Source organism: Theobroma umbraticum, unplaced genomic scaffold (assembly GCF_002168275.2).
Source record: "Theobroma umbraticum cultivar Fairchild unplaced genomic scaffold, ASM216827v3 scaffold_30.0, whole genome shotgun sequence".
NCBI classification, from domain to species: domain Eukaryota; kingdom Viridiplantae; phylum Streptophyta; class Magnoliopsida; order Malvales; family Malvaceae; genus Theobroma; species Theobroma umbraticum.
Genome location: NW_018397254.1, coordinates 5,000,861 through 5,068,394, shown reverse-complemented (window position 1 = coordinate 5,068,394; position 67,534 = coordinate 5,000,861). Strand labels below are relative to the sequence as shown.

At 35.5% G+C, this 67,534-nt stretch overlaps 12 protein-coding genes across 19 annotated transcripts in view; 6 read left to right on the top strand and 6 right to left on the bottom strand.

The window, feature by feature from the left end:
* Positions 1-409, top strand: part of LOC110409040 (O-methyltransferase family protein) — a 2,102-nt gene extending 1,693 nt beyond the window's left edge. Inside the window, exon 4 of the mRNA XM_021418257.2 lies at positions 1-409. This exon is cut by the window's left edge and continues 51 nt beyond it. Within this exon, the coding sequence (XP_021273932.1) occupies positions 1-252 (252 nt within the window). The 3' untranslated portion in view covers positions 253-409.
* A 156-nt stretch (positions 410-565) lies between these two features.
* Positions 566-4,028, bottom strand: LOC110409024 (metal tolerance protein A2-like). 2 transcript variants are annotated; one of them, XM_021418238.2, is made up of 3 exons: positions 3,765-4,028; positions 3,393-3,450; positions 566-2,347 (listed from the first exon to the last, which is right to left on the bottom strand). In XM_021418238.2, the coding sequence occupies exon 3, from the start codon at positions 2,345-2,347 to the stop codon at positions 1,097-1,099; it is 1,251 nt and encodes a 416-aa protein (XP_021273913.1). In that variant the 5' UTR covers positions 3,393-3,450; positions 3,765-4,028; the 3' UTR covers positions 566-1,096. The 2 variants fall into 2 exon arrangements, with proteins under 2 accessions (XP_021273913.1, XP_021273922.1); XM_021418247.2 differs by having other exon boundaries at positions 3,393-3,442.
* Positions 4,029-5,020: 992 nt separating this feature from the next.
* PRPL11 (plastid ribosomal protein l11) lies at positions 5,021-8,177 on the bottom strand. The gene is made up of 4 exons (XM_021431033.2): positions 7,899-8,177; positions 7,631-7,803; positions 7,487-7,550; positions 5,021-5,413 (listed from the first exon to the last, which is right to left on the bottom strand). Exons 1-4 carry the CDS (start codon positions 8,131-8,133, stop codon positions 5,205-5,207), a joined length of 681 nt encoding a protein of 226 aa, XP_021286708.1. The 5' UTR covers positions 8,134-8,177; the 3' UTR covers positions 5,021-5,204.
* Positions 8,178-14,994: 6,817 nt separating this feature from the next.
* On the top strand, positions 14,995-15,486 carry LOC110422628 (E3 ubiquitin-protein ligase RHA2B-like). Its single transcript, XM_089785019.1, has one exon. It carries the CDS (start codon positions 14,995-14,997, stop codon positions 15,484-15,486), a length of 492 nt encoding a protein of 163 aa, XP_089641145.1.
* Positions 15,487-16,806: 1,320 nt separating this feature from the next.
* Positions 16,807-20,479, bottom strand: LOC110414719 (subtilisin-like protease SBT3.9). 3 transcript variants are annotated; one of them, XM_021426098.1, is made up of 10 exons: positions 20,021-20,479; positions 19,837-19,928; positions 19,647-19,744; positions 19,401-19,556; positions 18,641-19,311; positions 18,467-18,558; positions 18,142-18,384; positions 17,954-18,068; positions 17,560-17,752; positions 16,807-17,458 (listed from the first exon to the last, which is right to left on the bottom strand). In XM_021426098.1, the coding sequence occupies exons 1-10, from the start codon at positions 20,120-20,122 to the stop codon at positions 16,890-16,892; spliced, it is 2,331 nt and encodes a 776-aa protein (XP_021281773.1). In that variant the 5' UTR covers positions 20,123-20,479; the 3' UTR covers positions 16,807-16,889. The 3 variants fall into 3 exon arrangements, with proteins under 3 accessions (XP_021281773.1, XP_021281781.1, XP_089639942.1); XM_021426106.1 differs by having other exon boundaries at positions 17,954-18,047; XM_089783816.1 differs by lacking the exon at positions 16,807-17,458 and having other exon boundaries at positions 17,591-17,733.
* Positions 20,480-22,103: 1,624 nt separating this feature from the next.
* LOC110425740 (subtilisin-like protease SBT3.5) lies at positions 22,104-26,494 on the bottom strand. Of its 2 annotated transcripts, XM_021440764.2 has the most exons (10): positions 26,350-26,494; positions 26,176-26,267; positions 25,460-25,557; positions 25,077-25,232; positions 24,305-24,978; positions 24,039-24,124; positions 23,542-23,787; positions 23,327-23,441; positions 22,997-23,189; positions 22,104-22,879 (listed from the first exon to the last, which is right to left on the bottom strand). In XM_021440764.2, the coding sequence occupies exons 1-10, from the start codon at positions 26,467-26,469 to the stop codon at positions 22,308-22,310; spliced, it is 2,352 nt and encodes a 783-aa protein (XP_021296439.1). In that variant the 5' UTR covers positions 26,470-26,494; the 3' UTR covers positions 22,104-22,307. The 2 variants fall into 2 exon arrangements, with proteins under 2 accessions (XP_021296439.1, XP_021296609.1); XM_021440934.1 differs by lacking the exons at positions 23,542-23,787; positions 24,039-24,124; positions 24,305-24,978; ... (2 more) ...; positions 26,176-26,267; positions 26,350-26,494 and having other exon boundaries at positions 22,997-23,222; positions 23,327-23,421.
* Positions 26,495-28,552: 2,058 nt separating this feature from the next.
* Positions 28,553-32,809, bottom strand: LOC110425924 (subtilisin-like protease SBT3.8). 2 transcript variants are annotated; one of them, XM_021441043.2, is made up of 10 exons: positions 32,120-32,809; positions 31,932-32,023; positions 31,723-31,820; positions 31,405-31,560; positions 30,643-31,316; positions 30,429-30,514; positions 30,073-30,318; positions 29,869-29,983; positions 29,283-29,475; positions 28,553-29,183 (listed from the first exon to the last, which is right to left on the bottom strand). In XM_021441043.2, the coding sequence occupies exons 1-10, from the start codon at positions 32,213-32,215 to the stop codon at positions 28,612-28,614; spliced, it is 2,328 nt and encodes a 775-aa protein (XP_021296718.1). In that variant the 5' UTR covers positions 32,216-32,809; the 3' UTR covers positions 28,553-28,611. The 2 variants fall into 2 exon arrangements, with proteins under 2 accessions (XP_021296718.1, XP_089638569.1); XM_089782443.1 differs by lacking the exon at positions 32,120-32,809 and having other exon boundaries at positions 31,405-31,558; positions 31,932-32,027.
* Positions 32,810-37,413: 4,604 nt separating this feature from the next.
* LOC110419042 (Galactosyltransferase family protein) lies at positions 37,414-42,778 on the top strand. Of its 2 annotated transcripts, none has more exons than XM_021431921.2 (11): positions 37,414-37,981; positions 39,112-39,211; positions 39,304-39,350; positions 39,535-39,746; positions 39,832-39,895; positions 39,991-40,063; positions 40,609-40,729; positions 40,826-40,913; positions 40,998-41,123; positions 41,205-41,314; positions 41,902-42,778. In XM_021431921.2, exons 1-11 carry the CDS (start codon positions 37,878-37,880, stop codon positions 42,048-42,050), a joined length of 1,194 nt encoding a protein of 397 aa, XP_021287596.1. In that variant the 5' UTR covers positions 37,414-37,877; the 3' UTR covers positions 42,051-42,778. The 2 variants fall into 2 exon arrangements, with proteins under 2 accessions (XP_021287596.1, XP_021287588.1); XM_021431913.2 differs by having other exon boundaries at positions 39,289-39,350.
* Positions 42,779-47,257: 4,479 nt separating this feature from the next.
* CP5 (Polyketide cyclase/dehydrase and lipid transport superfamily protein) lies at positions 47,258-50,632 on the top strand. The gene is made up of 6 exons (XM_021420308.2): positions 47,258-48,227; positions 48,478-48,640; positions 48,809-48,985; positions 49,071-49,154; positions 49,578-49,659; positions 49,933-50,632. Exons 1-6 carry the CDS (start codon positions 47,875-47,877, stop codon positions 50,373-50,375), a joined length of 1,302 nt encoding a protein of 433 aa, XP_021275983.1. The 5' UTR covers positions 47,258-47,874; the 3' UTR covers positions 50,376-50,632.
* Positions 50,633-51,762: 1,130 nt separating this feature from the next.
* LOC149527722 (Avr9/Cf-9 rapidly elicited protein) lies at positions 51,763-52,291 on the bottom strand. Its single transcript, XM_089782793.1, has one exon. It carries the CDS (start codon positions 52,175-52,177, stop codon positions 51,923-51,925), a length of 255 nt encoding a protein of 84 aa, XP_089638919.1. The 5' UTR covers positions 52,178-52,291; the 3' UTR covers positions 51,763-51,922.
* A 6,183-nt stretch (positions 52,292-58,474) lies between these two features.
* On the top strand, positions 58,475-59,568 carry LOC110416479 (uncharacterized). The gene is made up of 2 exons (XM_021428484.2): positions 58,475-58,813; positions 59,272-59,568. Exons 1-2 carry the CDS (start codon positions 58,697-58,699, stop codon positions 59,392-59,394), a joined length of 240 nt encoding a protein of 79 aa, XP_021284159.1. The 5' UTR covers positions 58,475-58,696; the 3' UTR covers positions 59,395-59,568.
* A 2,480-nt stretch (positions 59,569-62,048) lies between these two features.
* On the top strand, positions 62,049-66,971 carry GBSS1 (UDP-Glycosyltransferase superfamily protein). 2 transcript variants are annotated; one of them, XM_021420728.2, is made up of 14 exons: positions 62,049-62,669; positions 62,820-63,190; positions 63,339-63,419; positions 63,541-63,639; positions 63,770-63,859; positions 64,562-64,625; positions 64,717-64,817; positions 64,916-65,025; positions 65,132-65,375; positions 65,455-65,631; positions 65,728-65,919; positions 66,055-66,141; positions 66,254-66,382; positions 66,519-66,971. In XM_021420728.2, exons 2-14 carry the CDS (start codon positions 62,849-62,851, stop codon positions 66,633-66,635), a joined length of 1,833 nt encoding a protein of 610 aa, XP_021276403.1. In that variant the 5' UTR covers positions 62,049-62,669; positions 62,820-62,848; the 3' UTR covers positions 66,636-66,971. The 2 variants fall into 2 exon arrangements, with proteins under 2 accessions (XP_021276403.1, XP_021276394.1); XM_021420719.2 differs by having other exon boundaries at positions 62,050-62,577.
* Positions 66,972-67,534: the final 563 nt, after the last annotated feature.

Below are 67,534 nucleotides of genomic sequence, written 5' to 3'. Positions count from 1 at the left end.
TGCTATGAAGCGTTACCGGCCAATGGGAAAGTGATAATAGTGGAATTGGTGATCCCTGAAAGTCCTGATAGTAGCCACGTAGTTAAAAGCGTATATCAGTTTGAATCGTTCATGATGAACTTAAACGGAAACCAAAAGGAAAGGACAGAAACAGCATTCGAGAGCTTGGCGAAAGGAGCAGGCTTTTCACGTGTTCAAGTGGCTTGCTGCGTCTGCAGTTTTTCAGTGGTGGAGTTGTATAAAAGCACGTGAGATTTATTTGGAAAAATATTGTTAATTGTGCTTTGTTACTAACTAGCGAACATGATAAAACACTGGAGTGAGACTTACAATAAAATGTTCACCATACTTCCATTCTCATCTTGTACTATTGAATATCATACATATATAAGCCCTATTTTCATGGAAATTTACTAGTACCTCTTTTCCTAACTGTATATAAACTTAGTTTTTATTTAAAATAAAGGGCTTCAGCCCAAAATACATTAAGATATTGCCAGAAGAGAGTGAGCTGATTGTGAAAGCCCACTGGCCTGCGGATCACCCTCCCAACAATTTGCTAGGTAATGGGAAATTTGCTAACACGAGATGCATATATCACGAAAAAAGTGCTCTATCTTACATCATACAGGAATGAAAAGTCCTGAACTCTTTGTGTACTGCACACTCCCATAAACGTATTTATGAAAAAGAGAGTAATGACCCCGTGACAAGTAGTATCAGAGCGGATTGGACCTCGTCTGATTCACGCCAAGCGCCCGAACCCAAGGGAACTCAGGGTAGGCAAGGTGGTCGACCTCAATGAGGATGTTGCCGGAATAGGGTGGGAGAAAGTGTCGGCGGGTGTACTGCACACTCCCATAAGCGTGTTTATGAGGGAGAGAGTAATGACCCCGTGACACATAGACATGGTTGGGTAGACAAGATAAAGCAAACCAAGAAATTATATAATTTTCCATCTACACATGTATATATTTAAGTAATATGAATCAGCAGAAGATATATAGCTAATGCTATATTTAATTGCCAATGAATTGAACTCTTAAAAGTAAACCAGCCAACAACAGTAAAATTACAAAACTTACTGCCTTATGGATTACTGGCGCTCTATTTGAATAGTCACATGACTAATATTGTATTCTCTCCTGATATAATCTATAACCTTGTTCAATACCATGTCAGCATCAGCTTCATGCTTAATTAAGACATGGCAAGCTAATAACACCTTACCAACAGTTATGGCCCAAATGTGCAGTTCATGTATGGCAACAACCTCATCCATCTCACATAAACCCTTCTCAAGCCTTGTGGCATCAATTTCACGGGGTGTGCTCTCCATAAGAACTTCCAGAATATTTCGCAGCATCCTGATGGTAGTTCCAAGCACAACAACGGAGAACACAAGGGTGCATATCAGATCAATAATTTTCCACTCTGGTTTATACCAAATAATTGCTCCACCAATCATCACTCCAACACTCTGAATGGAATCCCCTAGGACATGAAGATAAGCCCCTTGTACATTGATGTTTCTTACCTTCTTCCGAGGTGCACCACTTTCTAATTTTTTTTCACAATCAGAGTAGTTCTTAATCAGAGGCACAGTGTGGTCAGCTTCACGAGTATGATGATGCTCATCATGTTTAGAGTTTGAGCCATGATGATGATGGTGAGAAGTTATACTTAATCCATGATTATGTGTTTCATTGTCATGGGTATGACTGTGATCATGGTGGTCGTGATCATTCCTGCCATGGCTATGATTATGGTCATGGCCATGGTGATGGTGATGACCATGATCATGACCCAACAGGAGAGCCATAGCAATATTAACCACTAAACCAAATGCAGAAACCACGAACATGAGAAAGCCTTGAACTTCACCATTATCATGGATAAGTCTATCTATGGCTTCATAAACAAGGATGCCAGCTAGAAGCCATATCATCTGGATGGACACAAGGGCACCAAGAATTTCAATCCTGAAGAACCCATAAGATTGACGTGGAGTTGCCTCCCACCCTGATGCCCAAAGAGAGAACAAGGAGATTGCAAAGGCTGCAACATCTGACAAGAGATGAGCTGCATCAGTTAAGATTGCAAGACTGTTGGCTTTAATTCCTCCAGCTACTTCTACACTCATAAAGACAATGCAGAGCACTACTGCCATCAAAAGTTTCCGCATAGAGGCTGCACGTTCCTTTGCGTCTTTAGAACTAGTTTGAGCATCAGAAAATCCGCATGCTGCACCTCCACAAATCATACTTCCACCCAGGCTTGTCCCTGCAGCTGGCACATCTCCACGAATTTCAATTATGTTGCATTGTTCAGAATTTTGCACTTCCATCTGAAAACAATATAAACAACCACGAGGAAGAATAATTTATTAAATCCACAATACAAAAAGGCAAAATGAATTGGGTGAATCAACAAAATGATTAAGATAGGTTAAAAATCTTGTGTCAGTGAAATACTGCATTATTTACACTTCTAAAAATCTTGCTATATCTCTCATCAAACCCAGCCATTCTCTCTTAGCCTTCTCCTTTCCCACTCTTTCCCATCATATGATCAAATGGTACCTTGACCATAACGTATAAGTGCCCAGAAAAAGTTTCAACATGTCACCATTTCTTTAACCAAAATGCAGCACTACATAAACACTCCATCATCTAATACCCTCATTATGCGTCTTACACACAATTGCTTCAGTGTAAGAATTTCCATTACATATGGCAACACAATTTAATTAAAATGTAGCAAAATTTGCAATCCTAGCTAGTGATTTATGTGTTGGAGGAATCAAGAAACAGCAAATCACCATCGTCACTGCCAAGTCATTGTACATACTAAAGTTGGCAGGGAAAATTGCAAAAGTTGGGGAAAGTTGCAGAGATGCAGGTGACAGGCAAAAGGGAAACTCTTATCAGATTCGATACATATTGCATTGGTGTTTCTCTTTCTTTAAAAGACAGCCACACATATTTAGCCTCAAAAGCCTTTTATTAAAACAGGGGACAGAAATAAGAGAAAAGGAAGACTTTAAGTCTGAGGATTCTAGAATTATAAAAAATAAAAATCATTCAAACAAACTCAGCTCCATACATCACAATTGCAACCCACATCTTATTTGAATCAGTAGAAACTTCACAAGGGAATTTTCTATACATATTTTCACACTCATGCATGCGTACATACACCCATAAATATACTTGTATGTATATATGCTTGTAGCAGTTCTAAATTCTAGAATCAAACAAAGATAAGCAGAGATTACAAAAGATGATTATTCAGAATCAATTTCAAAGGGAAAAAAAATTCACTTATCACATTAAAATTAAGAATTTTCAAAAGAATCAGTTGAGTTATTAAATAAATGAAAACAGAATTACCTTCCGTAGTTGCTCCTCCTCGTTTTCAATTGCTCAACCTTCTTTGATAACTAAATCCCTAAACGCAAGGTGAAAAAGTTACGTTTGTCTTTCTTTTTTTTTTTGCTTATCACTAAGATACCGTAAATAATGAAAATGAGAAACCATTAAAAATCGTAGTTTTTGTCTTGGCATTCAAAGAAAAACCGGTTTGACTGGAGACTTCGAGAAATCGCCTTTGTGACAATGGCTTCTTTTTTTCTTTCAAAGATCTGGGAAAAGTAAAATTAAAACAATAGGACGAAGAAGAAAACCCCAGAATCCAAACACATTCAACGGAATAAAACCAAATTAAAAAAAAAAAAAGAGAAGGAGGAGGAGGAGATAAGGCACCTTTAATTAGAGGAAGCGTAGAGGTTCTGAAAGTAGCCAGTGGCAATGGCTCCACCAGATTGAGAGGTTAATTGCAATAAATGCCAAGAAGAAGAGAGAAGGGAGGAGCAATTTGTTCCAGGAGAAACAGAGGCTGGAATAAATTACTTTAGTATAGTAACAATTTATTTATAGATTGGAGTAGCGCTATGCTTTTAGCTCCACAATTTTGCCGTTATTTTTATATTCTCTCTCTCTCTCTCTAGGGTTTCATAGCAATGATTGGGCTTGAGAGTATATGCTAGTATTGAAACCTCTTGTTTGGTAGTCATTCATTGCAGCCCTGTCAACAACATTACGATTTTATCCTTTTACCCCTATTGTTGCCCTTTCCCTCATTTTTCTCTCGAGGTCTTTTTTGGTAATGTAAGTCGGAATATTCTTCTCTTCCTATGGTATAGATTTTTCAACCTTGTTTAATTATCAACTTTTCTTAGATACGTTGTGTTTAGGATTTATCATGTAAATGCAAAATCCTAATCAAAAACTAACATCTAAGAATGCATTGAATATTCATATATTCTTCTACTTTTATTGCCAAAAGAGTAAAAGATGTCAAAATAAGTGTTTTTAATTATTGTTATAATGATAATAAGGTGGCGGAATGTATCAATGTCGGGTCAGAATAAAAAATATAAACTTTACCGAGATAAGATAAGGAGAAATTCCTGCAGAATATTGAAAGCACGCGACTGACAGATGTGGAAAGCTTTTCGATAATTGGTGGCGTACGACACTCACTGGTGGTGACAGCGCTCTCCAATTCGGAAATTGCTTTTCTCGAAAACTGACCATAATTACTTTTTTTTTGTCACACTTAACACGTGTCTAAATCTGCGTCAAGACTCAAGAGTGCTGAATGCCCCCTAAAAGATTCAGTATCTCCATTGACGACGCTGGTTAAAATGCTGATTCCACCGTATTAAGATATTTCTTCCTTGCATTAAAATACTTTATGAATGCATTCTTTCAGAGTTAAGAAATGACAGAGAATTATTAGTAGCAGCATCATACCATGGAGGAAAATTTCAGTTGAGGACCACAAGCGGTGGAAAAGTGGAGCCCCACTACAAATCACAGAAACTGGTGGGTGGTGGCAACAGCCAACAAGGTTACTGCTTAATGCTTATGGCGGAGCTTATAACGTTAAACGGTTCCGTTTCCACAAAATGCACCGAAGCTCACCTAAACCGGGCCTGGAGGCATGGGAATTGGAAAGAGATTTTCCAATAAGAAATCGTCATCAGTCAGATACTACACTTCTGTACATTACCCAAGAAGACCAAAATTGAATGTATGATTATTACACATCAGGATTTTCAATGAATTTCTTACACAGGTGAGATACGAAATGGTAATAGTAAATAATGCTACAGATGATCATGATGACAAAGTAGGCGACTACACCAGTTCCTTCTTTTTTGGTACAAGAATGGGTGGGTCGACATCAATTCCCATATTAGCAGCAGTGCCAGCTATGATTCTCATAGCTGACTCAATACTCGTACAATTCAGGTCAGGTAGCTTTTCAGTAGCAATGGCACGTACTTGGTCAATGGTGACCTTCCCCACCTTCTCTTGCTTTGGGTCTTTTGAACCTTTCTCCACTCCTACATCACCAGACATTATAATCAAACATTCAAACTGCATTATTTTTCAAAGATGGATATCTTCTTCGTTTTTCCACGTGGGAACAAATGGTCTATAGTATTTATCCTCCTATGTCTTCCATCAATCATAATTTGATACTAACAGACTCATCTTTATGGATAGGTTAAGTAGGCATGTAATCAACTATGTACAATAACTATTTCAGGGCTGTTAAAAACTTTCATTCATCTTGACCCAACGCTACACACTTAAGATGATCGACCAAAATGTACAATGTCTGTATGACTTACAACTTGTAATCTGATCATAAATTTACTGGCCGTATGGGCCACAGAATGAAGATAAATCCATTGACAAGCAAAGGATCAGCACTGTTGCAAGGTCTATGTTCAGAGAATCAATTCATATTAACATCAAACAAAGTTTGGTTTCGCTTTAGTCAAGCAAATTTACTACAATAGAAGATTAGGCTCTAATTGGAAATCAAACAAAGTACCACCTGTTTCTAAGTTTACTTTTACTTTGACATGATCCAAGATTGCATTTATTACCAATTAGAACAATTAACATGAAGCAAGGTGTGTTTAGCTGACAGTGCATATCAATATGCAACTATAACAAGGTTTACTTAGAGGGAGAAGATTGGTGATATCTACATGGGTACTATCTCTGAGCATCAGCAACAATGTAAAACATCTTTATACAATTTCTCCTTCTCTCACTCAGCATTCAGCATAAAGAGCCCAGCAAATGACACAATGTATTTTTTTTGCTCCAAGATGCAAATAAATCTCAGATAATCTAGCTGAATATAAATTCAAAATACAAAATAAGGACTGAATTAAAAATGTTATCATGGTGACACCTGGACATTTGAAATTTTCACCATATTTGGAAGTATAACATCTCTGTTGCTATCTAAAATTTTTTTGATTCCTGCTTCTTTGTCATTCCATGAACCTAAATCTCAACACAATTACTAATGCTGTTCAACTCAGTGCTGTGAACTGAATGTCAAAGAACCGTGCATAACACAACTATTGGTTGCAGTTAACTATTATCCCAAGACAGATTTTCAAGTTGCATACAAAAACACCCACCATTGTTTTACCAACTGCATTTTAATCTATAATAACATGAGTAACATCACGTATTTTGAATTAAAGGTATTTAACTTCCCAAAATGCCTGAGCACTAATTATTGTGCAGAGTCACTGTTAACAACTTGGTATACACATAAACTTGTAGATGTTTAAGTTGCCAGACCATTCAAAAAATTGGTGGATTCAAACCCCTTAAAGAACAAACTTCCCACAATAACTGGGTTCAACTATTTTACCGAGAGCAAGAACCTAAATTCAAGGAAAATCAGTTGGATGGGAGTTGGCAAAAGTTTATTGATAAAGGATCAGATTATCAAGTTTGGTTAAGACAGTAACTCAATTGAACGGGGGACAAAGATTAGAAGTCCATTTCTTCTATACTTGTACAATGCCAAGTCAATAATCTGTTGTTATATTGATAGAAGGATATCTGTAATTGTACACGAAACAGAAACACTAGCCCCCACATGCTTCATAACAATAATACTAGGGTCAGCAATGCCAACATAAAACCTTGGATTGGGAACTGTTGCTGCAGCTCTGTCAAGAAGAGCAACAATGAAGGTTATGTTGCACAGACCGGTGATACAGCCAAGACGAAACTTGGACATCTCTTTGAAATAAGTCGTTGGGATAAGGGATCAGGTTATCAGTTTACATTAAGTCAATAATCTGATATTCTGATTTCAACAATTCTTATGCACTTGTATCATGTGAAGACAAATGTTTCATACTTTCTGCGTTCTTGTTTAGGGGATCATGTTCAATTAAGAGGCCACCATCAATGTGAAAAACTTTGTAGCCAAAAAAAAGAAAAATCAAGCATAACGTATGGGAAAAGCCAATACTAAACCAGAAGACATGAGTTTTGGTTATCCCTCATATTAAATATCCAATGACCTCATGTATAAAGAAAATTAACGGTACAAATCTGATTACTCATTACTGAGTGATAATAAAGAAGTATACCTGCTGCCTTAAGTAACAGAACAGAAGCAGGGGGTGTCTTTAGAATGAAGGTGAAGCTTCTATCCTGGATAGCAATGAACAAAGGAATTCAGGCATATTCTTTACCAGCAGTTCAAAATTGAAGAAATAAAGAAAGAAACCCACATCGTAGACAGTAATTTCGACAGGGATAATGTAACCAGCTTTATCAGCAGTTCTAGCATTGTAATCCTTACAAAAGGCCATGATATTTACACCTTTTGCTCCAAGAGCCGGTCCAACAGGCGGCGCTGGTGTCGCCTTACCTGCCTCCAGAGCCAACTTTATCAATCCAACCACTGCAAAAGAAAACACACACAAAAAGCAAGAAATGTCAGGAAATACAGAATCGGGTATCAAAGGTAATGAAAGACATATACGTATTCGTATGAACCTTTCTTGGCTTTGCCGCCGGGTTTAGGAGGAGCCATGGCTATGACAGTTAAGAATCTTGGAGTAGAAGAGAGGAGAGGGGATTGTTTTTTGTTGAGGAATTGGAGCGAAATGTTGGGGTTTGAGGATAAGTTGATGGGGGAAGGAAAAAGAGTAGGGGAAAGCTTGGCATTGTCGATGTTCCCCGGACAAAGGGAAGAGCTGAGATGATGAAAAGTGGATAAAGAGGCTGCCATCGAGAGGGAGTGGCGAGGGAGGAAAGAGAGATGCGAAGGAAGAAAGAGAGTGAGGGGGTTTTTGGATAAAACCCAGAATCCTATCTTCAAAGACTTCAACCTGGGCCTCAGGTGGAACTCAATTAACGGGCCAGATTTCACTCAGACCAAACACTGCTCTTGGGCTCACTTCTTTTCTTTTGGGTCCTTACTTTTGGACTCACCGCTTTGGGCTTCATCCGTCCAATCTACAACAAAAGATAAATGAGGGGTGGGGGAGGTACCGTTGCATGTTTTCATTAAAATTTACTTTTTTTATAATATTTAAATCATGTCAAAAATAAAATAAATATAAGAAATAAATTTGAAATTATTTTAAAATAAATATATTATATATTTGATATGAAATATATTGTTTTGAAATATTTAAAAGATATAAAAAAACAAAACTAATAATAATACATATAAGAAGATTTTGATTTCGTCAAAATTATTACAGCTCTTGATATGATTTAACCACAGTCACAAAATCTTATTTCATAATAAATGGGTAAAAATTACTTTAAATATTTCAATTGAATAAATTTATCTTTTTTCTCTTAGTAAAATGGCTTTAAAATTGTTTAATTGAAACCGCTCATGACTTCTACAACAGATTTGCATACCGCAAAGGGTTTTAAAGGGCAATAAAAATATCACAGAAAGATGGTATGCTAGAGGTGTTTCTTTAATTTGGGTGAACGAGCATAATAGAGAGAGAACAAAATGGTTATTTCACGTGAAAAGAATAAGATAAAAATAATTATTATGTAGTTTGGTTAGTGAAATAAAATCACTATTATAACTCATTTCGATATTTTATTGATAAAAATAATTTTGAAATAACAAAAAAAAATGTGATATACAGATAAAAATATATTTTATTATAATTTGATTTTTAATTTAACATATTTATTTTTTAAAAATTTATTTAAAATATTAGTAAACTTTTATTTAAAACTTTAATATAATTATTTATTTTTTAAAATACTAATAATTTATAGTTTATTTAAAATATTAATAATTTATCATTAAAACATTAATATGATTATTTTATTCTTTATTTTTTATTTTTAAAATATTAAAAATTTAAAATTAATATTTTAATTTGTTTTTTAAAGTTAAAATATTAATATTTGATAATTTATAATGAAATCTTTTAAAATATTTTATTTTAAATTCATTTGATTTTTTTTTCTTCTCAATTGGTTATTGACGTAATGGAGCTATGGAGTATCTGGTCATTGGATCTGGTCATTGGATCACCAAATCAATGATTCTCACAATCAGGCTATGGAGTGTGAAATCGACATTTCTTTCAACTAAATCCGATTGTAGAGTACCAAATCAGCACTTTCCACTACCAAATTCGATCGTGGAGTGCAAGATCAGCACTTTCTATGACCAAATTTGATCATGAAAAGCATTAGTGCCACTGTCGCCTTTTGATGATGGAAAAAATTTAAAGAAAGAAGGAAAGAGACAGATGAGTAGAGAGAAAAAAATGTAAAAAATAAATAAATTTTATGATCTTATATAAATAGTAATTTTTAAAATTGGTTGAAAATATTGTTATTTAATAATTTTTTTAGCCTATTCCTGTACAATCAGAATAGCCATTGCAAAGGGATCGATAATGGCTTTTTCGACTTCTCTGATAATGAACATTTGGTGAACCAAACACAATCTCTATTCCATTCCCGGCCACGCAGTGAGGAAGGTTTAAAAGAGGGAAGATTTAAGAATGAAGCTAACTAGAAAAGGGTGAGACACCCCGCGGTTGTACAACTGGACTTCTCAGAGCAAAATTAATTATGAATCATGGGTTGTTTCTGCTTTTGTCGAGGAACATGATCATATATTAGGGCACTACAAGAGAAATGCCATATTTTACCAATCACAGAAAAATTGGTGAGTATTAACCTAATTGAAGAATTTAAAATATCCTTTTTTGTCTATTTACTATAAGCCCAAATTATTTTACAAGTATTTCAAAGCATTAAATTCTCTTTATCATGAATAAATGTCCACCAAAACAGATGAAAAGAAAATCAAGAAAATATTTACACTAATGCGTGACGGGTTGTACTAGATATGCGACCCAACCAAGGCAAAGATTAATGCACCAACATCTGGTCATATCATCTGCAAACTACAAGACTTTTAAGGGCCGCCAACTCCTATCAGAAAATTTGATCGCGTGAATTAGCATCAAGCTCTAATTATAACTTCAATAAAACGCCTTGAATAGAATTTGAATTACATATGCTTTAAGCATGCACTACCGAATAACTAATTATAGTATTAACCAAGAGTGGCAAGGTTGAAGACAATATTCAATGAGTACCACTACTTTTTTTTTTTTTAAAAAAAAAGTTAAATTCATTTCCATTGAAGAAGGGGTGATCCCCTTGTACAAAGAAGGGAAGAGGTCTAGAACTGAGGAGACATCAGCCTCAGCACTTTCTCAACATACTGGTTAGCAAAAATTGCCAGAATTTAGTACCCTATTTCGCCACACAAAAAACTATACAGTAATCCATTTACCCCTGCAATTAACATTCTAAGAGAATGACTACTACCCATTAGTGGCTGAATAGCTTCAAACACTAAAGCTAAATATTTAAATGAAGCTTTTTTTTATTGAAACTAAGAAAGTGAAGTTTTTTTTTTATTGAAGTTAAAGAAGAAAGGGTAAATGTGAGAAAGAAAATTTATAAGAAAATTAATAAGTGGATATTATAAATTAAAAAAAATTAGTTTTATATATATAAAAAATAATGGTTGAAAATCATTGAATACATATTATTCTTAGTTAGATTGGGAATGAAAGAAATAGTTGAGAATTAATATTAAGAGAATTGGGAAGTGATAAAAAATTGATATTTGTTAATCAAATAATTAGGAAAGTGAGAGAATATGTCATTTAATTAATTATTTTGATTTTTACATGTTTTTAATTAAAAATGAGATAAATAATGAAAAAATCATAAAAATGTGAAAGTGAGAGAAAATAGATATTTCTTAAGCATAAGAAAAAAAAAGTAGATATTTAATTGATTATCTTAATTTTTATATATTTTGAATGTAATTAATTATATTATTATTATAAAATTGTAAACCTATTAGAATTTAAAGTCCTTGTTTTGGTGGCTTTACGCGGCTGACAACGCCTACAACATAATTGAAACAAAAGCTTTTGCTTTCTCTGCATTTCAATTATATGTAGATCACTTGTGGTTCAAGGAAACCCTAAAACCCTGAGCTTTTTAGGATACCTAACCACTTCATTTGCCCAGTTATTTTATCTACGTAGGTGATCCTATTTTCTACAATCTGTCTCTGGTAAGTGAGAAAAGGGAATTAATGGGAGGCCTGTGCTTTCCCTGTGTTGTCGTGAAGACAACAAATATGAATTCCTTTCTTTTAACACTCTTGTTTGATCTCCTAACTCGTTTCGCATTCATGTTAGAAGAGGCACTTGTTCACCTGGGTCTGCTCAACCCAACAGAAGAAGCTCATTCTGCCGATCCATATCCCACAAACTATGTACTTTCAATGGACAACCGATCTCCTTCCGTCCTTCCTGCAGCCCCAGTCCAAGTCGAGACAACATTGATTAAAAACAGCGCCCCGCTGGTCGTGAAATATGGCAATTCCATCCGAAGATCCGAAGTGGAAGATCATGGTGATGAAGATGATGTCATATGCGCTGTATGCTTGAATTATATAGAGAAAAGGGACGAGATCAGAGAGCTTAGCAACTGTTCTCACTTGTTTCATAGAGAGTGTCTGGATACATGGGTTAACAAAGATCAGGTTACTTGTCCTCTCTGCCGTTCCACACTGTAGCAGATTCAATGGGTCATGTAGACTTGCTTATGAGTTTTGAAATTGTAAATGTTTATGTGATGGAAGCAAATTCATAAATTAAAGGGTTGTTTCTATGTGTCTTTTACCATTTATTTGTTTATTACTAGTGGGAATTAATTTATCTGTTTTTTTCTAGGTAATTAGTATATTCAAATGTTTTTTTTTTAATTTTTTCGTGAAGTAAATCAATGTGTGGATTGGATGGCCACTCATCATAAGAATTTTCCCTTAAAATTATATATTATGAATTCTCCACCATCTAGTTTTAGTACAATTTTATAGTATAAGTGTTTCTTGATTTAAAATGATGTATTGAGTTTTTTTATTTTTTTACTATATATAAAAAAATTAATAAGGAAAAAAACAAAGAAATGGAATCTAAACTTCAGAATGAAAATCTCCCGGCCCCAATAAATGTCCCTTTTCCTTCCCTTTCTACGATATTATGTCATGCATCTTCTCTTTGGTAATGACACTATGACTTATTTGGTTTCAAAACTTATTGTTTCTCATTCATTAATTTTTTATCTTTTTTTCTCTCTCTCATATGTCCTCTTTCTCTCTTAGAAAACTCTTTTTTTTTAATTAGAATTCTCATTTCTTTAAAGAAAATGAACAAAGAAATGACGCGGTCAAATTACAAACAAAACCAAAAGACTTGCTTTGGCATTGCTCCAAAAGAGTAGATTTTGGAGTTGTCTAGGAAATTCAGTTCAGTTTCGTATTAGATTAGTAGCGTGGACATGTTCTTTCATTAATTTATGCATCTCTTTTGAGGGAGTCTAATTAAGCTTTCTCGTCTGTGTATGAATTCATTCATGCAATGTCAAGATAATTCTATGCCCACATTTTTCTCCGTCGTTCTTCTGGTTTGTTGCTTGTGCCTTCAATGCTGTTATACCTAGGAAAAACCTGGTTAATTTTCCTTTATCAGATTATAGATGAACCAAAGTTAAGATCAAAGCCAGAATAATAATCTTGAATAAAATTCTTTTTTTGAATATCATCTTAATAATATCACTCAAACAAAATTTTGAATCCATCCTTATCCACAAGGTCAATAAGATGCTACCAAATCAAGGCAAAAATCAAATCTAATTACTCCTCCAATGAGTTGTTGGTCGTATTCCCACAGTGGAGCCATATATTTAATAGAAAGTTTCCAGTGGCTTTTCTTTGTGTACAGCGGCTGCTGTTCATTTGATTCCGCGAACTATTAGACTTTCTTTACTTTGAAAACGACCATACGCCTTCTTTTCATTCTTGCTTGTTGCTTTGCACCAACGGAAAGACGTTAGTATAAAGATATACAATTCGCTGGCACAATATTGAATTGCCCTCAACTTTATTGAGGCAATATTATTTAATATGCCCGAGTGGTGCCCCGTTTTGAGTGTCTTTTTCTTATAAAAACTAATTTTAAATTATATAATATTATAAATAAAAATAATAATAGCCAAAAAGAGTAATTTTAAATTTAAAAAAATTATAAATAATAGTAATAACAATAAATTAAAAATAATTATTTTAAAATATCAATAATTTTAAGAATATTTTCCCATGTTTTACTAAGCAAAATTTTTTTAAAGTAATTTTTAATTTTTAAAAACATTTGATTTTTTATATCTTAATATATGTTAAAATTAATATAATCATATTTTGTTAATTACGATAATTAATAGGGAAATAAAATTAAAAGTAAGAAAATTTAATATATTAAAAGTTATTATTCATAAGCTACATAATTTATATGGGTAGCTAAATAAATAAAAAAAGTTACATAATTTATTCAATAAAATTATTAAAATAAAATGACCCTAGCAACCAACTGGTTTCTCTAAACCCTCTCTCCCTTACTCGACACCCGGTGCCATTCCCTTCGCCTGCCTAGACATTTACGAGAGCGACTCCCTCTTTCTTTTCTTTTCCTCTTTTCTTCTCTTCCCCTTCCTTCCACCACCAATTTCCTCTCTTTCTTGCAAAAACTTAGCCACCATTCTTCACAAAGTGCAAGGTCTCCTCCACTCCAAAAACTGTATAAATACCTCAAAGTCTATACTATCCGTATCATCCGTCTCTCTCTAATAAAAAAAACATTTTTTTTTGTTTCTCTAATTATCCATTGAATAAGGTAATTTTAATTCAATAATTCTCATTTAATTTTAGTTTTGTTTGTATTCATTATGCATTCATGTTTTTGTCTTCTGCAATAAGTGACATGAAAAATAAATAATCTTTACTAAATTGAATCTGGAAATATTGATTTATTTTGTATTTAATGTGTTATTTTTGATCTGGGTGTTTTTATTCTTCCAAAGGTGTTAGATTAAGTTTTAATGGACTGTGATTTTTATGGATTAGATAGATTCCAGCTTCACAGGTCGCTGAAGACTCTGTTTTCTTTCTTTTTTTTTTGTTGGAATGGTTTTTACGCTGCTTCTTTACTTGTTGATGTTTTCTAGAGTAAGACTTTTTTTTGAGTGGGTTTTACTTTGCCTTCTTGCTTGTTGATGTTTTGTAGACTAAGACTTTTAGAGTAAGATTTTTTTTTGAGTGGTTTTTACTTTGCTTTCTTGCTTGCTGATGTTTTCTAGAGCAAGACTCAATTAAATGATAGCTACAGCACGCATTAGTTTTAGATGTCGTATAATGAAAATACCACACATGCATTGACAAATCAAATAATACCAAACATATACTGGACAAATGTCATCCAAAAAGAGTCTCAACGTGGGCTTGCTTTTAAGTATGTTATAGATAGTTAAGTGCATCATTAGATTGAAAACATATGGAGTATACTGACAAAACAAAAAAAGCCATCGCTGCCTCCTCAGCCATTTTGTTTCTTTAACTGGCCAACTAACACTTCTGGAAACATAAATAACCACTTCGATTATTTCAGCCCTTCTACCTGCTCCTTGTTTTCTCCGATCTCTGTCTCGGAAGGCAAAGCGCTTTTCGCGTCTTACCATGGAGATGAAAAAATGCACTGCCCCTACTATCTTCTTGCTAAACCTGGTCAACTACTTCAAGTTCTTGTTCAAAGAGGCATTCACTCATCTGGGTCTGCTCAAGCCACCACCAGAACTAGAAGAAGATTATTATTCTGCTACTTGTTGTAACGCTTATGTTCTAGTGATGGATGGTCGATCTCGCTCACTAGTTCCAGTACCAATCCAAGTTGTAACAGCGATGATTAAGAAGAGCCTACCGGTTCTTGAGTATGGCACCTTCATCGAAAGATTTGGAGATGATAAGCAAGTGGAGAACAATACGATTTGCACTGTGTGCTTGGATTCTATGGAGAAAAGTGAGGAGATCAGAGCGCTTTGCAAGTGTTGTCACGTGTTTCACAAGGAGTGCCTTGATACATGGGTAAATGAGGGTCAGGTTACATGTCCTTTGTGTAGATCCACGTTGTATCCAGACTGGATAGATTGGACGGCCAAGTTAGGTTCATGAATCATGTAGAATTTTTGTGTCAAACTTCTAATTATGCAATAGATATTAACTTTAGTGCTATGCTTATGGGTATATATTAAATATGGACGTGCTATTAACACGATGCGAAACTGATATAACCTATTTATCGCAAAAAATAATTCAGATAGTTAGAAAGAGGAAAAAACAAGGTACCAAAGTGATGTGTTTTCGATTCCTATTTTCCTTTAATCAAAGAACAAGATGCTCTGAAATCTCCTCAGCTGCACCGCATCTAAGAATCCCCTCCCCCTCCCTGTATCTCTCTCTCTGGATATATTCATTTCAGTAAAATATATAATAAAGATTCCTTCGTGCTAGCATTAAACCGTAGCCATCACAATTTCATTGAATACGTTCGAAAATTTGGATTACTAGCAAAGAATTCAAATTTTTACTAAGTCTATCATGTTAAGGTCACATATCGTTTCTTCAATCCCAAGAGTTAATTAAGTAAGTTAGGTTTTTTTAAAAATCCTCAATTTATAAGAAAATTAAAAATAAAACACAAAATGTATCATTATCTCTTTTATATTTTGAGAGAAGCCATGAATAATAGAGCTTCCAAGTGGGTGAGGAGGTTCAAGTGACATACTGTCATGGCTGGACCACTCTATGATATTTCCAACTAAGCAAGCGATAAAATTACAAGTTGAGGATATGTCAACAAGGCTACTCGTTTTGATGGGGGTTAAAGTGTATATCTATCATCTATCATCAATCATTAACGGTTTTTAAAGCAAACCTAGATAAACGTCGACTATGCTTTAATTAGTTTATAATATTGCAAACGTCTTCTCCAAGTACACTCCCATCTATCAGCAATTCTTGAGAATTAAGAAATAGATATAATAGATATTTATTCAACAGCTTGATTTTAACTTGATAGAAGACTCAAGAATGGTTTGAAGTACAATCGGAATTGAAAAATTCTAGAAGGAGGCTAATAAGTTGCTTGCAAATGGATGGATGCATGCCTGTTCTGCTGCAACCAATAGGCTTATAATTACTGACATAATGTCTTAGTCTTTTCTGGCTCGGCTTGATTGTTAAATGTTCATCATTGAATTGAATTGAATTAATTTCTCATCGTAATTGATTTTGCTTTGTTGTTTTGTTTTGGTTTCTAACGACCGTCGGCTATCCTGTACAATCCAGCAAGGCATTTCGGCATAGAACAAGAACAATAAGGTCAGTAAGCTTGTCTAGAACATGCTAATTGTCCTATGAATAATTTGAATGTAAGAAATGTTTAAATCGATAAGCTCCATGTTCAATTGCTCATGGTATGTTCTGCCACAAGAAGCTCTTTTCATAAAGTTGAAGCTGATTTGCTCAATTTTTATTTTTAGTAGCAACAGTTTCACTGGATGCCATCTTAAATCTTAAGTATCCACGTATGATTCAAACAAAATAGCTCGCACTGATATAGGACTTCGGACAATATGCTTGCTATCTGTCCAAATCAGGCTCCCAAATCTGTAATCACCATATACTCTCTTAGTCGAAAAGAAGGTTACTTTAAAGGGTAGAATTTGGGTGGTTTTGTTGAAGCTTAATATTTGGGGCTCTACTTTCACCTTTATGCCTTGTGGAGCTTGCATTATGGCTTTATACACTGAATCAACGGGTCCGACATTTGTTACCGTTCTCGTCACTGTTACTTTCCTTTTGAGGTTTGGAACGGTGATGGACGGAAGGTTGAGGTTCAGCACCTTAATTCTGCTTTTGGTGCAGTTGACTTGGGTCTGGGTTAAACCTGTGACTGCCTTGCTGCTGTAGCCAGTACCGCAAAGGAACTGGACATAATCCTCTGTTCCAGCGTCATAGATGAGCCCTGGATCAACTGCCTTGTTAGGATTTACAAGTCCACCACCTATATCAAATGGGTCTGCTGCCTTACGAGTTGAGCCCTCCTCTGCTATATTTGACCCATCTGTTCTTGTTTGGGAAGCTGCAGTTTTGCACTAATGGTCACACTTTTGGAGTCAAAAGATCCTGTGTTTTTAAAATAAACGAAAATTTAAAGATGGGAAGCAGAATTAATTGATTCACCCGTGGTGACTAGAGCTGATCTTATGGCGGCAGGAGACCAATTCTTATGGACAGATTTGATTAGAGCAGCTATGCCTGCAACATGGGGGCAAGACATGGAAGTTCCTGACATGAATTTATATCCACTGCCTTTTTCTTTCCCAACTGGTTTACATGCTGCTAGGATGTCCACGCCTGGTGCAGCAATGTCAGGCTATACCATGATTGACCAAGAAAAACATGGGGTTTAGGAGATAAAACTAAAATCTTACAATCAAAGAAGAATTGAGGGAAGGAACGACAAGGGTACAAACAAATTCTTGAAGTCGGTTATGAATTAAACGAGGGTCAAGAAAGTATTTCACTACATTGTGTCTAGAAATGATGATAGGAATTTATAGTTTGTTTCATATACCTTCAGCACTGCTGGGGATATTGAACTAGGTCCTCTGGCTGAGAAGTCTGCAACTCTAGGAGATACCCATTTCCCAATAACTGTCTTTGGAATACTTAGCTTGGCAATTGGAGACCTTAATTAAGAGATGGAAGAAGTTAAACAAATCTAAATGTTAAAATTTGGTTTTCACCTTGACTCATCTCTACCTTGCTTTTCTTATGTAGGAAAGTATCCGTGTCCCTACTTCATAATCTACTTTAATGCATGGTATATGCTGGCACGAGCCAAGCCCATCACTCCTATACTGTGCAAAAATAAGCCCAACCCCTCCTGCTTCCACCACAGAAACTGCCGCAGAAGGCATGTCCTGTGTACTTGATTGTGCAAAACAGAGTATGATTTTCCCTGCTGCTAACGTTGCATTGAGACTTCCTGGTTGGCAGTCCTGGCTGGAAGAAGTAATATATCACACAGGATGTAGGAAAAAAGAAATATAAATCTCATACAGCAACACCAAAAGAGAGGACTGACGCTGAATCATCACTGGAGTTTGCAGCAATGCGATCAGAGAATGTAATGCCAGTGAACCCATGGTTATGTATTCCAGTGTCAACGGATTGCCCCTGCGAGACACGAGATAATAACAACAAAAGGGCTCATAAAGGATTGCATTGTTTGACTAATCTACTGCTAATGACCATTTACCCAGAGAGTGAGGTTATTTCCAAGTGTAATGGCTGTTGCGAAGGCCCTGTCTACGGTAGTAGCTGCAACATTGATAATCCAGGGAGCAGTGTTCTCAACTGTCATTGCCGTCGGACCATCATTCCCTGCTGAGCAAGCTACGGTAATGCCTTTTGCCGTTGCATGGAAGGAACCGATTGCAATCGAGTTACGTTGATCCACATAGAAGTACAAAGGTATAGAATTGCCAACGGACACGGATAGGATATCTACTCCATCTTGTATGGCTTTGTCAAATGCTTTCAGAAGATCAGCATCAGTGCACCCTCCACGTTCAAATGCCCAACAAGCCTTATAAACTGCCAAGTGAGCTCGAGGAGCTCCTCCCCTGGCCAAACCTGCAGCTAGTCCATCATAATTTGCGTTTTCTACAAAATTACCAGCTGCTGTGGAAGCTGTATGGGTGCCATGCCCAGAATTATCTCTTGCCGATAGAAACTCCTCTCCATTACTTATATTAATGGGCGTTTGGATTTGAGCCAAGATTCCTTTGATGAACCAGCGAGCTCCAATAAGTTTCTTGTTGCAATTTGAGGAGTTGAACAGCTGTCCCTCTTGGCATATTCCTTTCCAACGAGATGGAATTGGACCCATGCCCCTATCCTTGAAACTCTCAGATTCTGGCCAGACTCCTGCAAGCACGTTTTCCAAATTTATCCAAGTTTAGGAGCCTTTGTTTTTTTTTTGTTTCAAGACTTCAATTAATGCAGAGGTTTATTACCTGAGTCTATTACACCAATTATGGTTCCTTCACCCATGTTGCTTTGAGTTAAAAGATTTTTTGAAGAATGATATTTTAGCCCCATGAATTCCCAGCTTCGGGTTGTATGAAGCCTGTGTATGCGATTAGGAATCACTTGGACAACACCAGGAAATGCTGCAATTTATAAGGGTAACTTTTTTCGTTTTAGCTGCTGTAAGAAAACAAAGCAGCCAATACAAACTGCCGCAAGAAATTTAAACACACCTGCAATTTCCTCTGCCTGAGATTCTGTCAACCTTGCTGCAAACCCAGAAAAGCCATGTTTATAGCTGTAAAGCATTGAATTTTTTGCTGCTTCCTTGCTGTAATACAAAGAAAATATTATTGATTTATCAATAAGAAAAAGAAGCAAATTCTTTCTTTTTCCGTTGAAATTTGAGAGTAATTATGATACCTTCCCAGCAAGGTGGACAGTATTTTGTGGTGAGACATTTTGGTTGTTGCTGGATCTTCATGCTTTTTCTCGCCCATGTACACAATATGCACCTGTGACATTGCATTTAAGTGCACCAGAATTGAAGTAGGTGAAAAAAAAAAACATTTGACCTGAAATTTTGAAGGTGCGTGCTTATACTTACGTTACTTTTGGCGGCCTCAACACACTTGGGCAAAAATTGAAGATGAGATTGAAGTGAAACAAGAGCAACAACGATAAGCAGGTTTAGTTTAGTATCCATCATACCGTTTTGCAGAAAGATGAAAGAGCTTTATCAGTTCCTTGGGATTTTCAGTTATTAGAATGTAAATTATTAGTAAGATTTAAGGTTGACAAGGTAGCCATCCCTGCATTCCTGAGCAAAGCTTCATCAACACAACAAGGGGCACATACTTTTCGACCACCTACAATCTTTATGCCTAATCAACGAAAAAGCAAGAATATATATGATCGTGGGTACTGATGGCTTAGAGGGGAAAGATGCCTGAGCAAGAATTCGCAGTGTAGAATATGAGGAACTGAGAATCGCGAATAACATGTGAGACATATCTTATTTGATCACTTTGCTGTAGTGTGAGACGTTATCATTTTTACATAGAAAGCTTTCCTGAAAGGTTGAAATGATCGCTTCATCTACCTTTTTTCTTTTATCTTTTCCTATTCGTCAACTAGCTGGTACAGTAGGCCATAGATGCTTTCAACTACCATACTATGAAGAACAATCTTATAGATATAATTTTGAAAATTAAGTGACTCTGTTCTTTCCATCCCTACTTTACTGGTTGATGCACACAAAGGGCAGAAACTTTAATTGCAGAATTAAAAGTTTCTGAAATCTGTGTAATGTTTGTGCTGCTAAGCTGATAATCTTCCCAAGAATGATGGGATGTTGGACTCTCTCTATTTTTTATTTCTCAGTCGGACTCTGTCTATTAATATCCACAATCATTTTAGCTCCTTTTTATTCGGAGACCAGCCGTGAAGATTCCAATCCCACAATTTGCAAAGTGGTTGCTTTTGCTTTTGCTAGCTTTTTCCTTCTGTTTCTCTACTGTCACACTGCATGTTTCTGTTTAATTAAACTAAAAAGGCACCAAAGCTAAGAGGGAAAGGTACTACTGCGTCTCAGCCATACATATGAGTAGAGGTGTAAAGAGGGATGACAAACTGAACTGGTGCCATGAGTGGGGGTTGAAGAAAGTTGAAATTAAAATCTGGCTCTGATGTGAATGAAAACGCAATTGTTAAAATTTATATAATAATTTAAATTTAAGATTTTTAATATTACGTAATTTAAATTTGAAAAATTAATGAGATGGTGTTTAGATTTAAATCATTATAAATTATATCAAAATTTGTATTAATTTAATGTGAATTTTTATATTATTTTGATGAGTGAAATTATGATACTTTACATTTCACATTTAATGTGAATAATCTTATTAAAACTTATATAATAATTTAAATTCATCACTATTAAAATAGTTTAAATTCGAATGAATGAGATTATGATATTCTAATTAACTACATTGATTAATCGTGGTTAAAACCTTAGTAAGGGCTTGGGCTTCATCCTTTTTGCCCTATTGAGTACGACTTCAACAGAACGTGAAGTGAAGGCTGCCAAAGGCAAGTTGTTACTGTCGAAAGCTGAAGTGCGCCTGAATCAGAATGACGCAGGTACGGTGTTGCATGGCTTTAACTAGCATGCCAATAATTAATGAACAAGTGCGAAGACTGGTTCAACTTAATTTTGATGTTCATTGCATTTGAATTGGTCCATCATAGAGAAATACGTAAGAGTTCTTTCTTTCATTGCAGGTGCATGGCTACAAAAGGGTTCATTAGAATAAATGGGTAATTTACTATTCAGATAAAAAGCCCTACGTGACCATTTTCTTCTGGACAGCTTTAGTATTACGCCAAATAATTAATGAACGAGTGCGACCAAATTCAACTTTTTTTTGCACTTGAATTGTGTCCAGTATAAAGATATAGACGGACGAATCTCCCCTTTCTTGCATTTCCATTGCAAATAAGTAAGGTTCATTAGAATAATGGGGTAATTTACTATTCAGGTAAATGCCCTAAGCGAGTAAGCGACCCCAGTTTCTGTTGCCAGAGCAGTTATCTTCCTAATTCCTATTTATGCGTGTAGCAAATGTCAGGCCCAAGAGGGTAAAATCATGCCACAGTATATAGTGGTCCAACTTGTGCCCCTCAAAAGCAATAAGAAGATGGTTTTCTTTTGATTCACAAATAATTGAACATCAAAGTTTCTTTTCAATCCACGGTTTACTGGTCTACACGTTCACATGACAGAAAACCTATCAGACTTGGTTTTAGCTGTCCGCCCCTTATTTCTCTACTTGATTATTTAATTATTTTACAGTCATATTCTGTAAATGAATATAGAACTGTGGAAGTTTTTAATTTTCATCAGCATAATTTTGTAAAATCTGGGTTCTTGCGGATATGGGAATGGTCACGTTGTGTACTCCATCCGTCCAGGTTAGGCTGCCAAAATAGTATCCTGTATTTACTTGGTGGGAGGTGGAGACTCTAACTTGATATGAGATCTCCTGAGCCGTAGAGTGGAAAACTAGGATATTGGGCGTTACGGTTATGGTTATGCCAAATGGAGATTCAACCAATGCTTTGTATGTGGAGTTGGGAGGGCCAACATTTGTCACTCTTCTAGTGAGGGTAGCAGAGTTTCTTAGGTTTGGAATGGTGATCGATGGTACGTTCACATCCAGAACAGAGGGCTTGGCACTTGGGCATGCAATGCCTTGTCGTACAAGCTTTGAGATAGCTGAGTCATTGTAACCCACAGCACAGAGGTAATGCACATAATCATCAGTATCCATGTCATATACAAGACCGGGTTTTGATGCTCTGTTCGGGTTCACTAGGCCACCACCGAAGTCAAATGGATCAGCTAGTTTCCGAGGGGACCCCTCAGCAAAGATAGGTTCTCCAAATGGATCAGTCTTCCAGGCTGCAATTTCAGTGTTGTCATTAGTTCACAGGGTTAAAACAAAATAATTGGTCTAGTACTTCGTGAGAAATAGAGTGGTTAATTAACGGGAAGGTTATAGACATACACTACACATACCTGTCGTTACAATTGCTGATCTAATGGCAGCAGGGGACCAATTGGGGTGTTTTGCTTTGAGAAGCGCAATAATGCCTGAAATGACAGGAGCTGCCATTGATGTTCCAGAATGAAGGGCAAACCCACCATTCATAAAGGTATCTAAGGGAGAACTAGCTGCTAATAAACTTACACCAGGAGCAGCTATATCTGGCTGTAGTTAACATGGACAAGAATCGTTCAGTATCTGATGAATGAACATTTTCTTGTCAGCCTATTCATTTATTCCTTGAAATAAGCTACTGTGATAGAATTCATTTTTAGGCCAAAAAACTGAAAACAGACTCAAACCTTCAGAATGGCTGGAGTGATGGAGCTGGGCCCTCTAGATGAAAAGGTCGCAACTTTAGTTGAGGCAGGCTTTCCAACTAGTGTTTTAGAAGGACTTATTGTTACTGTGGGAGACCTGCGAACCCAAATATCAACCTTCTTATTTCAGCAAAGAAAATGTTGATTATGGAATTATGTTGATAATAGTGGTGAAGAACTGAAGATGCTCATGATACCTAGCAGAACGAATGTAGAATAGAATTTGAGTGCCAAGTTCATAGTCTACCACAACACACGGAAAGTCGTCTCCACACGGACCCATAACATGACCAGGATTCTTAGCTACAATCAACCCAACACCACCAGCTGCTCTCACAGCTGATACAGCACTTGACACTGCACTTCTCCTGGTCACTGTAGTAAAGCAGAGAACCACCTTTCCATCAACTGAAGTATGGTTGAAAGAAAGGGATTCACATACCCTGCAAGGGGCATCTTTGTGAAGTTACAAATAAGGGCTATACGCTTCATAGGTACTATATGTATAATGAAAGAGAAAAACATCCATCGATATGTATATTGTGAATTGATGCATTTTGGACATAATGCACAAAGAAGGCATGCCACAAGTAAATAGATCATCAGACTCACTTTCTTAATTTCTTAAATTATGTTCTCCTAGAAAGGCAAGAGAAAGGGAAAGAAGAAAATACAGTAAAAAAAACTCTCTTACCCTGCTAATGCAGGACGCAGTCCTGGGTTCTCTGGATAAACCAAACCGGTTAATCCAATCTCTTTTCCTGCATACCAGGCTTGACCCTTCAAAGCAAGCACGTTGATTGAAAGGGGAAAAAACATATTAGCAGCTCTATGCATGTCTAAAGGTTGTAAACTTGAGAAACCATAATGAAGGATGGTCATATTACAAGATTTTCAGAAAGAAATTTCTATGATGTACGAAGTCCTATCAGTTGCATAAACAAAGGGAAATAGTTATACCAGTATGGTTACGTTATTCCCAAGCATAATGGGTGTAGGAAAGGACCGATCAAGGGTGGTCGCTGCTACTGTTATGATCCAGGGTGCTGTGTTATGGACTGTTTGAGCAGCAGGTCCATCATTTGCAGCAGCACAAACAACGGGAATACCATTGGCTACAGCATGGAATGAACCAATGGCAATCCCATCACGCTCATCAACTTCTGCAAACAGGGGAATTTGAGTGCCAAGTGACAGTGATAACACATCAACCCCATCGTGTATGGCTTCATCAAAGGCTTTCAATATATCAGCAGATGAGCATTGCCCTTGGGGGACGTTCCAGCAAACCTTGTACATGGCAATACGAGCCCGGGGTGCACCGCCTCTTGATGTTCCAAGGGCAAGGCCTTTGTAGCTTGCATTAGCTACAAAGGAACCTCCAGCAATAGTGGATGTGTGTGTGCCATGACCAAAACTATCTCTAGGAGACATGTAATCTGGATTATCAGTAGTGTTGAATGGCTGATTGTTTTCCGCCAGAAAACCATCAATGAAATACTTTGCTCCTATCAGTTTTCTGTTGCAATCTGTGGTACCATTAAAGAGCTGACCAGATTCACAATGTCCTTTCCACCGGGCTGGAATTGGCTCAAGCCCGTCATCATTGAATACTACCGATTCGGGCCATACTCCTGTCATCATTTAAGGGCTGTCAAGGAAATAGCTGATGCATACTAGTGTGCTTGTGTGTATGTGATTTTGAGTGAAAGAGAATGTAGGAGGCAAAGACCTGTGTCCAAGAGACCAATGATTATTCCATCACCCATATGGGTGTCATGTAGAAGATTGAGGGGAGAGTAGGAAGAGATGTCAAGGTAATCCCAAGTTCTTGTTGTTTGCAGTGAGTGAAAGCGATTTGGTATGACATGAACAACTTCAGGTAGCTCTGACCATATAATTCATAATAATAGAGTGTTACTAGAACATATTTGAGCATGAAGTTCATAATGTAGTCTATGTTCTTCCGGTATCTAGTTTCCAACAGGAAAAACACTGAGCCTATGCTATCTCTCAATATCAGGTGAACAAAATGTGAGGACCATAAAAATTTACCTCGTTTTTGCTTTATGTCTATGCAATGCAACCAGAAAGCACTCTTAAATGTAAAAATACCTGAAATTTGTTGGGCTTGAGATTGTGTAAGCTTGGCTGCAAATCCTGAGAAGCCATGTCTATAACTGTAGACCATTGAGTCAACGGCAGCCTCTTTGCTGCAGGATGGATACACATTTTGTTTTGCTCAGAGCAGGATGGATACACAGGCATGGTTAAAAACCTAGAGTACAGATTATACTTTGTTCCTCTTTAGGATCCTGATAACCTCAGGTAATTTCTTCCTTCATGATAAAATGGTCATTTTTTTATTCTATCAAGGTAAAATGTCAATTGTCAATGATGACTTTGCTTAGTATGCTAAAAATGACTCGAAATCCCTGTCAGTTACATAGCCAGTTAGCCACTAAAAAGTGAGAAGGCGACCATTTATAACTTATAAGCCTTGATTTGCTTAAGACAATCATATTCATTTTTTTTCTCCTTTCTTCTTATAAAAATGACATGCTTCTCCTTCTTTAATCCAAATGAGAAGTCAAGGTCTATGGTTCGACTGTACCTTCCTCTAGACCTCTAACAAACAATTGAGCAACATAAACAAATAAACAAATAAGCTTTTCTTGTGCATTTTACATAGTTACTTAATTTATACCACCATTTTGAATTATCGATATTAATATATGTATAGAAGTAACTGTGTCGAAGTAATTAATTCTAAGGCTCTCTGTTGGACAAGTGCCAAACGTCCTGCTCCTTAGTGCATTGACACACTATACCTTCCAACAATTGTTGCGAGCAGGTCATGATGAAACTTGGTGATGAGCTTGGGATCATTATGCTGCCTCTCACCCATATAAACTATGTGAACCTACCATTTATGTAAACTTAGCTGCGTAAGTTGTGTGTTTTCAGTATGAAAGAAGAGATTCTGCAGGAGTAGAACTACTTACTCTGCTTTCGGCGCTGACAGCAGCAGCTAACCTGTTTTGGCCATTTAGAATCAAGAAAAGGTTGACCAGCAAAATCATTGAAGTTCTACAGCTGCTAATTGCAATCAGGAGACGCCCCATTGTGTTTGTATCGTATCCCTTTGGTTCCCGCAAAAGAAATGTCAAGGGCAAAGTCTTATATAGGCTTCATCCTTCATTCTACCTGATAGTTCTTTGGGCTCTTGGAGCTGCCAGCTCGGATGCCTCTCCAAACAAAACTTGACTCTTTGAACATGTTTTTCTATTCCTTATCTATTACCTTTGTTTATTCGGTATGCATTGACCAAGATAGAGCTTTCAACTTGTGAGTTGTGAGGAAAGACATTTCTTGGAACTGAAGGAAACGTGCCAGTCCTACATTCAACCATTCTGGAAGAGTACAGAGAAATCTATGGAGTTTAAACTTTTGAAGGGACTTTTATGGTTTTGTAAATTTAGTTCGCATCAAGAGATATTGATCTAAATATTAAATGTGCTAAAATAACATGAATATTTACTTAAAAGATAGTGTGAAGTGGCTGATTCTGTAACATCCTTGATGATGACATGGAGACTAATAGTTGCTTGACTTTATATATATATATATATATATAGTTATAGTTATAGTTATAGTTATAGTCTATAATTCCATTAAAATATATATTAGTATATTTGACTAAAGGATTATTGAAGATGTAAGCTACCAGCAAAACAGAATATAAGGGATAATTAATGAACAACGGACCAAGGACCAAGGAATAGGCAGCAAAATAAGCTTAGAAGATAAGAACAAACAGATAAATAAATCATATTGTTGAATAGATTATCTGGGTTCTTCAGTAACCTCCTCGAAGACTTTTTTTTTTAAATAACTAATTTTTGTTATACAGGTGTTTTATGGGAATAATTTTATATGTAGATGTCGTCATAATTATAATAATAAAAATAATAAATTTGTAGGTCATGATTCAAGAATATAAAAAATTAAATAACATTTAAAGAATAAAAACATAAAATATAAAAAGAATATTAAAAAAGATGTATTTTTATTAAAAAAACACTGAAATTAAATTAATCTTATGTCTAAAATAAAATTTCCTTTATGAAAAACAATATACCATAAAACTAATTAAAATTTAATTAATAAATTTGATATTATAAAATTAAAAAAGAGAAAGTACGTGAACTTTTAAAATAAGTATATTTAGATTTAAAGTTAAAATTTTTAAATAATTAATAAATTATAAATGATAATAGAGTAAAAACTTATTAATTATAAAAAGACATCCAAATTCTAAAATAAGTTTACCAACCCAAAAAGATGAAAAGATCATTTATTAATCAAGAAACTTTCTCTGTATATATTTGCAACCACCGTGTATTTTTAATTGGACATAGAATTATTGAAACTCACTAATTGTGTAAATTTCATATTATTTAAACCTTTTAATAATTCAATAGAGTAAAAGAGTTTAGTTTTGAATATAGTTAAATTTAAATTTTATTAAAAATCTTGACTTTAATGAAGAGTTCAAGGTTAATAAGAAAATAGATAAATACAAATTAGTCAATACTTAATTTTTTAAAAAATTATCAATTAAGAAAAATTTACTTTAATATGGACTTTAGTGTTCATAAGAAAACAAATAAAAATTAATTAATGAATATTCAAATTTAATAAGAAAATCATCAATTAAGGATAAGTTTTGAATATAGTTAATTTAATAAATTGTTAAGAGTGTATAGTTGGTATTGTTATATATAATTATGATAAGATTAGGAAAGAGAATGGGACGTGAGTGAGAATTTCAAAATAGATATAATAGACTAATTAATTAATAATATATTAATTTCAACTAATCTCTTAGAATTTTGATCTGTACGAAATGATGGCACAAAAGTCATCGTTGACTATCAACAAAAAGTTATTACTTTCTTGCTGGTTCTTCCCAACGATGATGTTGCACCAAACAAGATTTTCAATACGCGCATATAATGAGATTCAATCTGTTTTTCAATACAGCGGCAATTAAGTTTAGAAAGTGCAAAGCTAGTCTGCAAGCTAACTAGCTGAGCTTCATTGTTTGCGATTTCAGAGAGGGCTGAGGACCATGTCATGATCTTAAATCTTTACAAACTTAAATAAAAATGAACAAATCAAGTTAACTTAAAACTCATCTGTGGATTGAATTAACAATAACTTGGAAGTATAGATTCTTTTGGAATAAGTCAATAAGACAATAATTAATTATCATGAGCATAAGATTGTAAAAACTCTGTTTTCACGGACAAGGGGATTCTCACAGCGTGCTGTTCATTAGTCCAAGTCAGGCTCCCAAAGAAATATCCTGTATTCACCTGGTGGGCTGCAGAGACTGTGACACTGAAGGAGATTTTCTTGGTTGTGGAGTTGAAGAGTAAGATGTCAGGCCTTACCGTTACAGTTATGCCAGTTGGAGGCTTAATTACAGCTCTATAAACAGATATAGGCGCTCCCACATTTGTTACAGTTCTGGTAAGAGTGGCTGAATTTTTAAGACTTGAAATGGTTATGGACGGTACATTTACATCCACAATGGAAGGTTTTTTGATCGGGCACACTGTAGATTGCCCTGTAAGTCGACTGATGGCAGAGTCACTATAACCCATAGCACAAAGGTATTGGATGTAGTCTGATGTGCCCATGTCATATACCAGGCCAGGATCTGCTGCCCCATTAGGATTTACAATGCCACCTCCAAAATCAAATGGATTAGCTAGTTTTTGAGGAGATCCCTCAGCAAAGAGTGGAAAACCTGATGCATCTTTTGTCCATGCTGCGATATGTATAAATTGAGTGTGAGTTAACCATATTTACACTCCCTGAAGAAAACTTGTGATTAGAATCATTAGTAAAGGTTTGATAATGGCAATACCAGTTGTAACTAGTGCAGATTTAATAGCTGCAGGAGACCAATCAGGATGTATTGCTTTGATAAGTGCCACAATGCCTGAGACATGAGGAGTTGCCATTGAAGTTCCTGAGCGTATGGCATATCCATCATCCATCAACTTATTCAACTGAGAAATAGCGGCTAGTATGTTCACTCCAGGTGCAGTTATGTCTGGCTGTGCCCACAAAAAAATTTACAAGATGCTCTCAAAATAGAAGTGGAAGCACCGTGCGGTAAATTCCAGACAAACTCTTTCGGAATGAGGATAAAATTTAAGAATTTGTAACTCCATGTACACAAAAGACTAAACCTAATATTTCAGTTCAAATTTTAACAGAACTCTAAGCTTAAGATTCTTCAGTATAAAAGAAATCGAACACACTTCATATGGTCAGAATTCTACTTAATACATTAATGATAGGTGATTATCTATGCTTATGATCAGGTTCCACCTTTTTGCAAGATGCATATAGGAAGTTAACCCTAAGCGGAACTTTATGAAGCCCCATTTGACATAAAACTATGATAGCTATGAAGTCATACACAAAAAGGAGTAAAATAAATCTACCTTGAGAATTTCTGGTGCAATGGAGCTAGGCCCCCTTGATGAGAAGAAGGCCACCTTGGCTGACACAGGCTTGCCTATAAGTGTTTTGGATGGGCTCAATTTCACTGTAGGGGACCTATGTAGATAAATTTGAGAACCACGAACCAAGGATTACAAAGCAGTCTAGAAATAGTAGTAACTATAGAAATAGGAAAATGAAGGTACTTGGCAGATCGGATGTAATAGAGTATTCGGGTGCCAATTTCATAGTCAACTTCAATGCATGGAAAGTCATTGCTGCATTCAGTCAAGGCGTCACTCGGATTTTTGGCAATAATCAGCCCAGTCCCCCCTGCTTCTTGTACAGTTGCTGCAGAACTTCTTATGGCAACCCTACGACCGACTGAGGCAAAGCAAAGTACCACTTTTCCAGCGACCAACGTTGAATTAAGTAATAGATCTTGGCATGCACTGCAGGTCAAAAGTTAAAAACTGAGATATCTGCTTTACTTGCATGATAAATGTTAAAAAGAGGAAGAAGAATCTTCTAAGTTTAAATTCATAGTCTAAGATATAGCTACCCTGCAGAAGTAGGGTCAAGCCCTGAACCCTCTGGGTATGTCAAGCCAGTAAAACCATTCTCCTTTCCTGTAAAAATGGCTTGACCCTACAAGTGTTACACATATAAAATCATATGCATCCTTGTGTTAAAATAAATAGTCATATAGAAACTCTGCCCAGCCTACTAATCAAATTCGCGATGCAATTGCCAATACATAATCACAGAGCTAATACCAACAAGGTTTTATTGTTCCCGAGCGTTATGGGTGTAGGAAAAGCTCGATCCATGGTACTTGCTGCAACGGTTAATATCCATGGTGCTGTGTTCTGCACTGTTTGAGCTGAAGGCCCATCGTTTGCAGCTCCACAAACAACAGTGATGCCCCTGGCAACGGCATGGAAGGAACCCGTAGCAATCCCATCTCGTTCATCAACATCTGAAAATAGAGGCAATGAATACCCAATTGACAGTGATAAGACATCAACTCCATCATGTATTGCTTCATCAAAGGCTTTTAGGATATCAGCTGATGCACATTGTCCACCAAGCACATTCCAGCAGACTTTGTATATAGCCAACCGAGCTCGTGGTGCGCCACCTCTTACTGTCCCAGGGCCAAGGCCTCTGTAGCTAACATTTCTTACATAAGAACCACCTGCTATGCTGGATGTATGTGTTCCATGTCCATTAGCATCTCTCGGTGAAAAGTACTCTGGGTCTTGAGATGTGTTAAATGGCTGTCCATACTCAGCAAGAAATCCATCAATGAACCAACGAGCTCCAATAATTTTTCTATTGCAGTGAGTTGCTGCATTGAAATGGTCCCCAGATTTACACATACCCTTCCAACGCGATGGAATTGGTCGAAGTCCTTCATCACTAAATGCTTTAGACTCTGGCCATATTCCTGTTTCATTGATAATAACTTGCTGAGTTTCCTTATCGGTGTATGAGTCTACGAGAGGGAGACACAGAGAAAGATTGAGACTACGAACCTGTATCAAAGACTCCAATGATAACTCCATCACCCATTTTGCTATTTTGAAGAATATTGGTGGGATAATGAGAAGAGAGGCCAAGAAAGTCCCAACTTCTTGTTGTCTGCAGCCTGTGAAGGCTATTTGGTATTACTCGAACAACACCAGGGAACTCTAAGTGTGAACGATTGCATAAAAAAAAAAAAAAAAACCAAAGCAAGTTATGCTATTGTACCACTTAAAGTCATCATTAACATGTCCTGTTAGGAATATTGTCTTTCTACATGGCTTTAAATTAAAGTCGGAAGAAGCAGTAGCATTTATTTTAACAAGTACCTGAAAGTTTTTGTGCCTGAGACTCTGTAAGCTTGGCTGCAAACCCGGAGAAGCCATGTCTGTAGCTGTAAACCATCAAATCTGAGGCAACTTCCTTACTGCATCACGTTAACGAGCATATGCATCAGAATTGAAATTTCAAGAGCACTAAAAGATAATTGATCAAACACATAATTTTGTTTTCCTTTCCCTGTGTTCTGTTGTTATACCTCCCTACTACTGTAGCAAGCAAGTCATGATGAGAATCTGTCACCAGCTTAGGATCATCAAGCTGCCTTTCTCCCAGATAAACAATGTGAACCTGTTGAACAAGAGCAGAATTTTGGGCAGTCTCTTCCAATAAAAAGAACAGTAAGGAAGAAGAAGAATAAAAACTGAGTTTGGCTAATTTACATACATTGCTCTTGGCTTCCACTTTTGTTGTCATCAGTCCACGGCCATTAAGCACTAAGAGAATGAAAGCGGTGACAAAAAATGGCATTGGATTGCCCATACTGTTTCTTTATCCTTTTGACAAAGGCGGACAGAGAAAGAGATGGGAAGTTGATTCCTGATCAAATATAGATCAGGAGCTCTGGTTATCTTGGGATTGCAGATCACTTTGATATTTAGCAATAGCAAACACGGAAACCTCCATGGTTAATGCATACTGCAAGTCTTCATCATAAGGCCTGATTTTTATCACTGTATTATAGAAAAACAGAGCTGTCTTGTGCTTGCAAGGCTTGGCAACTTAAGGTTGTGGGAAACTGGGAACCAATAGAACTCAGAAGTCAAACTTTACGCTGCCGTTTAACTTTTTCATTACTCATTAAATCAACTTATTCTCATGAGCATTTAATCAGAATGTAATCCGGTTCATGAGATAATTCCAACAGCCACGCACGTTAGCCTCGCTTACCGTACACGCCCTGGGCGAAGGGAGAAGAATTTAGCTTCCATCAACATTGGAAAGTGTTGTCCACGCACTTTTAGCAGAAGCGAACAATTTCTTTTCAGATACATGAAATTATAAACAGGCGTTCCGTTCCGTTCCGTTCCTTCAGCAACATTGGTTACCTTGTCCAGGCTAATAGAAGAAATACAAATACTTTGAAAAATATTCACAAAGGAACACGTGTTGAGATTCCAAAGCAACATTTCCTTCCGAAGGCACTTTGAAGGGTGGGTGCTAGGCCTCATTCTTTGACATTAGACAATGTCTTCTGTAGCACATCCTGTCTTTTATCCGACCATAAAGTACTAGTTTGACTTTTTTTATGTGCCGAAAGTTCAAACAGGAAATGCACCCAACTGCATGACCCCTTTAACCCAGAGATGGAATTGACGCTGGTGTGAAAGACAATGACTAAACTGAACACATTCCGCCAGGTAATGCGTGGATAGAATTTGTCTAATATGATCAGGGCGGCTTTAGGTCAGGGCCATCAGAGCATTAAGTTATCAAATTTTCATAAGTCTTACAATTTTATAATAATATAATTAATTATATTAAACATATATAAATTAAAATAATTAATAAAATATCTATTTATTTTTTCATAACTAATATATATATATATATATATTCTCTCACTTTTACATCTTTATGAATTTTTAATTATTTACTTCATTTCTCATTAAAAATATATAAAAATAAAATAATTAATAAAATAATATATTTTCTTATTTTTTTACTTACATAATTAATAAATTTTAATTTTTTATTACTTCTCAATTCTCACAATACTATTAATTCGTAATTATTTCTCTTATTCTTGATCAACTAAAAATAATATATATTTAATGATGTAAATGTTATTTATATATATATATAATCAACTCTTTTTCAATTTATAATATCTACTTATTCATTTTCTTTTCTTACTTATTTTTTCTTCTTTCATTTCAATAAAAAATTTATTTAAATATTTAATTTTAAGTTTTTAACGTTATTGAGCCGGAAATGATGGCGCCATTCTCTACAAATTTGGGTCTTCCGACAAAAAAGTCATGACCTGTATGAAAGATCAAACATGTGCTGATGTAAAATTTTCCGATCAGGTAATTAAATGGAAGTTGTTAGTTCTTCTAGAATCAGCAAACGAGGCTAAAGTGAGAACTGAAACCATCCTTCTCACCCCCGCCATGTCCAAAAGGTCAGAAGTCTATAGATATTAATTAGGAAAATATTGAAGCTGGTAACGCTCCACATCATGAAGAAATGTTCCTCGCCTTTCTAGAGCTACAAACAATTTATTCAACTCAGATCGTGTCCACGGGGGGACTACATTGTTACACCAGTTTTCTTTAAGCATCATGTACATGTCAGCGCTTGGAATGAAATTAACAAATAGGTAGGCTTCCATCCACAACCGTTTACTTTTGAAGGGATCACATTCCAGGAATTTGCCCATATAGGTTCGATGCGGTAGGCTATTGAAATTGAACCACATAATAAAATGGCATGTGACATCAGCTTTTGCATACAAAATCACAAGTTGCTGACAACAAAGCAATCAATAATTTAATACTAACAAAGTTTTATTAAATCAAAGTCAACTTATCTTGCGATTCATAAAGGAGAACATTTATATCGATATTAAGTTTGATTATAGCAAGTTAGTAGTTCAAGTTTTGAACAAGCACCACCAAGTTCATGTCCATGCCTTGGTCCGATAAGGGGTGGAGTAAAAAGGCAACAGGTTAGTGGAGTTACTAATTTGGAAATGCATCGGTTATAATTTGGTTAGGTTGCTAGCCAGGTCTTAGTAGATCGCCTTCCAAAAATTCAATTGAAGACTGAAGATGAAGAACCGTGAGAATGAAATTTGTATGGATTTTGCTCTCGGCATCGATATTTGAATGCTGAGAGTCATCTGAGCTATGTGCCATTTACCCGTTTCACAGACAACTTCACTATTGGTGGGCTCAAGCAACCTGAACCTCGGTTTAAGTGGGTTGCAAAAGGTCCAATAATAATTGTTTGATGACACCCAAGCTGCTGAGCCCCGCTCCTGAATCTGGTTCGAAGCTCGTGGCGAGTTCCACCTTGAAGCCCACATATGTCGAATAACCACACGAAATAACGATCGGCTGACAGCTGCACATTCTCGACCCTGGACCGGCACGAAGTTCAGGTAGAACAAATTCATAAATAATGCTTGAAAAATATCCTTGTAATGCGCAAGTTTGAGATGAGCATGACCCAATGGGGTCAGGAACCTAATTCTTTGGTTCTGAGCTTCTTTTCTCTTCTCATTATCGGGAGGCCTACTTAACGGGCCTAGTGTCGTACAATGACAGACCTCGGAAGCACCGTCTAAATTAGGCCTGCTAGTTGTCACGTCCAGCTCATGGGCCCATTTATCTGTCACTGCATGTTTGTACCATAGCTGCAGCCTTTTAAAGGGCTGTCCAGGAGTTCATGATTCGTCAATCTTCTGCACCCATTGACTGGGAAGTCAGAAATTTTCCATCCTCACGCAGAAAAACAAAAGCACTGTTACTGCCCATTGTGTCCCCTTGGCTAGTCTGGGCAATGGGAGTGAAATCTAATCGTTAGAGGATAAACTAACTATAGTCTCTAAGCACACATTCACTCTCATACTGATTCTGTTATACACTAGTAGTAGTAATAAAAAAGGAATTCTTTTTTCATTTCGGAAAATTTAGAATTAGCTAAAGTTATCAGTGATTAAGAAAAATAGTTGTGTAAATTCCCTTTATAGCTTTACTTTGCATGTAAGTTCTTCACTGTCATCGAAGGGTTTTACATCACAAACAATTTTGACAACCTAACCAATCATCTGATAATATGCTTAGCACTCCCAAACTTTTCTATCGTCGCCAAGTATAAACTTCTATTCTTGCTCACCTAAAAGACCAAAAAGTAAATATATGCTTGAAAACAGTCAGCAAAATAATGGAGGGGGGCCAGAAAAAGTGCTACAGAGTTTTACTCTTTACCTAAAATTAGAGTCCGTGACAAATGAACTTGTAATTATAACATAAATATATAAATAAAAATATAACTGTTAAAAAAATTTAAGATCCCACGTTCGAATTATTTAGGCCCTTTTTTCTTTCCAATTTTTACAGTAATTTTCATATTCAAATCTGATAATGTTTTAGCAGGAATCTTGAACCAATTAGAGCACTTGATTTGATCACGTCGTGTTGTCTCAAATTAGGACACCCCGCTTTCGCTGTTTTCCCCATGCGGGAGATGCGCACCGCCTTTGCGTTTCTTCTTGAGTTGACACGCTGTCATTGATAGACCATAATGTCCTCTACATTTTGACGTATTTACCATGTAGCGCCTTATCCTTTTTTTTGCTAACTGCTTAGCTATTGCTTAGCTGCCTTTCTGGCTTTCTGTTTTAAATTTTGAATTTTTCCATAAAGCTATGTTACAGGACAACCTAAGTTTTACCTTTTCCGTTTGGACCAAACTGCCCTCCTTTCTGCTTTTCAATTTAGGTCACCTCAATTTCAAACCTTTTTTCTTTTTTTTTTTCCTTTTATTGTAGCATTTGTATTTGGAAATTTCTTTTTCTTTTTTCTCTTAACTTTCCCAAGGACAAATTGTTTTATCCAAGTGGGGAGTATCACCCTAAACAAAATTATAAGAAATATTATTATCTAGAACTTAACAGATTCATGCATTTATAGAATCATTACTAGTAATTATAAATGTGTAAAACTCATCATTTCACAAACCCAATTTTTTAATTATATATATATATATTCATTGAAGAAATGCCTATCATTGAAGTCTATTAAGACAAGCATACATGTGGCTTAGGTAATGATGGTCCATCATTGCCTAGAATTATAGGCATTTTACATTTATCATCTTATTCTTTCATGCCATATAGTATAATTTTATATGGACCAGTTCAATATGCACACATATGCATATGACATCCACATGTAATAATCTCACTTTTTTTCCTATTGGTCTAGCATGCGTATGTGATGTAAATTGAATCACTAACCATTCAAGACCAAATCTACAATTATTGATTAAAGTATTCATAGTAGATCAGCATTTAGTAGCCGGATTTCCTAGATTTGTTATAATTCCCAAAGTTAACATGAATTCTTTATTAAGGGTAGTTGAAAAGGATTTTGTTTTTTTAGATTGCTTGTTAAGATAATAAAACCAAGTATTTGATTAGTCTTTCTTCCTATTGAAGAGTTATTGAATCAATTAAATAGAATTTTAATAGTCGAATAGATGCAAGCACATCGAGCCCCTAATTTGAACTGACCTTTTCCAATTAGTTTAGCTCAAGGAATTAGGAAAGAAAGTGACCGGCTGACTAAGGACCCCAAAAAGAAGCATTGCTTAATTATATCAATCAATAACATTGCAAATTGTTCCACCAGATTGCTTCACATTGTGGCAATAAAAATTGATTACAGCAAGCAAAATTGCTCCATTTGGCTGGAATTGTTGGTTGGGAAGGCCTGAACCAGTGTAGAAGGTCTTGCATTATCAAGCTTGAATGCTAGTTATTACCACAATGCCAGAAAGTTTTAAATCTGCCCCACATTTTCTACCTGAGAATATTAAAAGATAGGCAAGAGAAAGAAAGGAAACTACCCACCTAACATAACTATATCCTTTAAACAAGTTCACGCACCTGGGGTGGGATGGTATCCTAGAAATTTCCGTTGAAGGGAAAACAAAAAAAGTCTGATATTAAATTAAATAATTGGCCAAAAAGAAAAAGAAAATAGAAAACTTTAAAGACGAGGGGAGGGAAAGAGGGGTATTGTTGGAAGTAAAGAGTTGTCGTGACTTCTGTCAAAATATTATTTTTTCTTGTAAGAAAACCACGAAATGGAGCACAACATAACATAGTTTAGAAGCCGGCCCAATCTCCGCCGTGGTGATTTTGATTGGGTTGAGAGAGAGAGCTGAGAAAGGAAAAATCTCATCTCCATTGTTGCCAAATTTGAACACATATCCAATTGAATACCTGTCTGTTTCAGTTTCCAGGGATTATTTTGTTGTTGTTGTTGTGGTCTGTTGCTGTGAAGGCTTTCTCTTTCTCTCTTGATGGGCTGTTCCTTGTGACACGCAAAAAGTTCTGGGAGAAAGAAAAAAAAAAACAAAAGGAAGAGGAAGCTTACTTAAAGCTGAAGCTCTTTAGAATTTTTCTGCAATGGGTTTAAGTAGACCTCAAAAGCCTGGCAATGGAGTTTCTACCAGATGGGTTTCTGTCTTTTGCATTGCCAGCTTCTTCTTGGGTGTTCTTGTTGTCAACAGGTTTGTTTTTTTTTTCTCTCTCTCTTCTCTAAGTGGAATGTGCATGATCAAGATCTTGTTTTGAAGTGACAAACTTTAAGATTTGCTGTTCCTTTTTAATGGGTTCTAAAATTTAGAAGCTTTAACTGTTGTTTCATTTCCTTGCCATCTTGTTCCTGTATGTACATGTTGGAGGATCTTGCTAATTTGGTGCAGAATCATGAAGAGAAATGCCTCCTGATAGATAGATTTGGATATTAGTTTGTTGGATTTGTGGTTCCAACTGTTGAATACAGTGTCCAGTGTTCTGGTTTTGGTTTTAGGTGGATCATGTGAATGATTTTGCATAATTTTTAACTTGTTCATGGGCTTGTCTTTGGTTGATCGGAAGATGCACACATCAGTAAGACCTCTGGTTGACACTTGAGGCTAGCTAGATTCGGAGGTCTCATTAATGCTTGCTTTGCGCGTCCGTTGTTCTGCAGTAGCACATGGAGGCTGGAGCAGATTTAGTAATGCATGTGTCTGGAAAATATCAAGATTAATCCCGTTGAATTTGGGTTTATAACATCTGCAATATGAGGAGTTCTTACTTGAGAGCTGGGTTTTTGAAAAGTTGATTTTATACTTTGGTTCAAAAGCCAGGAGCTTGCTGATGGGTGGGAAAATAATAGCTAAACACTGAGACTAGTATTTGGCAGATTTAAAAGGATATAAAATGTAGATATTAGCCAGCTGGTGGAAGCTAGTGAAAGAGATATCCCTGACAAGGAAAAATGGTCTTTGATAATAGGAGAAACTGGTTCTTGAACTCTGATAAGCCGGGATATCACAATTAAACATGAGCATCAAGTTGTCATCTGATGTTAATGCATCTATAAATTATCACTTTACTAAGGTCACTTTTTTCAATTCACCATTTCTTTGTGTGTCAAACTTTGAACAAATCAGTTGCATTATATCAGTGCTGTGGTTTCTAGAAAGGAATCTGTCTCTTTAGTTCAATCCCTAGTGGAGGTGGGAGTCAGTCCTAGGTTCCCTATCATTGCTGGTCTGCATTTCTATGTTCTTTATGTTGTTGCATTTGTTTGTTAATGCGAGTTTTCTGTGCAATTATGTAAGTGTGCATTGACTAGTGGCTTTTCTTACAGATTTTTGGCTATATCTGATCCAGTCAAAATGGATGAGGAGGCTTCTTCTGTAAAGAAACATCAAAGAAACGAACTTCATCCCATAGTTAATTGTGATAAGGTAAGTTTAGAGTACAAAGTTGTCATAAGTGATATTGCATGCAAAGAATCTTGACGGTGTTGTCTATATTATAACAGGATGCTTCTTTTCAGGCAGGTGATATTCTTTCTCAAGTTTCACAAACTCATGATGTAATTATGTAAGTTTATATGTATGGTTGAAGAATTCTTTTATTAGGTTATGGATTATGTTTTCTCTTTATAAATCAGTTCTTATCTTGGTTTTGTTTTTTATCTTTGAATTGAATGCCCAAAGTAAATCTTGGGTGTCTACATTGTGTTTAGAACTTAAGACGGTTCGCATGATACATTTAATCATTTCAGGACATTAGACAAAACAATCTCCTCATTGGAGATGCAGCTAGCTGCAGCTAGAGCTGCCAAAGCAGACAGTGATGAAGGATCTCCGATGGTCACAAAATCAGGAATTGAGAAAGTGAAGGAACGCCAGAAAGTTTTCTTTGTTATGGGAGTTATTACTGCATTCAGCAGTAGAAAACGAAGGGACTCAATCAGGGAAACTTGGATGCCTCAAGGTTTGATTCAATATTCTTTTGACATCCTATCAAGCATTTTCTGGAATCTAGTCAATTATTTATACCTTGAGGTTATGGTTCTTAGGGAAGGAGTTAATGAGGTTGGAGAAAGAGAAGGGAATTATAATGCGATTTGTTATAGGACACAGGTAACTTCAATTCCAATTTTGAAGCTTAACTTTCACATGCTAGTTATCTTGCTTAGAATGATAGTTTGGATGCAACATGTGTCTGTGGTTCTCAGTGCAACCCCAGGTGGTGTTTTGGATCGTGCTATTGATGCTGAAGAAAAGCAGCACAAGGATTTCTTGCGCCTGGTATGCTCCTGTTTACTTGCCTTGTATCAAATTGATTATTTATATTCTCTGATTATGGTGTAAAAAGCATTATGATGGATGCATTGTCTTAGAATGTGAAGAGCCAAATATCTATAAACCTTTTTGTTTAAAAAAGATGTATTTGTATAACTAGAGTATGGTTTTAAACCTGGTTAAATAGAGGAGAAAGATTAATCTAGTTCTCAAGTAGTTTGGGGTTAAGACTTAGTTGACTTAAGTAGTTACCTGTACCACTTCTCAACTCTAACCTCTTGCCTGGACCCAGTTTAAAAACATCTACCTGCTTTTTCTTGTCCTTTGCTTATAAATATTTTTAGTAGTTCCAAATATTATCTTGATGAGCACTTCAATGAAGGTAGGCTGATAGTTACATTATTGTTAAACATCGAAGCAGGACTTGTTGGTTTCGAAACTGGGACTTTATTCTCAAGAAATTTATTGGATGTTAAATCATGGATTAACAAAAAAAGGTTATTTATAGTTTCTGTGAAGCTTACATGGAATTGTTTTTTCATTTTTGGCAGAATCACATAGAAGGTTACCATGAATTGTCATCAAAAACCCAAATATACTTTTCCACAGCTGTTTCTAAGTGGGATGCTGACTTCTATATAAAAGTTGATGATGATGTACATGTAAATCTGGGTTAGTGCTGTTGCATTAAGTTTCTCAGCACCTTCGTTTCTTCTTAATAAACAGATTTGTATCAGGTTTACTAAATTGATTTGGAATATTCTACAGGCATGGTGGGTTCTACACTGGCCCGCCATAGATCAAAACCCCGTGTTTATATTGGTTGCATGAAGTCTGGACCTGTTCTGGCACAGAAGTAAGGATTGAATTTTGTGTATATTACAATCATCATTGCTGCATTTTTTTTCCCACCTTAGTTACCTCTTGCTCCTGTGTACAGAGGGGCTAAGTACCACGAGCCAGAATATTGGAAATTTGGTGAGGAGGGAAACAAGTATTTTAGGCATGCAACCGGACAAATATATGCAATCTCCAAAGACTTGGCCACCTATATCTCAGTCAACCGGTATAGCCTTTTTCGGCAATAACATTTATTCATGTTATTTTTCTTAATGATACGTTGATTATATGTTTGTTTTCTGTCTAGGCATATACTTCATAGATATGCAAATGAAGATGTCTCTTTGGGTTCCTGGTTTATTGGTCTTGATGTGGAGCATATAGATGATAGAAGTCTCTGCTGCGGTACTGCCCCTGGTAAGATGGTTGCCATTATGCTTTCCCCATGCAGCTTGCTATTCTCATGATTTGATAGTTTTGGCTTTTTATAAATGCTGTGTCGAACTGAAAGCAATTTGTTAGCCTTTTAAACTAACTTCATTGTTCATTGGTGAAATTATCTAGCAACTTGACATAGGTGATCTCTTCTTTCTACTTCCTAAATTTATGTATCAGATCCTTAAGTTTGTATACCTAGGTTCTTAAAACCATACTGGCTGATCGATTCTGGGAGCAGTAGAAATTGTTAGCCATGATTTTGAGAACTTTGGGCATTTTCTTCCAAGTCATATTTTGCTCTCAAACAACACATTCAAGATAACTAGCAATTAAAGATTTTTTTTTTTTAAAAAAGAGAAGGATAAAGAGAAGAGGAATGACAAAATGCTACGGTGATTATTTTATTTCCAATAGAAACTAAAAAGGGTTGAATCTTCATAGTCAAATAGCTAAAATTAATACCTTAAACTAGTGCACCGTGTTTACTCTGTATTCTTGATTCTCTCTTGCCATCAAGAGTGCATAAAAATAATCTTTCCTTGACAATGTTTAAATATCTTTGATAGATTGTGAGTGGAAAGCTCAAGCAGGGAATCCCTGTGCTGCATCATTTGATTGGAGCTGCAGTGGCATTTGCAAGTCTGTAGAGAGAATGGAGGAGGTGCATCAGCGTTGTGGGGAGGGTGATGAAGCCATCTGGCACACCAGTTTTTGAAAGCATACCACTAACCGGGTTGTAATATATGTGTATGTTTGATCCATGCTGTGCATCAAACAAGGCCAGCGCCTGCCCCGATTTTTGCCTATTCAATGCCTCGGGACAGTTGGTACAGGATTAAATTAATTGAAAAAAAAAGTGAAAATCTTTAGTTTTGAAGTCTCACTTTCTTTAACTGAAATTGACAAGAGCAGGTTCGCATTGTTGTACAATGTATTTGAAGCATTAGAAGGTTAGATCACAAACCATTTAAACAAGGTTTGCAACAATGTTTTAGTCACCATCTTTGAGTGGGGGACCCGTTTCGGCTTGTTAGGTGTAGGAGATGCTTTCTAGGCCCGGAAGGCGCTAGTTTTGACGTAGGCCTATTGGATGGTGACATGACCGAGCCACGGGAGATTGTTGATCAACAAAGAGAAGCTAGAAGACGGCAGATACATTGGCGGAACTCTTCAGTTGCAATATGCAAAAGGCAACAGTCGGAATGTTTCTTTTTCAGTATTTTTTTGTGTTTAAAATGTTAATTATTTAATCAAGCATATGCCTTAGATTGTCTTTAACTATTACCTTAAAACTCTACGGTAGGATGCTTACATCTTGATAAGATCGCCCCATCTCTCGAATTGTGAGTCCTGAGGAAGATTGCTGATGCTGATTCATCACCAAATACTCAAGAAGGAACCAAGGCTTAAAGTACAATCTATCTCCAAAATTATTTCCATAAATATCCATTTTGTCCCGTGATATGCCATTTAAAGGAATATATATATATATATATATATATATAGTAGTGAGTCAGAATTTCATGTTTAAGGAAGTGAAAAAAAAATTCAAAATTTATAAAGGAGAAAGTATAAATTTTGTTAGCAATAGGGAGTAAAATTATAAAATTTAAAAAATAAAAAAATTATTAAATTTCAAAATTTTAAGGAGACGGGGTCCTACACAAATGCGATAAAACATTATAAAAACTTGCATCAATTGAGAAAAAAACTTAGAACTTGTTTAGTTTAGTTTTTTTAACTTAAAAGTTATTATGAAGTTTGTATGAAAAATAGTAATTTTTAAAATTAACTTAAAGCTAATTGGTAAGTTGTTTGACAAAATAAATTATATAAATTCTAATTTTGATTAAAATTATCATAAAGAGTATTAATGTCATATTTAATCAATTAATAAATCAAAGCAGATCAAGTTTGTTTCGAGTTTATATGTGATTTTATATGTTAAAATAAGAAAATTTATAAAAATTGAAGGGAGAATACTTTTAAATAGTAACTAAATGTAGTTTGAATTTTGAGTTTTTTTTCTTTTAATCTTTGTAGAAACAAAAAGATCTCAAAATTTGCTATTCTATTTTTGACTTTTCTATTTTTTTAGTAATTTTTATAAAAACAAGTAAAGGAAATGGAAATTGCAATTTATGTTGAAGAATGATGGTTTACAGAGGAAGGGGGAGAAAAGGAAATCAATTAAGAGAGATAGGTATTGTTTGAAAAGTTGATGTATTTTTTTAAAAAGAAAAAAGCTCTTTTTTAGAGCTTTTCTTAAGTTTTTATTTTTAAATTTGTTTTTAAAAAAACTGTTTTTTTATTTTAAGAGTTTTGCAAAAATCCTATTTTGAAAATACTCCTTATCTCTTCTTATCAATCTTCCTTTACTCTCTCTTTTTCTGCAAACCATCATTCTAAATTTTTTTTATTCTTATAAAAATTAAAAAAAATAAAAATTTAAAATTCAAAACTACATTCAGATATTATTTTTTATTTTTTTTTTACTTTAAAAATTCTCTTTATTAGTTGATATTTTTCAATTTATTATTTGATATGATAATTATGTGATGTTTATTTATTCTTAACTTCTTTATAGTGTATATAATATTTGATGATTATAATTGAAATAATTAATTAAATAGATCAATGATTGTTGAGATAAATTAGATGAAAATTGAAATAATATTTGTTGATTATGATTGTTGAAATAATATTATTCATGGAAGTGACCTTTATTGGTAAAGATATCAATAGATAAACGTGATTTTCCTGAATTATTACTACCACCTTAGATTTCTGCTCTTTTTTTATGGGTTTTCCTCCATTATTAGGGTTAAGGGTTTTAATAGTCGATTCATCTCTCATTTTTTTTATTTGATTTACTTATTTTATTTTATTTATTTATTATTATTCAATAAAAAATTATTTATGAATTATGTGTTACTTATAAATTATTTGTTGAATTCTTTTTTTATAATTTATTATCAGTTATAAACTTTATGTTATATAAAAATCTTTTTTATATTACAAAATTTTATTTTAAATAGATAAAAAATAAAGTTAATTTTTTTTATTTTGAACAAAGAAATTCATGATTAATAAAAAGTAATTTATTAAATACTTTTTATGATAATTTTAATTAAAGTTAGAGTTTATATAAGTTGTTTTATCAAACAACTTATCTATAAAAAAGAGTTTATTAAAAGTAAATTTATTAAATAATTTTAATTTAATTTTAAAAATTATTATTTTTTATAATAGCTTTATAATAGTTTTAAAATTAAAAAGAAACTAAGCTAAATATGCTCTTGGCATGATTTCTTTTTTTGAGACGTAAATAAATTGAACAAAAATCAGACCAAACAGACATATATTATGAGAGGCTTTGATAGTCAAGTATATTCATTAGTTGATGCATAATCTTCAAAATTTAAAAATTTAAATTTTATTTTTTAAAATTTTAAAAAAATATTTGGAAAAAACATATTGTAATTAAGAGCTATCCGTAAGGATTCCTTGTATTCCTAAACCTTCGTTAATGAAGCATATTGTAGTCAAGAACCGTCCATAAAGATTCTTTGTATTCCTGAGCCTTTGATAATCAAGCATATTGTAGTTAAGAACCGTCCATAAGGGTTCCTTGTATTCCGCACATTTATACTAGCATGATCTTGAAAATTACTGCAACTTTAGACATCACATTTTTGTGTTTTCCGTGTGCTCTATTTTGACTTCCGTAGTCAACCAGAAGTTTGGAAAAAGGCCGATTAAACGTGTAGATCGTGTTCCAGTCCTGGAAAATGAAAGTGTGATTTTGTGGTTCAGTGTTTGCAGAAAAAACTGTACGGATAAAACCTACAAATCTCTAGGAGATTTTATAGTTAGATTGAAATCAACCCAGAGACGATTATCTTTCTTTCCATGAAAATGATGTGCATGAACACATATGCCAAAAAACCATGGAGCATCTTGTTTCAATTACAGCACTGTTTTCACGTTCGAGTTCTGGCCGCCCTATTCACCGCCATGTAGGGCACCCTCAAACAGTCTATTTCCCGTCCTAAAATTCCACTTCCTCAAAGCCTAAAAACCTTTGGTGTAATCATAACTGGAGGGTCAATTCAAACCTCCAATTAAGGCTGTGCGGCTGTTCATACCAAACGTGATTCCATTATTTCAAAAGGCGATGTTTCACAAAAAACTGTTTTCAGAAAAGAGAGTCGATACCATTTTGATTTTTGTTCCGGGACCCAAACCCAATTTCCATTTCCATGAGAAGTACAATTTGCATGCGGAAAGCATGGTCGTTTCCTGAGCTTGATTAGCCTAGCACTCTGAGATCTATCTCGTGGCTATTAGGCCTCCAGCACTCCTGTAGTAACTCGTTAGAGTCAAAGAAAGAGATTACACTTTCCACGCCAAACCGATGCCTTGACATCACAGTGCAAAAGCGCATGATAAAAATAATGCAGTTGGTGAATTGACAATAATGCTTAAATGGCTCATAGTCTCATGGTGGTTGGTTTTTATATGGGACCCTAATCTCTTAGGTACATTGGGGTAGCTATGCCTGATAGTATTATTTTTGGAGAATTTAAAATCATTATTTTCGAGATTTTTTTATGCTTAGGCATACAGCCTTGTCATTAGAAAGTTAGGCAGTCTTATTAAAATTTAAAATCTCAATCACTTGTAAGGACAAAAAACCTCCTTGGGATTTCTCACGCCTAAGTACCTACTTAGATGAATACTATTCAAAGGCTAACAAACATATTTCAATCTCTTCAAACATATACAATATGTAAGCATAAAGCATCGTGAAGTAATTAGAATAATTTATTAGAAAGTTTCAAGTCAATTTTGTTGACAGTTGAAACCTTGTTGTAGATTCAACACCCTCAATTAATTGACCAAAAACGAGTCATAATGACCAAAGTTAACCATATGCTTGGGGGGTCCTAATATTTTATGTTCCTGGTCCTAACAATTCAGTTTGCATTCAGATTAAACTCCTATTTCAGTCAGAAACTGGCGACGTTAATCCGCGTCCAGTGTCCTGGCTGATTACTTCAAGTATTGAAGTCAACTTATTGCTTTATTTGTTTAATTCAAATGGAACAGTGTTAGCATAAATTTTATTGAAAAACAAGGCTACACCAAACCCTTGCCCATTGTCGGTGACAGCTTTCCCTTCAACAAAATTACTACTACATTAGCTTTTTGGTTTCAAATTAACCATCTATTTAAGTTTTGACAAAGATTTTGAATCGGTGTTTTTTAGTACATGCTATTCAAAGATCTCTTCAAGCATGGCTCCCACTCTGTTTTCAAGAGAGGGAAGATGGGCAAGCTCTCATCAAAACCATATGCTAATGACTAGAACCCCATTAATGATAAAAAATTGACTCACCATTTGGATAGATTGATGATGTGATTGTTCAAGATACATCCAGATTTCATTATGCTGTAACTATATAAATCAGGTAACTACTGTTATAAACATGGTTAAATAATTCAATTGCTAATTATTACCTTTCGATAAAATATTTCATTTAGAAACTTCTGACATGAATTTTGAATTTTTTTTGTTAATAATTTTACTTTTTATTTGACCTGAATATAAATTTTGCATGTGATTCAAGCCCCATAAACATGTTTGATAGCACTAATGCAGAGCTGAGCCAAGAACACTAAACAGAGACATAAAAGAAGAAAGTTTATGGACAACCAGCACAAAATAGTCGTAGTAGAAAACAATGTTGAAAAAGTAAAACGAGTATGGGAGCGGAGAGAGAGAAAAGGGCAAGGCCAGGCAATGTGAAAAAGGAGGAAACGCGGCGACCGCAAACTCTGATTGCCACATCAAGACAAGGTATGAGATGCCTCAGTATTTAAGCCAATAATTAAAGGGAAGAAAGCATATGCCTCCTCATCAACAGAGCGCTAGGCAGCCGTCCAACCCAACCAACTAGCAAAGCATTTTTTACCTAGGAACCCTTCAAACGTTTATCCATTTTTGCCCATTTAGTGCCCAACATTTGCCAAGTCTCTGCCCTTTGTCTTTGGCCAAATGTTGGAAACCCCAAGGTCAGAGCAAGTAAGAGTAGAAAAGTAAATGGGAACCTTATAATATACTGAGAACAACAATAGTGGTAAGAACGTAAAAATTTGTATGGAAAAATAAAAATTTAGTAATGGTAGTCTCTGTTCGTTTATGGGCCTACGGTAATCCAGGGAACACGGCTCTCGACCGCTTATCATCAATTCCTTATCCGTAAGCGCTTCATCACTTGTTGTCTTGTTTCTCCTCAGCAATTCCCATATCTTTATCTCTTCGCTCCAATTATATCTTTCTTCTCGTATTATTCCCCTCCTCTTTTTAAACAAAAAAAATAAACCCCTTTCAGCTTAAATTTTGTGGTTTCTTTGGTCTGGTTTTAGTGGTTTCTTTTTTTTCTCTATCTTCAAACAAACCCTCGAGTAATCCTGCGCTTAACGCTCACTCTTTCGATTTCCATCGAGGGTTTCTTTCTTTCTTTTTCTCTGAGATGGGTGTGGTTTCAGTTTTTCTGGAGATTTTGAGGAAACCCACAATTGGGGATGTGTTGAGCGAGTTAATGATGTTTATAGCTCCTTTATGGGTTGCTGTAATAGTTGGGGTTTTGGTTGGGTGGGCTTGGAAGCCAAAGTGGGCAAGTTTAGGCAGAGAAATGTTGATGGATTGTTCTGGTTCTAAGGATTCAACTCCTGCTGCTTCAGAGTCTTCTTCTTCAGGTTTTGGTTCCATTTCAAGCTTGAATTTGATCAAGTTTCAGTTGCCTAGTTGCATCCCTTGGATTGCAGATGATGGGGCTCAAAAGGATCCTTTTTCTTTGCCACCTACCATTGATTCCGATTGCAGGTTTGCAACTATATCAATTGCTTTCTATTTGTCCTTTTTTTTAACAAAAAATAGCATTTCTATTGGATAGCAATTGGGATTGTAGGGAATGATGTTATGAGCTGAAAATTTCCTTACACTTAATAGCTTTTAAAAGTTAGTTTGGGGACTATGTTATTTGTAGTTGTAAATGGTATATGAGATGGAAGTGTAATGGGAATTGGGATTGTATTTGATTTTCCTAACAGCTAATATTTGTGTAATTGGGCAGTTCATCACAGATTGGGAAGGAAAAAACGGGTTTTGTGACAGATGAGGATTTAGAGCATTTGTGTAAATTAGTTGAAGATAAAGATGGAGGTCCTGCTTGGATTCAGATGATGGATCGCTCTACACCAACTATGGGCTACCAGGCTTGGCGAAGAGATCCTCAGGTATATTTCTCCTCTTGAATATATAATATAATATATTAGAACTAGTAAACTAAAAACAAATTTGCAAATGACTGTGCTTGCTGGTTCTGTTCGCTATGTAAATTTGTTTATTTGCATCTTTTTTGTAATACATTTGATTGATTGAATTATGTTTTTATTGTTCATAAGACTGGCCCTCCACAATATCGTAGCCGGACTGTTTTTGATGACGCCACTCCTGAGATGGTGAGGGATTTCTTTTGGGATGATGAATTTCGAGCAAAGTGGGATGACATGCTTGTTAGTTCTGCAACTATGGAGGAGTGCCCCACCACAGGGACCATGGTGGTCCACTGGGTTCGCAAGGTTTGCAAAACCTTTTTTACTAGTTTCTTTTGGTGGTTTTCATTTTTGTGTTACATTATTTTCTAAAGTGTACTTTGTTTTGCAGTTTCCCTTCTTCTGTAGCGACAGAGAATATGTGATAGGTCGTCGGATTTGGGAGTCTGGGCGGTTGTATTACTGTGTTACTAAGGTAATCATCCTATTCCATTCTCTGGTTTTCAGCTCTGATTACAAGTCCAAAAGTTAACAAGCCATCTCTATTATGGCTTTCTGGGCTAGGAGATAAGCCTCCTATATTATTCTGTTTCCTTTCTGCATTTATAGTGAGAAACAACATGGTTGCAACTGATATTTTAATCATATAATTAGTTTGGATATCTATCTATACCTTGTAGGTTTATAAGAATATTATGTTGCACAACAGAAAGGGAAAATAGTTCTAACCTCACTAGGGAAAGAAATTATGCGAGATGATTGCCTAATCTTCGAGTTGTATTAATCTGTTTATTGCTTGGCTGAGTCCATATTCTTTTAAGCATTGTTGGCCAACTCTGTTTTATATAGTTTTTGAAGTGCAGAAGTTTACTTCTTAGCATCTTTTTACACATTTCAGGGAGTACCATATGCCTCTGTGCCAAGAAAAAACAAACCCAGGCGTGTTGATTTGTACTATTCAAGTTGGTGTATCCGTGCAGGTATTAGACTTCACATCATGTGTTTTAGGTTTAAATTATTTTTCATTTTTTCCTGTGCTGTTAGGCACTTTGAAACTTGCTCTTTCCCAGGAAAAGAGAAAATTGGTTTTGGTTTTGTATCAAAGTAAAGAAACGGAGAATATCTAACTCTTCCTGTAGATGGATTTCCTAGGAATGCCAATTTGTCATGGACCATTTATGTTTCATTAATTCAAACACATACTGTAATATAAATTCCAGTCAATAATTTGTATGTGTTATTTGTCAAAACAGTTGAATCGAGGAAAGGGGATGGTCAGCTGACTGCATGTGAGGTGTTACTTTTTCATCATGAAGATATGGGTATACCGTGGGAAATTGCAAAGCTCGGAGTCAGGCAAGGTATGTGGGGAGCTGTTAAGAAGATTGACCCTGGCTTGCGTGCATATCAGAAGGAGAGAGCATCTGGGGCGCCCCTATCACATTGTGCTTTCATGGCTCAGATAAACGCTAAAGTAAGTGCAGACTACCTGAGATCCTTAGAAAGCAACAGTAGCGATTCAACAGAGCTTGAAACACATAATAAATCTGAGAAACCATTGGGGAGGAACATTCCCAAACTTCTAGTTGTTGGTGGGGCTATTGCCCTTGCTTGTAGTCTTGATCGAGGGCTCTTGACCAAAGCTGTTATATTTGGAGTAGCCCGAAGATTTGCAAAAATTGGGAGGAGGTTGTAATTCAGAATGCATTTGTCATCATTCAAGGATGCCAGCGAAGCAAATTACCGCTGGAATGAAGTCAGATGTCGCCCTTTGCACTTGCCTGCTTTTAAAGGATTGAAAGGTTGTATTAGGTTTTTTCTGTTGGGGCAATGAAGCAACTTCAGATCCGGTGAAATAGAAAAGATCAGATAGTTGGATTTTTTTAAATGGCCATGTCAACAAAGGATCTCATGCTGCAAAATAAACAGAGAGCGAGTTTCCTTTCTTGTTCAGTTGCTCATCTATCTTAATTCTTTCTCTCGCTTAATTATAGCCTTTATCTATCTTGATATGTTTCCTTCCTTGATTATAGCCCTCGTCTTAGTACTTTTTCTCCCTTGAGTGTTCTGGAAAGCATGGAATGCAAGGTGGATCACTTATTTAAGCAGTTGGCCGATTTGTCAAAGGAAGTTGGTGATGACAAGCCATTCTTAGGATACCATTCATTCTTCCCGCCGATATTTGTTATGTTTCATGACTATTAAGACAAAGCTATTTATAATTCTATACTACTACCGAAACTTAAAACTCAATGCTATGAGTCACTGGGACTAGCCTAGCAGCTCCCTTGCCTGTACTTAAGAGGGAAAAATTGTCATAGGTCATTTAAAAGGACAAAGAAAAACTTAACAGTAACATGATAAGACAGACAACTTGATGCAAAACGTGAGCATTGGGAAACTGATCAAGCGACCTGGTATGATAGCATCTGCAAGTTGCATAGCAATCCTAAATCATGTTTGTCAATTCAATCTGTTTTCTTGGTAGCCCTCAACTCAACTTTATTGGCAAACTTGTTCCAACCGTGTATTTCTTCAAGGTTGTGATCATGGTAGGACCCCTCAGAGGCTTCTTACTCATGCGCAATGCTGATACGCAATTTTGCATACTTTTCGGGTAGCCAATCATCAAACTGATTTCCGAGACGTTCTATTTTACCCCTTCTTTTTCTGCTTGCTTTTGACCGCCAAGACATAAAGAAGGTTCTGGTACAAGTTTATCTACGACACATCCTCAACAAGTGCGATCAGATGAAATCTCAAAACGTATAGAGATCCTCGATCTTTGTTCCTGGTGGGTCGCTAATTGCCTTCCTCCATGTTGAATTGGGAAAAATAATATGTGCATTATAAAACAGATTTAAGGTATACTTCGATTTTTCCTCTTTTTTTTTAACCTTTTTTTCAATGGTGGTATGACAGTAAAGATCGGTTTAGCACTATTCGACCCAAAAAGCGCAAAGGAATAAGTCTATTTCTTCCTCAAAGGCGAGGAATGATCACAAATTGAAGGAAAATAGTAAAAATTTGCTCGGAAGTTGATCTATGATCCATGAAGCCAGACCGGATTTAAAACATGAATATAAATAAAGAATATCAATTAATTAACTAAAGTTCCAAATTTGTACATATACAGTATGAATTAGTTTCTTCTTGAAAAATTAAAGCCCCTCTGTTTTAAAAGCAAAATTGTATTACTTCAATCCGAACGCAACAGAAACCCCTGAATAACGATCTTCGCCACTAGTAGGAAACAAGGGTCTCAAAGCAGTTCAGCCCGTCCAGCTCTGGTGCAAACCGGGGAGCCGTGACCTGTTGCTTCTTCTCAACGTTTCCCTCTTGCTTTTTCTTCATGTTTTCAGTCACCTTATTGGTTACCCCTCTGCTACCAAGGAAGCTGTTACCATGTTTATTGGTTGTGGAGGCAAAGGAGGGCCTGACTGCCTGTCCCAAGAACTCGGCACAAAAAGCATCAAAGGAACTGAAGATTGAGTTCATGTTGATTGCTTGGTTGCTTGCTTGCTTGTTCTTCTTTTAGTTGGATTGCTGACCACCTGGAAGAGTTCTGTTTTGCGAAGATGCTGTTTTGATTGATGAGAAACCAAGGCTCGAGGGAGGCTATATATATAGGGGAATCAGGTCTTCGATAAGTTGAAGGGAAAGGAAAGCTGGCCTTGGCTTCCAAGTTATTTCTTTCTTTATTTCTTCTCTTCTTGTCGGATTAGGACTTTAGGATTCCGCGTAACATGCGAAAAAGCCTGGATGCTCCTGTCTTCAAATTCGTGTTAGTCTGCTCCTGGTGGGACCTGGGATCTCTATCGACTTGGAGGGGCCTAACCTGGCCTAACCAAGTTCCGTCTGTTTAAAAGATAAAAACTCAAGCTCTAATCAAATCCGAGCCGTCCATTAGCGGTCAACGTTGGTTTACTTTCGCAAGGCAGGTGCGCGACTTTGTCTATTTTGACTAGACAATTCGACGCCCTCCATTCATAATGCTAATATAATAGTAGTAGCATTATTTTAGAAGGTCCCCGCCATTGTGAATGGATGGTCTGGATGGAGAGGACCGCAGCTGACGCGCTAAATATCTAGGAGTTTCATAGGTTGGGTCGTTGACCCATTCGTGATTGCTTGCGACTCGGCAGGATCCAGTTTGCGTTAATATTACAAGGGAATGGGAAGGTTAACTGAACCTGGCACTTGGCAACCTTCTTCTACCTCCTCCAATTTCAAATAGCTTTCAAACAGTCTCAATTGGCTCAACCTTTTCTTTTCCTCTTATGTAATTTTTTAAGGTAATTCTTCATAAATTCTAATAGCAACAAATTTATGAATAGTTGGACAATCAAATCGGATACTCTTAACATATGTTTTTGACCCGGAAGTGAGGATGAGGAGGTGTTTCAAACTCTTTTGATGGGTTTGGAAACATATGGTACTATTATCCACACATGTAAACATGTTAGAGGTCAGAAGCTGTTGTCATTTATATGCGCAATGAAGTTGTTCACAAGAAATGTATTTATGAACACAAGACCCAAAGTTTTTCTGGTTACAAGTTGGGATTGAAGTAGATGTTTCAGCTTTGCACAGAATACAGGCCGATACCAAGTAGCAAGACATTTTTTTCACTCTCCACAATTGCCGCACTGGGGCACTCAGTCTTCCTTAATATTTTCAATAGATATGCGGATGGCCGGGAAGGGGGGCCATCACGCTCCATCTTAAATCGCCCCCTTAAAAAGTGAGCCATACTGCAAACTTTGATGGAAAAATTTTGTCCTGTAAGGGATTTTGGATAAGTGAATGACGTAGCTCATATGGAACCCACCATTGCGATTTACAATATTTCCGATGTTTGAATGTTTGAATGACTTTCATTTCTGATTTCACACCTCGTAGATAACGCATTACTCGATCATGTGAAGTTACCCTTTTCTGCTCGAACTCTTTTTAATATATATATATATATATATATATATATATATATATATATATATATATTTCATCACTGTTTATTGCTGGCTTGGGTCACTTACGCATATGGAACAATAGCGTTTAACCGGTCAAGTATTTGTTAAATTTGAAATTTTTGAATCCAAACTTTTCAAAATTTAATAACACATATATTTTATTTTATTCAAATTCAATTGAAATTTTAAATAATATAAATTAATTTTTAAAATCATAATCAAAACAATTAATGAATTAATAAGTCTGAAATTAATTATAAGTACTTTACAAATAAAAAATTAAAATATGAAATTAATATTTTTAATATTAAAAATTATTATTTATGATCAAGCTCCAATAATAAATAGTTTTAAACTATTAATCTTGTCTTTCAAAAAATCATTAATCTAATCCAAGTTTATTAAAGATAAAAAATTTTACTACCCAATCTCCATTTGAGTCTGATTATAAAATATTATAATTTTATTATATAATACTGTAAACAAAGTTGTCAATTATAAGTTATTTCATAGGGCAACATGTTCCTGTTTTTCTTTAGTAATATAATGGAACTTTTCTGTTAGTTTCCTAATGATATCCCTTGTTGACAAACCCTTTTTTCTGGACCAAGGTCTACGTGCATATCGGCGTAGCTCTCTTCTTCCATTTTCCTTGCAAGATAAGAAAATAGTATTAATCAAGTGAACGTGTTGAAGAAGAAAGTTGACCCAGACATGAGACTAAGAAATTTCAAGTTTAAGCTCCTTTTTACTTTGTCTCCAGAAGGTTCAAAATTTAAATACGGTGTAATACGGATATATTGGGACAATATGAAAATGAAGCCCCCCTTCATACTTTTATAATTTAAATAACATTTAATTTAATCTTATTTATGTATTTTCTATTTTGATGTAATAATCTAATTGTACCTTTCTATATAGACATAAAATAACAGTAAAAGCAACTTACCAACAAATATAATAACTAATATCATGTGGCATCTGCTATCATTTTTAAGATCATCATGGTGACCCAGGGCGGAGCGTCCTTTGTAATGGATTTTTTGAAAAATTTTAAAAATTTTCATATACTATATATTTTTTAATAAATTTTAAAATATTTTATTAAATAATTAATATAATTAAAAATAATAAAATAATTTTACAAACTCTGCTTAATTTTACTCAAATTCTTAACTTTTTTTATTTTTTAAGTTTCTCTATCCATCTTTTTTCTTTTTTTTTTTGTTATTGTATTGTGAAATTATAAAGAGATAAAATTTTTATTTATATTATTAGTTATTTTTTAATTATATTTTATTTATTCATATATTTTAAGTTTTTATAGATTTTTTTTAAATTTTTACGAATCATCAATCATATTTTTTTATATTATATAAGTTATATCTCTTACTTGTTATTTTTTTTTGTTATGTGAATTTTATTTTTAATAATTTTAATTTTTAAAAATTAAAAAATTATTATATATGTAATTCTTAAATATAAGTTCTAGTATTGCATTATTGATTGTTGTTTAAAATTTTACTAATATATTATTTTTTATTAATCCTAATTATATACAAAAATTATCTTGAGTATATGTTTTTAATGTGCTTTACATTTTATATTTAGTTGAAACAAAATTATCTTGAGTATAAGAAGAAATTATTAATTCTGTGTATCATATTTTACTATTTATATTTTATGCATTGTATTTTAATATTTAGTATTATAAACTTAAATATAATAAAATAAAAATATTAAATGTTGACTACATTAATTTTTTAACCATTTATATTAAAAAATATAAGATTTCGAAACAAAATGGATGATAAGTTTTTTACAAATACTTTAGTTGTTTATATTAAAAAAGATATTGCTATCGTTGAACAAAATTTTCTTAGAGCATTATTATAATTTTTTTTATTTTTTTTATTTACATGTTATATAAAATTATTATCTATTATAAATCTTTTAATTATTAATGGTTAAGTTCAATATATTAGTTTTAACAATTTTTAACTTTTATTCTTCTTAACCTTTGACTCTCTCAATAAAAATTAGCTAGCTCTTTCCATATGTTGACCTAATAATCCATATTTGGTATAACATTATAAATTATTAGTGATCTTAAATCTTTGTGTTGGGTAATACATGGAAAAAAATCACCTAATAGAAAATATGCAAAATAATTTTTGTTATGAATAATAACATTATTCATAAAGTAAACAGCAATTTCAATTTTTAATTAAATAAACAATTTATAAAATAAAAATCCATCAATTTATAAGAGCATATAAGATATGAACCCATTTTGATGAGTATGAGGATAATAATTCTCTAAAACATTAAATTCTTATAAAGGCCAATGTCATGTAGGTTTGCTTTATTGATTGAATTAATTTAAAAATAGTAATTTATAGTGTGTCGATTAAATAGTTACTTATAATGAAGAATTACTTATAGGTCGACATATATTTAATTCTCCTCTTTCTGGTGTTTTACATTATGTTTTTGCAAATAAGTTAGGGATAAGCTGGGCTAGTTACATCTCATTATTTGCTAATTGATTTTCCACTATATCAAAAAAACATTTGAAGAGAAAAGTTTTTTCACACAAGCCATTACAACAATTGTTTTTTGATAATTTAAAATCACTGTCACATAAAATTTTAAATTATTACCAAACACAATAATCTAATCATGGTAAATATATCATCTTAAAATTTAAAGAGATCACCTTATGGTAAACATAATCTTATCGGCTTATTTAATTTCAAAAAAAATTCTAAAATGCTTTCAAATTTTTATTAAAAGGTTTCATATTTGGTTATTACCTTTATTTTAGTGATAATTTATAATATTTTTCAATTGGAGATGGGAAAGGAAAAAAACATTTTTCTTTTTTTGGAAATTATCATCGTGCTTCCATGAACATGGAAGGGAAGAATTTTTCTCCTCCATCAACAACATGAGCAAAATAGGAGCAAAAACAGAGGGATATTGGTTGATATACACCCACATTACACCCAAGCCTACCCCCCAATACCCTTCCAAGCACTCATCCTCTTCAAAACCATATGCCACTCCCCTGCCTTCATACAAAAAGAACTGTGATAAACCATACAACCCCTGCACTTTACATCTACTCAGGTGTGATTAATTACACAAAAACTCATACAAAGACATGTTTGTTTTTAAGATCCTAAAAGAAAGCATTTTGAAGATGGAGGGAATGATCTGTCCTTGTAAAAACAAAAGGTTTGAAGTTTCTTTCAAAGATAAAGCGCACAACTTTTGTTTATATTAGCTGGTGCATAACTTCATGACTATAAAAAGAGTGTGGCATCAACATCCAATCAACAGAAGGAGAAATGCAAGACAAGGCCTATATTCGTTGGTTCCACACCGTCAAATTCTCCCACAATCTTAATTTCTTTAAAGCGCAGCCATTTTCCTTTTTGACCGCAGCACTACCACTACCAGTGCAAAAAAAAAAAAAAAAAAACAAATCAGCACAAGTTTGGGATATGTTTATCTTTGTCATGTAATCTCATCTTAATCCAATTAGAACCCATACGTTACTTTTTTTTGGATTCCTTTTTTTGGGGTTGTTTCCTTTCCTAAATGATCAGAGTACTGTATTTCGGAACTGTGGTGTTATTCTATATATATATGCGCTCAAGGCCTCGTTAGAACAATCCCACATGAAATAATAAGTATCCAAATGTTTTAATTGACCATAAAGTGTTGCATATTCATTATTTAATTAATTAACGTTGTAAAATTAACATGTTTTTTTAAAGAATTGCAAAAATATAGATTCTAATTCAAATATTTAGCATAATAAATATGGACCTCAAGCTTACAAAACCAAAAAAGGTGCCTTTTTTAAAATTACCTAACTACCTATGCCCTAAGTAAGCTGGGGCAACCACCATTGTTCTTGAAAGTTGCGTGGCAATGGCGAAGCATCTGTCATGTTGATGATAAAATAATGTAAACTATTGACTATTCTTCATTCTCAAAAGCGTTTGTTGTCCGTTGGTTCATAATGAAAAGAAACTAAAACAAAGTACGAAATAAGAAAATTACACCTTACATAAGGCAACCAAATTAGTCCAACCAAATAATTATATTAAGCTTGAAGCCTCAGCGGAGTTAATTAAGAAAGTGCCATCCCAATTCCTACAAGACATATGGCCAAAGAATATATCTAAATGTCAATACGTATCGCATGTCATCGGTCCTTATTCCAGGCAGAATCAACGCACGCCGCGACGTCCGTGACAATGGGAATTGGCGAGCTGCTTTCTTTTGCAAATCATAAATGATCGATTGAAAATTTTCCGCCTGATCGTAGTGACTTGTGACTTGGTCATAAGCTCGCCTTTCAAAACTTTCAAAAAGGGCGTTATTTTCCTAAGATTCAAACTTCAAAGCCCATGGCCAGACCGAGTCGAACGCCATCGAGCTTAAGCAAACACCACACCACCCATTTTTCAAAAACACGAGCCTCTCTGGCCCCTCTCTACGCTCTAGATTCCAGTGCCTTTCTCTACAATTAACGCATCTTTCCATTTTCTAGATAATTAAATTGATCAAGTAAAGGAAATTCTGAGAAAACCCGCAATTTTGTTGGGGGCCACCATCCCTTATCATTCAACGGTTCGGGTCCACCGCCGTCACTTTCGTCATGCCAAGCTGGCCAGCCTAAGTGCACGCGGCAGTTTTCTATTGGTTAAGGAGAGTTGGGGATGGCGTGGACTCGACGTGGCAGAGAAGCTACACACACATTTTTTTAATTTGAAAACCGGACCCAAATGTTAAATTAAATTCCGTTAATTGAGGAAACGGGGAAGCTGTGGCAAATTCAGAGAACATAAAAGCTCCAGCCAGGAGGGAAGGATAAAATGAGTTTGCCGAAAGCGAGAGAAAAGGAAAAGGAAAGCTGGTGGTCGGGATCCGGCGAAGTTCGTCGGGTTTCGCCCATTTGTGGTTCGAGCTTCGAAAGAAAACAGTTTCAATCTGAGTTTCAAGCGCACAAATAGATAGGATTCGGAAAATGAAGGGATCTGGGCCTTTTGTTGCGACTGTGCTCGCTGCTTCCACGGTGGCTCTCACATCTTCCTCCTCCTCTGGACTCAATGATGTTTGTTTTTCTCCGACCTCCTCCGACCAGGTACTTTTTTTTTGTTGAAATTTTTTTGCATTCAAAATTTAAAGGCTTATATGGTGCCTCTCATTTCAAATTTTAAGTGAATGTTTGGTTTCGTAATTTTTAACTGATTCCTGTTTCCAATGTCTAGTTACTGCTTTTTCTTTTTAATTTTCACGCTATATTTCAATGAAAAATTTTGACTGCTTAAAATAATTATTTAAGTGGCCTGCTTTTGGATCTAGATTTGCCTTTTCTTTCCAATTTCCCCATTTTATTCGCTGCTTAAGTTGCTAATTCGTTATTTACCCTTCCTTTTTATTAATCTTAACTCTTAATTTCTGCCAATACGATTAATTGTGCCTTTAATTTGTTAAGTTCACCGCTTTTTCCAAAATAATGGATTTTAATTTTGAAATCTATGGGTTGAAAAGGTTTCCTTTTCAATCTCTAGTTCTTGACATTGTACATTGATTGATCAGGGCTATAACTCCACGTTAAAAAAGGGCACGTCGAGGAACTGTACGGCGTCAGAAAAGGAGAAATTCGCGCCACGATTTGATGGATTGAGGTTCATAGAGACGTTGGTCACAGCTCACAGATAGAGAAATAGAAACACAAAATGCCGTCCTTTTGTCGTGGTTTTCTTCGTCGTTTTTGGTCTTTAAAAGGTCGCGCTAAACTATACCCGTTTCATTTTTAACCCAAAAATTGGTTGTTAATTGTTATATGATGTGAGATTATAGAGTGCCTTTTCTTTTTTGGGTTTTGTTTTATAATTCCCAGTTATTTTTCGTACCCTTGCTATGTCTGTCGATTGATTTTGATGGTGAAATTAGAAAAACTCTAATTTCTGAGCGCTTTAACTTTCTGCCTCGGTTAACTTCTTTTAGAGGAAATTTTGAATTTTATAATAACAATTTGCCAAGTATCGTAATTGTATCTTCAAGGAATCCGCACGGAGAAGGAATCTTTACAGGTCACGGGTGCAGTGCCCTTTGCATAGCTTTCCTTGTTATAAGGCGTCGCGTGTGTGTTTCTGTCGTCTGTCAAGTACAAGAAACTTAAAAAGAGTTACAACAAAAAAATAAGTTAATTACTATTTTATCAATTATTAATCAAAACCCATTCTTAAGGTTTCCCGTTCTAATTTCTGGGAGAAATTTGAAATTGATGAGATATAAAGCAAAAAAAAAAAAAAAAAGAAGCTTAATCAAATGATCTATAATTCTTCTGTGTTTCCATTTTTAAGCAAAAAAATGTTTTGCCAGGAACAACCAGTTTAATCTAGGGGAAGATCCGCGCACTGTAATAAGTAATGAAGATTCACTACTTCATTTTAAAATGATTAATGCATATTACAGGATGGTTAATGCATACTGAAATTGATTTATGGTTGAAATTTCAATGGCTTTAAATTGAATAAGAATGTAAATAAAAACTAATTTAAAATGAGAAAACGATGTGAACAAATTTTGACCTTAAAATTGTTTGAAAAAAACATGTGTAATGTATGATAAAAGTAGTGAATATTTCACTATTTTTTTTAATAATGGAGAGAATTTTTTCCTTTAATTTCTACGAGTTTGAACTATGGACAAGTCACCAGCTTTATATATCTTGTTTGATTCGGCCACTGGCATGTAAGTTTTAAGCGACAATTATGTTTAATTTATTAGTTTGTGTTAGTCATTGTCAAGGAAAGACGAAGAGTAAGACAAGAACAGAGAAAGATCATGAAGCACGAGGGATATGCCGATATGACAAGGGGAATATACTCGTTTGGCGCAGCCTGTTTGAATGGTTGGCACACCCTAGTACATAACTTCAAGCTTTTTGTTACGTTTTATTTCATGCAAAGGCACAAAACATTAGGGCACACTTGCTTCGTGGCGAGTATAAGCCATAGGCTGGTTGATCTTTGGTTAGATGGGAAGGAATGTATTCGTTAGGTAAAGCCCATTGGCCTTAGATGGAAATGTAAAACCATTAGATTTTTTTGGTAGGTAAAACGTACATTCTCCAGTTGTTAAAACTAACGATGTGATAATGCTGATATTGCAATTGTCTACAATCTCATTTGAATGGCCATTTTGTCAATAATTTTGCTCACATGGTTCAATTTCAATGGCCATGATCACATTTCAAAGGTCACCACTCTTTTCATAATATCAAGTTGTGGTCCGATAAACTAGATGACTTTGACGTGTTAAAATCTTCCAAGCTTAGGTTTCCACTTCTTTATTATTATTTTTTTTCTGAGAGCATAAGAAGGAAGTTTGGTTGTAGCTTTCTTAACGTAATGGTAACATTTTAGCCTTACATGAAGATGCTGTTTCCATAGGTGGCCCGCGCGAGGCCCTCGAGTGGCGTCGAGTTCCATTTTTGTGAGAGCAAAAGCTTACCCCCCCACCCCCTTTGCGACACGCTAGAGATCCAGGCACGCCTTTCCTTTTTCCCTTGAACAAACAAATCCTGGGCAGAAGGTGTTGGTTCAGAAATAATGTATGGAGAAAAGTAGAAAAGAAATGTGTGACTCTAAAAGTAAAGTTGATCTCGTGAATTATTGTAACGACCATGTGAGTCAGAGGCGTAATATGAATCATTTTCTTGAACTTGACTGGCATTGCAGCTGTAATTTCCTCATTGAAAGATGCAAAAATTTGTTACCGATTGAAAAATCTTGTTTTTTAGCAAGAACAGAAATTTGGTCTTTGTGCAAACATCTCATAATTTAAATCAACAATAATATTTTAAAATTATAACTGAACATTTGATTTATTAATTAATTTATTTTTTAAAAAAAATAAAATTTAAATTTCCTTATTCAATTAATAATGTTTTAAGATTAAGAATTTACCTCGATAAATATATTTTTTTTACACTTGCACTGAATTCCATTATTTATTTCATGGTCATAATTTAAGCGTCATAATGGGTTATGACATTCATTCTTGAAGGCGAAAATCGTGCCGGCATTTACCTTGGCAACTTGATCAGAACTTTAAGTAAGTTAATCAAATCGTGTCCACAAATTGAGTGGCAGGTGGAAACCCAAAAAGCTAAGAACATTGTAATTTCCAACCCCTCACGGGGAGAGGCCAAGAGTTCTCCTGGGAAGAAAATATCTTCCACCTCACATGCATTTGCTGGTGATCATCGTGATTGAAAAACTTGGGGACTTCTACCACTTACTAAAAGCAAAAGCGGAAAAGCAAGTAGCCAACCTGCTCCATTGCAAAACAAGCACAGCAGAATACAGCGTTCCGTGGCTTCTATGCCGTCAGTTAATTAGTTTATTAAAAAATTAATTTCAAGTACTAAATTATGAAATCTCTGGGAAAGCAACACTCAGGTCTCTGAGGGAGAAACAGACATTTGTTGGACACCACCGATTGTGGACCCTGAACCACAAGATTACACTCTCCGGTGTCGTTTTGCCCCACTTGGAGCCATTCCTCTGTTCAACGTGAACAAATTAAATAAGAAAAAGAAATATCTTTTATAAGCTCACATGTGTAGAGTGAAGAATGACCGCTAATTTCCAGCATAGTCCTACTCATGCTAGAGGTCCCACTTTACACTTGGGAAGCAGATCTTAGGAGCTTAAGCGGTGGAAGGACACTTAACCGTTCTCGTAACTCCACGTGTTGTGGCACGGTCAGCAATGGAATCAGTACAATTTGGCCGATCCTCCATGGACATTAAGTGACCACTTCCAACTCCCAGGTACTCAGAACTGAACTCAACAACGTACAAGTCAGAAGGGATTTGTAAGCCTTGAACTGGTGAGCGACCTAGTTTTCTATGCATGGATTTCCTAACTGATTTTGAGAGATTCGCTGAATCTGTTGCGTAGGTTTCTGTTTCTTTGATGGTGGTACGCGCCAAATTTGAGACATTTTCGAGCTGTTGTTAGTTTTCAAATATACATAAAAATAAAAAAAGTTTGCTTCTTTTTTTAAATTAAATGATTTTTGGACTTGGGTTAAGTTGTTTATCTCCTTCTCCTTCTTCTTTCTGGTCTCAGCTTTCTCACTGATTGAAAGTATCCGAGCAATGGCAACAGTGACAGCCTCACACTTTGTTTCAAGAAGTTCACTTGTCAACAGCCATGAAACAAAGGCCAATCTGGCACAGATCGGCATGACGAATCAAACCATGACTCACAATGGTTTGAGGTCTTTGAACCAGGTAGATAGGTTGCAGATGAGAACCCATGCAAAGGCTGTTTCCAGGCAAGCTGTGAAAGTGGGACACTCCACTGCAAATGACAAGCCTTCCGGGAAAATTATTTGCGGAACAGGGATGAACGTGGTCTGTGTGGGAGCTGAGGTTGCTCCATGGAGCAAAACTGGTGGACTCGGTGATGTCGTTGGTGGACTTCCTCCAGCACTGGCTGTAAGTAGAGTTTTATGAGTAACAGTGCAATGAATCAGAGCCTTTTTTTTAAAAAAAAAATTCTGAAAACAAGTACGGTATATTTTGCTGCTTAATTTTGCTAGTGAAGTATATTTGACACTAAGCCCTATCGCTTAACATAGAGCAGGCCAGAGGACACCGTGTTATGACAGTGTCTCCTCGCTATGATCAGTACAAGGATGCATGGGACACCTCTGTATTAGTTAAGGTACGGTTTCTGATCCTGTTAAATTCAAGAGAAATCGTATTCTGTTTATTTGGTACTTCAAATTCCATTGAAGTAAGTTATGTTTGGATTGTATTCTTAAAGATCAGCTCCTAATATGCAGCTAAAAGTCGGGGACAAAATTGAGACTGTTCGGTTCTTCCACTGCTACAAACGTGGAGTTGATCGTGTCTTTGTTGATCACCCCATGTTTCTTGAGAGGGTTTGGAATGATCATTTATTTGTTTAATGTTTCTGTATTAAAGATTCAATTAGTTCTGTTCTTATTTCCCCTTTTCTTTTCTTTTCTTTTCTTCTTCTGTTTTCTTATGTTCACTGTTCTTATGATTCAGGTATGGGGCAAAACGGGATCCAAAATCTATGGCCCTCGGGCAGGTTTAGACTACAAGGACAATCAATTGCGATTTAGCTTGTTTTGCCAGGTAAAAGGATTTGAATATGATTCGTCCCTTTCAAATTGTAATCATATCATGAAAATAAGGCAAGCTGATTTTTTCAAAGAATTTGGTGATGTAATTGTAACCTCTCAATAGATAAAATTGAAAGCTGCGAAGCTGGCTTGTGTACAAGGTTAGGTGATACTGGTACGACAAAACAGAATTCCCCTGTAGCTGCAACAATTGTAAAAAGTTGGTTTTTTTTTTTTTTATAAAATTGGGGGAAGGGAGATTCGAATCTGCTCTTGAGGCAGGGGGATTATGCACTAACCAGCAAGACAAATGCTCGGGTGCGTAAAAAGTTGGATAGTTTATCACATACAGTTTAAACACCTAGGCTGTCAGTTAAACCTTTGGTTTTTGCTGTCTAATCAGAAACAAGCTGATAAACTTTTGGCTGGTGTTCTTGTGTAGAACTTCCAAAGAGTAGCTAGTATTAGATGTTTTAGTGTGTGAACTAAAGGAAACTTAGTCCTGCTCTAGAAACTGTACTGCTGCTTGTTAGACAAGATTATGGTAACTGAAACTTTACTTGGGTTTGTAAATTGTGAAAAACGGTACACAATATTTCATGGTAGTTCCATCTTACTGATGGTGTGGGCTACTGGTTGACCAAACTCAAAGTTGCACCTTTTATGTCGTCACTTAGCCAGTCAAGTTAAATTAGTATAATTTTTTCATTTGCAGGCTGCTCTGGAGGCACCCAGAGTTTTGAATTTAAATAGCAACAAATATTTCTCAGGACCATATGGTATGAACTTTTCCACTTCAGTCTTAACCTTGAAAGTTAACCCTTTTGTCGTGAAATGATTTAGGCTGATGTGCATAACCGTTTTCTGCAGGGGAAGATGTTGTCTTCATTGCCAATGATTGGCACACTGCTCTTGTTCCATGCTATTTGAAAAGCATGTACCAATCTAGGGGCATCTACATGAATGCCAAGGTATGATGGCCTCTTGTTGAAGTAAATATGATCTGACTAATTCAGACCTGCAGAAGCTTAAAACTTAAAGCTTACAGTGTGCTTGATAAATATTGCAGGTTGCCTTTTGCATCCACAACATAGCCTATCAGGGAAGATTTTCGTTTGCAGATTTCTCACTTCTCAATTTGCCTGATCGGTTCAAGAGTTCATTTGACTTCATAGATGGGTATGAAACAATATTTGATATTTTTGCCATAATTAGGAACTTTGCTTAATATTATTTTGGTGAATTATTTTCTTTAGCCAAGGACTTAAAAGGTTTTGATTGACAGGTATAACAAGCCTGTCAAGGGAAGGAAAATTAATTGGATGAAGGCTGGAATTATAGAATCAGACAGAGTCTTGACTGTAAGCCCATACTATGCCCAGGAGCTTGTTTCTGGTGCAGACAAAGGTGTTGAACTTGATAACATCATTCGTAAAACATGCATCACTGGCATTGTGAATGGCATGGATGTTCAAGAATGGAATCCTGCCACTGACAAATACATCAGTGTCAAATATGATGAAACAACTGTAAGTGCTTTTTATAACTTCCAATTTCTCAGTTGTTTGTTTTATTAGAAGACATGTCTTATAATAAATGCCATTGCAGGTAATGGATGCAAAGCCATTATTGAAGGAAGCTCTTCAAGCAGAAGTGGGGTTACCTTGTGACAGGGATGTTCCAGTGATCGGCTTCATTGGTAGGCTAGAAGAGCAGAAAGGTTCAGATATTTTGGCAAAAGCTATTCCAAAATTCATTGGAGAAAATTGTCAGATCATAGTCCTTGTTAGTGTCAAATTTTGAAATGCTTCCTTCCTGTGGTTGTTACTGTTGCTTCAATGAGTTGAGTGTTAGTAAATAATGGATGTATTTTCATTTCAGGGAACTGGCAAAAAGGCCATGGAGAAGCAGATTGAGCAGCTAGATATCCAGCATCCTGACAAGGCTAGAGGAGTAGCCAAATTCAATATTCCATTAGCCCATATGATTATTGCTGGTGCTGATTACATTTTGATCCCTAGTAGATTTGAACCGTGTGGTCTCATTCAGCTGCATGCTATGCGATATGGAACCGTAAATGCTCTTGACCATTTCCTTTTCAGCAACCTACTGATTTTGACTTCATGAATTTACAAAAGCAACTGGTTATACTAATCTTGCTCTCATAGTACTGGAACTATAAAACTTTACATCTGTTCTGTGTTACAGGTGCCAATTGTTGCCTCTACTGGTGGACTCGTTGACACTGTCAAGGAAGGATACACAGGGTTCCAAATGGGAGCCTTCAGTACTGAAGTAAGTAGTAAAAAATGTTTGTCTGTGTGAAGTGCAACGTATGACTTGTTCATTTTTCTCTCATCTACATATAATGGGAAGATCATTCATCTCCACGGTGATGTTTTTGCAGTGTGATGCAGTGGATCCAAGTGATGTAGATAACGTGGCAAGAAGTGTCAAGAGAGCTCTCGCAACATATGGCACTCAAGCCCTGAAAGAAATGATCCAGAATTGTATGGCACAAGATCTTTCATGGAAGGTCAGTATCTCATTGAGCATGCAGTTTCACTTGGTGGATTATGTTACACCAAATTTAGAGCTTAAGGAAGAATGAATTCAAATTAACTAATTCTCTATTTCATTGAATTGAAATGGAAAATTGTTTATTTATGCAGGGACCATCAAAGTTGTGGGAGAAGATGTTGTTGAGCCTAGAGGTCGCTGGCAGTGAACCTGGCGTTGAAGGAGAGGAGATTGCTCCTCTTTCCAAGGAAAACGTTGCCACTCCCTGAGCATGGAGACTATTGAGTTTGAATGTTCAAGTATTGACTTCAGCAAGCAAAGGCATAGCGCAAACTACTAAGTGCCTTCTTTCTTTAATACAACTATGTATCTATCTACTGTGGACAGCCATTTGCTTGAGCGGTGGAAAACAAACTCCCCTGCAGGTGCAGTCAATGCTACTTTTGAAGGTGAAAAGATAGGAGCTTGTATAAAGATATAGTATAGTAAGGAAGCTAACAGGTGTTGTTGATGTTCGCGATAACTAAACACAGAAGCAATTTCTCTGCATAGCTTTATGCGTTATGTCAAGTAAATAAAAGACTTCTTCAACTTCTAGAAATAAATTGCCTTTGGAATGTGTGATTGCATCATATTTGGGCTTGAGAAAACCGAAGAAGCCAGCATTATGTTAGGTTTGTAACCAGGGCCTTCACTCGGGCAATATCTTAAGCATTATCTTTGGTGTTTACTCAACATCATCTGTACTAAAAAAGAAGTTTGTTTTGTACATATTACTCCAGCGATTAAGAAAACCGTTCAAGGCCAAATACTAATCAAGAAACCTCTTTGAAAACTTAAAATCATATGATTGGAAGCATGATACTAGCTAGGGAAACAGCTATAAGCATATTTTGGAGAGTATCATTACGAAAATGCTGTGTGTTATGACCCCCTGCCCCCCGCAGCCCAACCCATTTTCGAATGGCCTTTGATTGAGAATAGGCCATTCAGCTTCAAACTGGCCCAGAGAGAAAAACAGCCATTAACATTACTTTTGGAAAATCCAACCAAAATAAAACAAAAAAAAGGGGTACAGATACAGCAATGGGGTGCGCATGTACTGGTAGTACTATACTTTTAGACATTGAATCAACAGCTGAGATCAGCCCCTCAGGGTGGAGCCACC

Coding starts and splice junctions, on each gene's coding strand:
- LOC110409024 (XM_021418238.2), bottom strand. CDS start 2,347: ATGGAAGTGCAAAATTCTGAACAATGCAACATAATTGAAATTCGTGGA.
- PRPL11 (XM_021431033.2), bottom strand. CDS start 8,133: ATGGCAGCCTCTTTATCCACTTTTCATCATCTCAGCTCTTCCCTTTGT. Junction 7,551..7,630: donor TCGAAATTACTGTCTACGAT/GTGGGTTTCTTT, acceptor ATTGCTATCCAG/GATAGAAGCTTCACCTTCAT. Junction 5,414..7,486: donor TCTGTTACTTAAGGCAGCAG/GTATACTTCTTT, acceptor CTGGTGATGTAG/GAGTGGAGAAAGGTTCAAAA.
- LOC110422628 (XM_089785019.1), top strand. CDS start 14,995: ATGGAGATGAAAAAATGCACTGCCCCTACTATCTTCTTGCTAAACCTG.
- LOC110414719 (XM_021426098.1), bottom strand. CDS start 20,122: ATGATGGATACTAAACTAAACCTGCTTATCGTTGTTGCTCTTGTTTCA. Junction 19,557..19,646: donor TCAGGCAGAGGAAATTGCAG/GTGTGTTTAAAT, acceptor TATAAATTGCAG/CATTTCCTGGTGTTGTCCAA. Junction 17,459..17,559: donor ATCAGCTCTAGTCACCACGG/GTGAATCAATTA, acceptor GCAAAACTGCAG/CTTCCCAAACAAGAACAGAT.
- LOC110425740 (XM_021440764.2), bottom strand. CDS start 26,469: ATGGGGCGTCTCCTGATTGCAATTAGCAGCTGTAGAACTTCAATGATT. Junction 26,268..26,349: donor CTGTCAGCGCCGAAAGCAGA/GTAAGTAGTTCT, acceptor CATAAATGGTAG/GTTCACATAGTTTATATGGG. Junction 22,880..22,996: donor ATCAGCAATTGTAACGACAG/GTATGTGTAGTG, acceptor CTGAAATTGCAG/CCTGGAAGACTGATCCATTT.
- LOC110425924 (XM_021441043.2), bottom strand. CDS start 32,215: ATGGGCAATCCAATGCCATTTTTTGTCACCGCTTTCATTCTCTTAGTG. Junction 30,515..30,642: donor GGAACAATAAAACCTTGTTG/GTATTAGCTCTG, acceptor TAACACTTGTAG/GGTCAAGCCATTTTTACAGG. Junction 30,319..30,428: donor CTTGACCCTACTTCTGCAGG/GTAGCTATATCT, acceptor TTTGACCTGCAG/TGCATGCCAAGATCTATTAC.
- LOC110419042 (XM_021431913.2), top strand. CDS start 37,878: ATGGGTTTAAGTAGACCTCAAAAGCCTGGCAATGGAGTTTCTACCAGA. Junction 39,747..39,831: donor GGAAACTTGGATGCCTCAAG/GTTTGATTCAAT, acceptor TATGGTTCTTAG/GGAAGGAGTTAATGAGGTTG. Junction 41,124..41,204: donor ACCTATATCTCAGTCAACCG/GTATAGCCTTTT, acceptor TTTTCTGTCTAG/GCATATACTTCATAGATATG.
- CP5 (XM_021420308.2), top strand. CDS start 47,875: ATGGGTGTGGTTTCAGTTTTTCTGGAGATTTTGAGGAAACCCACAATT. Junction 48,986..49,070: donor TGGTCCACTGGGTTCGCAAG/GTTTGCAAAACC, acceptor TTTGTTTTGCAG/TTTCCCTTCTTCTGTAGCGA. Junction 49,660..49,932: donor AAGTTGGTGTATCCGTGCAG/GTATTAGACTTC, acceptor TTGTCAAAACAG/TTGAATCGAGGAAAGGGGAT.
- LOC149527722 (XM_089782793.1), bottom strand. CDS start 52,177: ATGAACTCAATCTTCAGTTCCTTTGATGCTTTTTGTGCCGAGTTCTTG.
- LOC110416479 (XM_021428484.2), top strand. CDS start 58,697: ATGAAGGGATCTGGGCCTTTTGTTGCGACTGTGCTCGCTGCTTCCACG. Junction 58,814..59,271: donor CTCCGACCTCCTCCGACCAG/GTACTTTTTTTT, acceptor TTGATTGATCAG/GGCTATAACTCCACGTTAAA.
- GBSS1 (XM_021420728.2), top strand. CDS start 62,849: ATGGCAACAGTGACAGCCTCACACTTTGTTTCAAGAAGTTCACTTGTC. Junction 63,640..63,769: donor ACCCCATGTTTCTTGAGAGG/GTTTGGAATGAT, acceptor CTTATGATTCAG/GTATGGGGCAAAACGGGATC. Junction 66,383..66,518: donor CACAAGATCTTTCATGGAAG/GTCAGTATCTCA, acceptor TTATTTATGCAG/GGACCATCAAAGTTGTGGGA.